Genomic DNA, 60,948 nt, shown 5'->3' on the forward strand with positions numbered 1-60,948 from the left:
GAAAGGTTTTATGAAGGCTTTTGTCCAGAGGGAGGTGCAGAATTGAAATATAGTTTTAAGAAAGGAAACTGTGGCTGAAGCTGAAGAAGTTTAAGAATGAAAAAAAGAAGTCTGTTAGTGTAGAGTTTGAAAAAGTTAGTTTAACAGACCTCATCTCTGCTTGAAAGCTATTTCATGTGTTAGGTATTCAAAACAAAAGTTGTCACATTTCCTGTAAAACACAAAAAGGCCAACATAAAGGCCAACATAAATAAAGTCTCTGATCCTTCTCTGGATGAAGAATCTTTTATAAAAACGGGATCCTTTGCGGTCGGTGAAAGGGCAACACTGGTAAACCAAAGGGCCGCAAGTGGATGTATGGGACTGATTAGGAGCCTGGAAATGAGATTAAAGAGAGATCTAGCAACAGATTGAATTGTATTTGCCATAATTGCTGAGAACAGCTTATTCAGTGCAGACCGCAGAAAAGAGAATCATAAAACCAAGGAAGGAGGAAGCAGGAAGGAGGAGGGAGGAGATGAGGGAGGGCTGCCACTTGAAACCAACAAGCTTTTCTGAAGAAATCAAACCCAGGACAAGTCTTGTATCAATTAGAGTGTGCGCATGTTGTGTTTGTGTGAACAGAGGATTGTAAAAGGGATACATTTCTCCTTTGGACTTTTATTACTGATTTCTTTCTGTAGTATTAGTAATCGTGATTGTTTTCAGGCCAATTTAACCACACAGTGCTTTCTTTGAATGGAAAATCCCCCTGTGCTGACTGTGTATGCAGAGAATGTATCTGAAATGAGATAACTGAAATAGGTCTGACCTCAGTTCTCATCATCCCATTGGAAAGAGCTTTAATGAAAAATAAATCTTGTGATGAGAAAAAAAGACTAACAGAGAAATCAATAGAGGCTCAAAGATAAAAGTGAGTGCCGTGTTCCAGAGAGCTACTCGCTCTCATTCCTGGGTTGATTGTACTTCGAGTGAAACCACATGAACCGAGTGCTTCTCACAAGGGGAGAAAAGGCGTGTGGAGCTAACCGCAAACATTTACTGTACCGCTTAAAGCCCCTGCACACTTGGTATTTCTCTGTCACATCAAATATTCATAACACGGAACATTCAATATTCAATGAGCATCAAGTGCAGAAAAACAAACCCCACACATTGCTCCATCAGGTTGAGTGGGTGATCAGATTTGATTGACAGTCCGGAAAACAAATGCTAGCGCTAAAATATTCTACTTGGCACTAAACGCAAAAATCAACTGAGGCTGATTAAGAGGTGAGATTTACATGTATATGTACATTTTACACTTATATTCAATTTCATATTCCATTCCTTACTCACTTAATGTATATATATATATAATATCCTGCTTTATATGTTGTAACTGTAAATTTGTATCTCAACATGTATATTTTCTACTTTTGTTAATGCTATTTTATTTCTATTTGAGATGTTTACATTTTGGATTGTTTATTTCTAGTCTTTTAATTTCTCTAATGTACAATGCCTTGTCTTTTTATGCTGCTGCAATGCAAACATTCCCCAAATTGGGATCAATAAAATACTTCTTATCTTATCTTACATCAGGCATTTTCGTCAGTGTAGAAAAAAGTGTAGGACCAATTGATGATTGTTGTTGTGTTCCCTATCTCTGTTTCTTATCCTATATCTAATAGAACTGCTCGGGTCTTGATAGATTGAGTGGGGAAGTTCATGAGATCTTTCTAGAGGGTTATCAAGAATAACTTTTATCCAATGACCTTTTCCCTCTCTGTCTGTGTCTGTGTATTCTCTTGTTCCGATTAACCCAGACAAATCTTTTTTCTTGTTTTGTATCTATATCTACGCCGGGATCCGGAGTCGAGGCTGATCCTCTTGCTGTAGTCCTGTGTCTTGGATCCTCCATCCTGAGTTCTGGATTAAGTCGTGGACTTCGGGTCGTGGCTGAACCTGTCTCTGCGGTCCTGCCTTGGGTCTCGTCATGCTGCTTCCCTGATGGCTTCCACAGGATTGTTGCTGACATCCTCGTGGATTCATCTTCTTATTACAGACACATGCATTTCCTAACATTCTGTCTATATGCTGTAAAATGTATTATCTCTTCGATTTACACACGGCATCTATTGCACGTCTGTCCGTCCTGGGAGAGGGATCCCTCCTCTGTTGCTCTCCCTGAGGTTTCTCCCATTTTTCCCCCTTAAACTGTGGGTTTTCTCTGGAAGTTTTTCCTTGTACGATGTGAGGGTCTAAGGACAGAGGGTGTCGTTTTTCTCATACTGATATTCTGAACAATCGGTGCTGTTGTATTTGCTGTAAAGTGTCTCTACTGTAGGCTATTTTTATTTTATGTACAGCACTTTGGCTCGACCAAAAATCGTTTATAAATGTGCTATATAAATAAAACTTGATTTGATTTGATGATTTGACCAGATGGAGGTGCTTAATGAAAAGCCACTGAAGGCATTAAAGTGCGCTGTGTGGGAACCATGAATGTCTGTACTAAATGTGCCACCCCATTGAATAGAAATTGATCTTATTGAAAGTAGTAAGTAAAACATTTGCTTGTTGGTGGCACTAGGGCTCAGGAAGTCACCAGAGTCAGAAGGATTCATCCTTTGAGGAGCATGAATATACGTACAAACAATTATGTCAATTCATCAAACATTTGTCGAGGTATTACCGTCTGGATGCTTGAAGTTCTTTAATGACAAAACACACTGAACAAAAAAGTAGTTTCTATGTTAGGCACTTTTATTGATTTTGTATTACTGATTCACAAACAAGAATTATTGTCAACCTATTAAAACAGATTGGAGTACAGTGTATTTATTCAGAGATTTACATTGATTGAATTTAAATAGACTATGTTAACAGTAGAGGGAATACAGTAAGTGTTAATCCTAACATCTGCATAACAAAATGCAAAAGGTATTTTCTAAACTATCTGTTGGTTTAAACAGAGATTTTGGCCAAAATATAAAAAAAGAGAGCGAGAATTATTAGTTGGTAGTGTTTTAACTGAGAGGTAAAGACAGGAGTGCTTACAAAAACTAACCGTTAAGGTGTTTGTCTATCCACATAAATAAAGGGAACTCGTCACATGGCGTCCGACAGTAACGCTTTTCGTGCCGTTCTACTTCCAGACCTGCTGAATATCAGAATTGTCACACTGTAGTACAGTAATTAGAGTAGTACAAAGCTATGAAAAATATATCAGTGTAAAGGCATAAGAGACTCGCTCAACAATCACAACACCACTACACGACACCATCAAGATTCACACAGAGCTGCTCAGGGGTACGCAGAGTTGCTCTAGACGAGTTCACCGCTTCAGAAATCACCATTTTTATCAAGCCGGGACATTTGCTGTCTTTGGAAAGTAGTTGTGTGTACAACCACTAATGCAAATCAACAGCTATTAGTCATTTTAACTCTGAAAATGTAGAGTACCAATTCACAGTTCAAATTCTATTCTGACATTTCCCAATGTAATGCAGATATCACAGCATCCAACAACAACAGCTGCCTACCCCTGGGCCACACTGACTATTACAATTTCTATCAACTTGGCCTGCCAAGTCTCTCCACTAGAGGACACTCTGGTTCCAACAAAAGGACGACGTGCCACTGCAAACTGGACACAGCAAGAGATCTCCTCTCTATGAGTCAAATCCAGCACAAAGCATGTCCAGACTGAATAAAGCAGACTGTATGCGTGACATGACTCCCAAATCTGTCACATAACATAAAATGGCGAGTAGTTTTAGATTAAGGTCTTTGGATTTTTTCTGAAAACTTGTCTGCTACTGTAGTTTGGACCTGGTGGAGATGATAACCACCAACAATATGAACAAAGAAATAAGCAAAGGTCGCAAGAACAAGCTGACATGAACAAGGTCAAAGGCACAATGAGTAGGTTTTAGAAGAAACTATGTATAGAAATAGAAATCCCTTTCGATATGTGTTCAATATTTGTGGCATGTCTGTTGCTGCAGACACTGCAGCCCTCTGCCTGTTTTAAACCTGTATATCAATCTCTATAAAAAACAAATTGATAAAAGTGCAAGATCGTAAGCACTGGCTAAAGAGAAAGCTACAAGAATGGTGGACACGGCACCAAAAAAAACAACACATATAGCAAGGTGAGATGTCAAGCAGACAAAGCTCGTTTCAAAATGAGATTGAATCTGCAGTTGACTTTCAACTGCTGATGTTCATTTAGTTGTGTTTACCATTGGCAACTAACATAACTACTCATTGTGCCTTTTAAAGAATAGGTTCACATTGTTTCAAGTCTGCCTTTAAACAATACTTGAGCACTAACAGTTATTTGTTTCTTCCTCTCTACAACAGGTATACAGGGGTCACCTGATACTGCTGTTTGAATGTAAGACAGAGGGGACAAGAGGGACACATTCCACTCTGTGAAGTCAAATCAAGTAGCTACCTTCTAAAAAAACAGAGATGTTTTTGCAAAATGTACTCGTTTTTTTGTGATGTCCCTACAGTTCAGCAAGGAAACACAAAAAGGAATTTGTTCACTACTTTTTAGTGTCCTTACGAACAGAAAGAACAATTATAGCAAGCAACATATATGTCAGTGTTCAGACTTGAAACCCTGTGAACCTACCCAGAAGATGTTAGCAAACAGAAAGAAGAAAACACAGATGTACCGTATGAGAGCTGACTGTCCGGAGGGAATGTGAAAAGTGGTCTTTGAGATCGTGTCCATTTTACATTTCAGAGTGAGTCATCTAAGAATGGGACCTACATTTGAACTAACGCTGCAGAGCACTGAATATGAAGCTTGATATAAATGTGTGTATTATAATTTATCATAGATCTGACAGAATTGTATGAAATCTCATTTTCACATACTGTAATGATCAATACGAGTCAGCTCTATACAGAAATTGATAAAATCCTTTTTTTTGCTTGGTTTTCTGAGTTTCTACTGGAGTTAAAAATCAACATCGGTATCTAAAATCTACAGTTATTCACTTTTACCCTAAACATGGAGAAGTGGATGTCACACACACACACACACACACACACACACACACACACACACACACACACACACACACACACACACACACACACACACACACACACACACACACACACACACACACACACACACACACACACACACACACACACACACACACACACACACACACACACACACACACACACACACGGCACCCACAGGGCACCCACAGGGCACCCACAGGGCACCCACAGGGCACCCACAGGGGCCACAGCAGGGGGCTCAGCAGAGGAAGATGATGGGAGAATGATGGTTTTGAGTCCGAAGGCAGCGTTGTGTTTCGTCGGAGGAAGCTTTAACACACAAACTCCTGTCTCATGCGGATGATCTGTAGTAAGGCGGCTTGGACGTCTTCATCCATGTGGCCCTGCGTGGGAAAAAGAGCCAGAAAAGAGCTTCAGCTGATCAATCTGCACGGATATTTCCCTCTGTAAGCTCTGTTGTCAATGACGCTGCAGCTCCTGAGAGACGGTGCACTCACACATGATGGAATAACTTGGGCCGAGTACATATTGTGTTGTGCAGCCTTTTTGAGGTTCCCCGTTTTGATGGACCATTAGAGTTGTTATTACATGTTCCCAAATCATCAGCAGGCTTTCACAACATTTCACTGAGTGTAAACAGATAAAGTAGGATAAGTAGTGGATTTTGACGCTTCTCTAAAAGATAATTTCATAAAACCGGTAGGGTTTCAAATACATTTCTTTCGGTTTGTCACACAAGCCTTTAATGATCTGTTTCTCCTCAATAATGATGACTGCATGCTAACTACAGTCGTGCAGATGCTGTTGTGGCAGCTCCCAATTACTTTCTGTTTCCATAAGGATGTTAGAAATGTATGACGACGAGTAACATCATAATAACATCTGTGAAGGGAGGTTTACTTCATTCAATCAGAAAAGTGTTGCAGGGAATGGCCATGGATCTACACCGTGCGGGTTGCAGCTAAATGTATCATTCTACCTTCTATGAAATCAAGTGCGTTTTAAAATCATTAATCTCCTCATTTTCTGTTCACAATTAAATGTGCCCTTCAATAAAGATGATAAGGTACCTGTGCTGCACTGAGAAGGTGCGTCCGATAAATGGAAACCACCTCCCTGTGTTGCCGCTCAGCATCCTAATGGAGCAGAGGAGAAAGAGAAGAAGACAACACAGTGGTTATTGTTAGCAACAAATGCAGTGGTGCTAATACTGACCTGGTGCAGTCACTGCATATCACATTATTATATATGTTACGCCCAACTGTTAGGATAAGAACTGCAATTTGTAATTAGTCATGATGTTAGCTGGGAAAAGAATCAATATACATGGTGCGATCACTATTATAAATGAGTCACTTGGTGTCTATGCTCCTGTAGTATTTTGGCCCTTTATGAGAACATTTTTATCATCCAGAATATTTTACATTGTTTATATTTGACATACTAAACTAAACTTTTCATTTAAATATTATTTGTAATTTTTAATTGTTAGAATAGAATCCTTTATTGTCATTATATAGGTGCAATGCAAAATAAAAGTATATATATCTATCTATCTACTTATGGTTGTTTTTAAAGCAAGGTCCCTACCTTTCTTAAACAGCACATTGACTAAATGTCTGCGCCCAATTCACTTATTACTCTTGGTTTGAAGTAGATAACACAAGGAGAGTTGCTGTGCAGTTTATCCAATGAAATAAAAAGGAGAATATCAATGTTAACATGATTTCCATATGTCCACTCACAGCCAGCTGTTGCTGCAGGTTCTTGATTTGGGCGTGGAGTGTGTCGATGTGCTGCGTCTGCCTCTTGTTGGGCGCGTTGCTTGTGATTGCCAGCTGGGACAGACCGTTCAGCGCCTGCTTCAACCGCTCAACATCTGTCAGCAACTCTGTGATCTGACACACAAATATTACAACATTACTTTATGAACCCTTAACCAAACTGAAAGAAGAGTCACAGTGGGGCAAACAAGTATTTAGTCAGCCACCAATTGTGCAAGTTCTCCCACTTAAAAAGATGAGGCCTGTAATGTTCATCCTAGGTACACTTCAACTATGAGAGACAGAATGGGGGGAAAGAATCCAGGAAATCACATTGTATGATTTTTAATGAATTAATTGGTAAATTCCTGGGTAAAATAAGTATTGGGTCACCTACAAACAAACAAGATTTCTGGCTCTCACAGACCTGTAACTTCTTCTTTAAGAGCCTCCTCTGTCCTCCACTCGTTAACTGTATTAATGGCACCTGTTTGAACTCGTTATCAGTATAAAAGACACCTGTCCACAACCTCAAACAGTCACTATGGCCAAGACTAAAGAGCTGTCAAAGGACACCAGAAACAAAATTGTAGACCTGCACCAGGCTGGAAGACTGAATCTGCAATAGGTAAGCAGCTTGGTGTGAAGAAATCAACTGTGGGAGCAATTATTAGAAAATGGAAGACATACAAGACCACTGATAATCTCCCTCGATCTGGGGCTCCACGCAAGATCTCACCCCGTGGGGTCAAAATGATCACAAGAACGGTGAGCAAAAATCCCAGAACCACACGGGGGGACCGAGTTAATGACCTGCAGAGAGCTGGGACCAAAGTAACAAAGGCTACCATCAGTAACACACTACGCCGCCAGGGACTCAAATCCTGCAGTGCCAGACGTGTCCCCCTGCTTAAGCCAGTACATGTCCAGGCCCGTCTGAAGTTTGCTAGAGAGAAACATCACTGCTCTAGAGGAGATCTGCATGGAGGAATGGGCCAGAATACCAGCAACAGTGTGTGAAAACCTTGTGAAGACTTACAGAAAACGTTTGACCTCTGTCATTGCCAACAAAGGGTATATAACAAAGTATTGAAATTAACTTTTGGTATTGACCAAATACTTATTTTCCACCATAATTTGCAAATAAATTCTTTAAAAATCAGACAATGTGATTTTCTGGATTTTTTTTTTCTTCTCATGTTGTCTCTCATAGTTGAGGTATACCTAGGAAGAAAATGACAGGCCTCTCATCTTTTTAAGTGGGAGAACAATTGGTGGCTGACTAAATACTTTTTTGCCCCACTGTATGTGCCTAGAAAAAGAAACAAACCAGATTTTCTTTCAAAGAAACCTGTTTTCTATCTACAGTATAGTACATTAAACTTGTTAAACACACATAAGGCCAGCAAAAATAAAACTATGACAGGTGTTTACTACCTTCCTGTCTTTGGCTTCAGTCTGCTGCGCTGACGTCTGAATCCTCTTCTTTAGATCACAGATGGTGCCGAGCGACTCCTCGTATCGTTCCTTCAGCTCCCTCACTTCCCTCTCGATGACGCGTCCCTTCTCCGTGACCTCCTCCATCTCTGTGCGGGCCCTGCCCTCCCCCTCCCTGGCGTGCTGGGCCTCTCTGCGCGCCTCGTCTCCCCCCTCTGTGGAGCTCAGTAGTTTGCTGCTCAGGGCGTTGGCCTGCTCCTCCAGCTGCTGCTTCTCCTTCTTCAGCTGGTTGATTTGGTCTTCTTTGTAGCGGTGATTCTCCAGAGCCTGTGTGGCCTGCAGGAGCTCAGATTGCAGGGCAGACACATCTTCGGCTCTCTGGGCGTTGTTCTCCTCCTCTTCGCAGAGAGCCAATCGAAGCTGGGTGACCTCGGCCTGCAGGGTGTCCTGGGCCTCGGCTTGATGATGCAGCAGAGACGCTTGATCCCCGCGGCGTTCCTGAACCTCTCTCTGCAAGGCGCCCACCCTCTGGGCCTCCTCCTGCTGAGCCTCTCTGGCTTTCTTGCAGTCGGCCTGTGCGTGCTGCATGGCGTCATGGAGGGCTTTAAGCTCCATGTCGTATGTTGCTATCCGAGTTAACTCTGCTTTCAGACGCTCCTGGAGGTTCTGGATCTGAGCCTTGCTCAGGGCCTTCTGCTCGTGAAGATCAGCCATCTGAAGCATTGCCTCCTTGTGCTGCCGCTCCAAGCTGGCCAACTTCTGAGTTAATTCCTCAATGTTACCCGTGAACTCTTTCTCCACATTCTTGTGCTTTTCACTGGCAGAGTCTAGTCTCTGTTGGACAGATTCACTCTCAACCTTTAGTTTGTCTTTCTCCTGTTGGTTGCCCTCATTGACAGACCTCTCCTTGTTATACTTCTCTTCTATTTCCGACAGCTTCACTGTCAACTCCTTCACCTTGGCACTGTGAGAGTGTTCCTTCTCCTCCGCCGCCGTCAGTGGGATGAACTTTGACAGAATAGCCTCCTGAATGGTATCGAGTTCTTTCTTCTGCGCCTCCAGTTCTTGGGTGAGCTTGATGGTTTCCTCCTGAGCGGACATATACCTCCCTGACACTTCGTTAGCTTTGTTCTCCGCCTCCACAATTGCAGCATTCAGCTTGTCTGCGATAGCTTTGTGCTCTTTTACACTTATATATTCTTTTTTCATCTCCAACAGGACTTTGTCCAACTTTTGTTTCGACTTATCGTTTCCTTCTTTCATATTCTTTAATTCTTCTGCACTTTCTTTTCCCTTGGTCTCCAACTTCAATATCTCAGCTTTGGCTCTCTCCAAGGTGGAGCTCAACTCCATCTTCACTTGCTCGTGCTGCTCCCTGGGAACGTACTCTCCCTCCAAGCTCCGTTTCAGAGTCTGGCTCTGCGTGCTCAGCTGCACACACTCTTTATCTCTGTCTTCACATCTGCTCTGCAAAGCGTCAAGTTTCTTCATCATGTTGGCGTTCTGAGACCTCAGAGCGTCCACCTCACCTTGGTGACTCTCGCTGGCGCTCTGCACACTGCTCACTGCTGTCTCCTGCAGCGCTATCCTCTCGCTCTGAAGCTGCTGGACTTGCGCCTCTGCTTTTCCGTAACGTTCGCTGGCTTCTACCAGTTTGTCCTCTAACTCCTCCAAAGCTGTCACCATGTTCCCCCGGGCTTCATCGTGCATCGTCATGGGTACGAAGTCGCTCTCCATCCTGCTGTTGAGCTCGTCCAGCTGCTCTCGTAGTATATCCCTCTCCTCCTCACTCTCCTCCACCTCCTGAATGAGAGACTGGCTCCTGGTAGTCACGTCCACCAGTTTCCTTTTCAGAGAAGCATTCTGCTCTTCGAGAGCCTTCAGGATCCTCTGCTGCTCCTCAGCAGCCCCCGCTCCTCCCTGGGATGAGGGACTGTCCAGCTTTCGGTGGAGCTCTGCCACTTCCTCCAGCACGCGATCGTAGTCCTCCCTCAGCTCTGCGATCTGCCGTTCCTTCTCGTCGACTGCGTTGCTCAGCAGGTTCTTCATGTTGTCAAACTTCTCAGCTGGTACCGTGTGGCCCTGTTTAGCCAGGGTCTCCTTCAAATTGGTTTCCATTTCTAAAAAGGCTTCTGCTAGTTCATCTCTTTCTGCAGTCAGCGCCTGCAGATCTTGGTTCAGACTTTCTGCCTCTGTTGCCAGCTGGTTCTCGCTGCTCTTGTACTCCTCCAAGGCCTTCTCGCTCTGTTTCAGGCGATTACGAATGCGACCCACTTCGGCGGAAGCTCCTTCATACTTGGCCTTGATGTCCTGGAGCTGGGCACGCAACTCTTCGGCCCCCTGGCCCCCCAGGTGTTCCTTAACAGCGACTACATGGGCCTGCAGCTGTTTGACCTTACACTCAGAGTCCAGCATCCTCTTCTGGACGTCGCCCAGGGCGTCCTCCAGCTCTTGGACCTGCTGGTCGGCCTGTTTCTGGATGGTGTCTCGGCTCTGGACCAGCTCCTGGTACTCTCGGTTTTTACGGTTCAGGGCGGATTGAAGCCGTGCCGCATCTTCATCTGAAGCATGCTGTCTCTTCTTGACCTCATCAAGTTCTTGTAGGAGTGCGTCCAGTTCCCCAGACACTGCCCAGCCCACAGTGGACGGACCCTTCTCTGAAGATCTGGAAAGCGAACGCGCCATGGGAGCATTCTTGAGCATCTGCAGAGAAAGATGACATGCATATTAAATCAGCATTAATAGTCATTTTTATTTAAGCCCCTTCATTCAAAAGTTAAAAAGGTTCCTCAGCTTTCTTTGCCTTCTTAGTTGTAATTCTCCAGGGCAATGAGGATCTGAACAATGTATAAGCAGTTTCATTTGTATGCAGGTCCTAACTCAACACTGCATTTTAAGCGTTTGAAAGCCATGTGGAACTGTTCCACAGATAAACACGTACCTGATCAGAATCCAGGCTGTGAGCTTGTTTCACCAAAATGTTTTCTTTACCTGAAAGACAACAGGGTACAACATTCAAACTTCCTCAAACTCTGCAGCTGAACGTTGAAATAATCTTAACAAATGTTTCTCAATGCTTACCTTTGATGACAGACTGTCCAGAGTAATCTCCCTGTGAAACAAACAGATACACATACTCAATACAAGTGTTTGGGGCTTTTTAGACTTACAAAATATTTTTTCTTTTCTTTTTAAAATCTACTGTCTAGTTCACTACAGTCATTAGCCTTTTTAGAACCTAAACCAAACATACAGTATGTTTTAAAGAATGATAATATCATATTTTGATATATTGAGGAAAAGAAGGCTCAAAGTAGAACACGTTTATAAATTCACTGACCAAAGTACTCCGGAGCTGGACTTTGACCGTCTCTGGGCCTCGAGCCCCTTCCTCTCTTTCTTTGGTACCACGTAGCACTTTCAACTGGTCCTTCTGATCCAAGAGGAAGGAAAAACAAAGCACATCAAGAAATGACTATATTGAATTATTGAGAGATGGCAAACACACAAAATGACGCTTTACGAAATAAGTAAAAAAGCTTAAAATTAACTTTTATTTACTTATCCTTGTATCATTCATCAGTTCAGGAAAAAATGATCTTATTCATGATATATAGAAGGGCATGCATCTGATTTATATGTATGCACAAAGATATGCGAGAGGTTCGTACGTTTTTGTGATTTTAAAGCCCTTTTGCCCTACTTCCAGACGAAAACATCATTTATTTATAGTGTGTTTTAGGAAGACTATTTTCTACTATCCTGAATGTGTGGACCCGGTAAGATGTTAATAAGTTAAGTAAGTAACAATCGAGTTGCATTCAAACTGTGACACCTCCCGTTTTCTTTCCTTCACTTCCAACAGCTCTGTGTTGATGCAGCACCACTCACTTATGTTTAGGTCTCAGAGGTCATACAGTAACTAAACACTGTCTCCACACCACACTAATGACTGCTACGGCTGAATAGTAATGACACGTTCAATACAATGTGCATCAAGGTTCTTTAAAACAAATGTAACCAAGGAAACAATAGGAAAACAAAACAATTGATAATGAGGCAAACCATGTCCAATAAATGCTTTACTTCATACCTCTTTCTGAGTGTCTCCTCCAGTGATCTTTTCCTGTAGATGAATACAAAAAGATTGTAAATACAGTCAATTGAGTTATTAATAACCGACAATACTCCAATACAATTGAATGTTGTTAGATATTATTCTGGCAGCTATTACTGAGCAATCTATTATGCTCACTGAAAAAGAAACACATGAGATTAAAAACGTATGATGAGGAAAATAAATAAAGAGAGCTCGACTATTTCTCGGCTTTTATATTGTACATTTGATTATACCTCACTAGACCTTTAGTTTAGGACCCTCAGATCTACCCACCCACAGATATAAACAGTATTCAAATGAGAAACATGCATATTTTTTCACCTGTGTGAGCTGTTGCTGCAGCATGTTGACCTTATCCAGCAGGGCTCTCTGATCCTGTTGGTATTTCCTGAGATTCTCCTGCAGGCCCTCGTTCTGCCTCTCCAAGTCCTGAACAAACGCCCACACACACACAACCATAAACCATACAAATTTGAACCAAGCTAAATCCAATTACTGTCATAAAAATAAGAAATCAATCACTTCTTTATGGACATTGATGTCCTAATGACTCATTCTTAAACAATAAATGAGTAATTGTGATTAATAGGCTGGGAGGCTGAAGTTATACAGCACTTACATGTATGACCTGATCCCTTCGGTTAACCTCAGCTGCCTCTGATTTCTCCACTGAATGCTGAGGAGGAGACAGGATCTTTTTAACGACCATGTTTTAAAGATATAACATTACCATAGGCTATACACACCTTAGTAACAACTCTCACTTTAAATCACTAGATGGCAGTCATGCATACCTGAGCGGCAGTGAGCACATAACATGTTCACAAATTTGCCACAAAAAATATTATATAAAATGTGGAAAAAGTGGAAGAACATGCAGAATCTCGAGGTGCCAGGAGTCTAAGCATTTGAATGCTGTAAAGAAAGAATTCTAAAGTGTTAATGTCAATAATGGCTTCTGGGTGCAAGCAACCCTGACCTTTGTCATCTTTTAACAAAAGAGACTGTGGATACAAGACGACAGTTTATTGCTATTCTCATCATGCTTCACAGACATACGTAAGTCCTATAGATTAGAATATGTAAAGCATAGAGAATAAAGCTGATCTTTGATAAAGGTGAGGTTTCATGGATATGGTGCGTCAGTAAGGCTGCAGGTTTACCTGTCGCTTCCACTGTTCCATCTTTGCAGCCTCCTTATCTGGAGAAAGCAAGAAAACAGCAAGTTCAGACTTCCTCCTACGTTTTATCAAGATTGGACAAAAACAGGAATGTTTACAGAGCAGTGTGACAATAAGGAATGCACACAAGAAGGCAAAAAATGCATCAGAAAAGATGGTCACAGGAAATGATTGTAAAGGTCAATCCTATGGCTCAAAATATTGTGAGATATTAAAACTGAAAATTGTTGAAAACACCTAAAGACATAGAGACATGAAAATAAAAACCCATATGCGACAATATTTAAAATCTGCAAAGACAATCATTCGAAATTCTACCTAAAAAGCAAAACATCCTCAAGGTATTAGCTGTTTTTGCATGCATGTATGATTGTTTCCACATCTTTCCACAAGTGTAATTTTAAGGTACAACACTGCAGATATTATGCTCTCCATCTAAAATCACCTTTCACTATAAACAGAAAATATATACAGATTATCTTTATTAAACAAATGGTGAGGTTAGTTTAAAAATTACGACTTCAGTGGATTTCAAAACAGCACTTCCTGGGCTACCTATCTACAGGCTACAATTTAAGAAGTTAACCTTCCTTTCTGCTCTACAGGTCTGATAGTCTTTTGCTATAATCATGCAAATGTTTTTTTTCAAACAAACTGCTCCAATACTCTTATTTTCTGTCTGACTCTGACCTCTGGTGGATTTGTCCAGGTAACCTTTGACCATCGCAACAAGCTCCATGTTCTTGCTGATGCGAGCGTAGTGGAAAGCGTCGTGACCTAAGCTGTCGACTGCCTTCACGTCAGAGCCGCTCTTCAGCAACACCTCCACTGCATCCTTACAGCTGTACTCGCAGCCCAGGATCAGCGCAGTCCTGAGGGGGTCAACAGACAGAGTTCATGAAGAAAAACATTCACAAACTAGCTATGGAACAAGTGTGTAGCAAAAACAACAATTCACCTTTTATTTTGTTTAAATTATTTAAAGCCGGGCCCTATTTGTATGTCCCCACATGGAGTTGTTTTTCTAATTCATTCTTTAAGAATTGTTTTTGTGTTAAAAAAGCTGATGAGAAACAATACCATACACATTGTTGATGATACATTTAGGACATTCTCAGGCACTCATATGTTTTAAAATGTATGAAATCACGACACTACTGCAATCTATAGTGTGACTCTTTGTAAATGTTTGTATTGTTTGAAATATTGTCACTGCAGGGAACTCTCCATGAATGATTATTAAAATTGACATTTGCCAAGCCTTCAGAGACAAACACCACCATGGGGGGGGGGGGGGGGGGGGCTTTCTTACTTGTTCTGTTTGTCGCGGGTGGTGAAGTCGGCCCCTCGCTCCAGCAGGAGCTGACAGATACGTGGATGACACATCTGGGTTGCCAGTACCAGAGGTGTCCTGCCATCCTGGAGAAAAACAAAATACACACGCAGAAATGAACACATGTTCACCCATCCACAAAATCACAGGTATGACAGTGCCATCCAAAAAATCCATTTGTAGAAAGGATCACAATAGAGAGTGCTCATTGGAGCTGACTGAATTCGTATTTAGTGAAAAGCTTTTTGTGCCTCTCTAATTGACCTTACATGAAAAGGTAAAAGCCTTTAAGGAGAATATCAAGATCAATATTCTTTTCTACAATGATAACTGAACATCTTAGAAGAGGCCATTACAAAAATGGTGTGAAATGGAGTGTAAGAATAAATAAAATCAATGCTCACAAAATCAGTGGCATTCACAGAAGCGCCGCTGTCACAGAGTAGTTTCACACTGGAGGAGCAGCCAGCCATGACTGTGGGGGGAAAAGAGTGAAAACGACTGCAATCACATTTATAGCTGAGATATACATCCATCCATCAGGTCGAGCCACAGCATAGACCAGGTTTACATGCTGAAAATGTGAAAAGCATCACAAGCAGATTTTCACATTATTATACCAGAACCTTTTGTGTAAGTTGGAAGATACTATCATCCATGTGAGCATGACATCCTCTCGGCTAAGGGGCTGCAAATATAGTCGAAGAGCTGTCGGGGTTTTCAATGATTTTAAATATTCATCATTACTAAGGTAAGTCAAATAGGGTAAAGTAGTTAATGAGGTAAACATAGGCAGCGACAGGGAGGAGGACGAGGCTGCTGTAGCTACCATTAGTAAGTCAATATATTATATTTTAATGTATAAATCAGAGCATTAACAATAGTCACTGAAAATCAGGGAGAGGCACATAGAAACAGCTGTTTGACGCAGGTTTGCCTCTCTCTCTCTCACTGACTGTCCCTCAGTCCTGTACATCACGTACTGTTTCAAGGCTGTTCTGCATATTGAGATGCACCCTCTAATTTAGTCGTAGTCATTTCAAAAGCACAAACAAATGATGTTGTAAGGGGCTCTTGCTGTAGTTGCCTTAAGGAAGCCTTTTTTTCAGAGCAACTCTGCAGCAACAGCTAAATAAAAAGTGTAGTGGACTCAAGTCAGTACTAAGGTAAAGTAGTATTTGTAGTAGAGTGAAGTTAAACTGAAGAGTGGAGTTAGGACTGGGGTAAATGATAGTTCAGTCAGTTTCAGAGTAGAGTCTTACCAGCATCATGTAGAGCTGTTCTTCCTTGTAGGTCCACATTTCCAACTGGACTGTTGTGCTGCAAAATAACAAAGAAAACTTAGAACAACTGAATCAAATGAAGCTAATTATTTTACTTGTGCTGATATATGTGAGTGAAAATATATATTGGTAAAATAATCAAGTACAATATTCATTTAAGATCCATAGTCCTACTTAAGCATTGGCAGCATTGGCTGATTAGTGAAATGATATCATGGAAAGAACATGAAAATTGATGTTCATACAGTAGAACGGTGCCATTCTTCAAAGCACACAAAGGACCCAATTATACATTTTGAGATCCAATTAAATAATGAGTGTACTTGATATGATAGTGTTGCTCCACTAGTGGTTGGCCCTCTTCATTATAGCTAATTAGCCAACTCCATAGATCAACAAAAGCAGAGTGGAAAATTATGTTGGCTTGATTTGGTTGTTTTTGAGTCATTGACCCTAGGCCTGATTTCCTTTATTCAAAGTTAGAAAAACTAGAAACTATTTAACTACTAAGTGAGGTTGGAGAGCCCAGCACTCTTACAAGGCTGTTTCAATAGAATAAATGACTTTGTGTATCTGCCTCGTGATTGTGTTCCCCTCCTAAATGTAATGGGATCTTTCCTGGCCACACATTTCCACCAAGCTAAAACATGTGTTCCTCTACCCTGCTGACAGCCAGACAAACAAACCACAGGGAAAACATCTTATTTTAATTTACAATAAAATCATTTCAGTGATATGGATCAGATGAATGAAAGACTCTACTCCAAAAAAAAGGAAGACCATGGTTGACTTCTTTTAAAAAAGCATTTAATAATTGTTCAATAATGTAGTTGTGAAAGTAAATAATAAATATTCACAGTGGAGACTGCGAGGCAACAGTGTGGCATCACTTTAGGCTAAGTGGCGCTGCGCTGATTTGCTTATGACATCTATTCTCTACCCAGGCATTCAGGAGAGTAGGACTGCAGTGATGAGGGTCCGCTATGAAAGCCTTGAGGACTCAATGCTAACGGGGGCCCCATGTTGCTGGGTAGGCTTGGCAGGGAGTTCAGGCCTCCCCTAAAAAAAAATACTCTCTCCAGCAACAAGGGCCAAAATTGAGCAGCGCTCTCAAATGACAAAGCGCAGAGGAGGGGGGTGTAGAGCAGCAACGGGAGCTGACGGTGGAGCACGAAGGGGGGGGGGGGGACATCCTACACCTTGAGGGTTCGGGCTGACTGAGGGAGATAGTGGAGGTGGAGGGTGTTGGCGTCCAGCTGCTATGTCTGGTGTGATGACGGCACCCAGAATGGACGGCAAGTTTGTAGCAGGGCAGGCTTGTCAACACCAGCGACAACCCGCCTGCCAACAGCAGAGACCTCCGTTAGATCACCACCCTGAGAGAGAGAGGTGTGGGTGGGGGAAAGGGCAGGGACGCTGTGAGAGCACAATATTGCAGAGATAGCCCCCTGATTGTAAACACATAAATCCCCCAGAGGGGCACGGTGACTCAACAGGGCCGACTCGTGACCGATACGGAGTGGGCTCAGCTGCCAGAGCTCTATGGCAATAATTATTTAAAGGAGCGGAGAGAGAAACTGCTCTGACTGGCCAGTGACTGGGACGCTGCTCTGCGCAGAATACATACAGCAGAGTCCAACACACCAACACGAGGAGCAAAGTGAACCAGCTAGAATAACCACCTTGCGATAAAATGCCTCAGCCAAACAGTAAAGATGCTAAATCTCTCCACCACAATACATTTCCATTATTGTAACCCCTTTTACAGTTTTTATAAATTGCCATAATAATTCTGCATAAGTGGCCAAAAATAGTTTTTTTGAGGTCAAAGCAGCCTTTGATCAACAAAAACAAAACAAAAAATCAAGGTGAATCAAATTTGAGGACACTTTTCTCCAGGCGGACTGACAGACGGACATACTCACAACCAAATAACATAAAGCCAAACACTTTATAAACCAACAAATCCCATACATATGAGATCATATCGTGCAGTTGGCAAGTTTTGGTTCACAGAAGTATATATTAGTCGGGTACAAATAGTGTTAGAGATGCACTTTACCTGCAAGAGTTTCTGCACACACAGAGAATGTCCATGTCTTGATGACAGATGGAGAGCATTTTTACCTGAAAGGGATAAATACAGCAATCAGAAAATGAAATAGATTCACAATCAGGAGATGGTTTTGTAAGCATTTGTACAAAACACAATCACTTAACAACCCTTCATAACAGGTGCTTTAAAGTCATAACCGTACTGTGGGAAATCGCACACACAAAAAGCTACACAGCACGTAAGACCATGCTTGTATCACTTTGACAACTCAATGTTCTTCTAAAATATATTTTTCTTGTAACAAGCAATGTGTGGATCTTTCTGCTGATGCCACACACCTAACCATCATGAGTTTATGGAGTGCATTACTGTCTCAGCTGGTAAAGCGGTTTGTTAAACCCCACACTGCGAGTATTGATCCTAGTGTGTCGTTTAACAGGCATTAGTGAGTCACAGATTGACAACAAATAATGTACAGGACATACACAATACATTATGTACCAGATTCAAATGTACATCAAGCCCATTACTTTTCATGCGCCTGGATATATTCGTATCATTTTGAATAACAAAGTCCACTTAAAGTCCATGTCACAATAATATTTCTCAGTAGTGCCCAACACCAGGATTGGATAGTTCATCAACAAAAAGGAGCCCTCTCACTTGATTACCATTTGCACATTTCCAGTCACATTTCCAGGGGTGCTCAACCATGCACGTTCATTTCCAATATCTTATCTGAAAGGCTCTTTTGGTCGATCTGTTTCATTTGCTGAAAGTTTACTTGCTGGTATAACAATCTACGTGTTTATTGTGTCTTCACTAGCTGACTGTTGATGTTGAAGAGCTTATTGACATATTTCATTTCATTTATAATATATCATTGGTTTGTATGTCATGCAATTATATTCTGTTCCCAACATGAAAGTTATGGAAAAGTGTAAAAATGAGACCAGAATGCTACCTTTTGAAAGTAGGGATGAGATCACTGCATGTCTCTTTTCATTATTCAGTTGCACATCCCCATTAATGAATACAATGCTAACCAGCAATCTGTTTCTTTCAATCAACTACTCGGACCACTAATAACACCAATGTTCTATGTATGACATCCTCCTCTCCCTCCTCTTAACAGGAAATAGGGTCTGGCACAAGTACCGTAACCTACCTTAATTTATTATTTGATGATGTGGAAATAACCTTAAGTCTATACTATTTTGTACAACGTGCACAATGTGGTTTATTTTCACCTATTAAGACTTTGTATGTGGTACAAGTCTAAATAAACTGTCCAATGTTTTTGCTGTTGCTGCAAACTGTTTTAATATTATCGTAAGTATAAATATTAAAAACACATAAAAGTATATAACTAAAGCTCCAGGTTACTGCTTTCATCAAACCTGAACTTACCCGTGGCATCAGTCGCAGTGACATCCACGCTGTGTCCCAGGATGAGGTTAAGACACTCCAGGTGTCCCCGCGTTGCAGCCAAATGAAACCTGCAAAACAAGAAGGTAGATGAAGGAATAATGAGAGGAAATCAGACAGGAGGAGTTGGAAATGAGTTAGCAAGTAGTAAAGAAGGGCAAGTGAAAAAGCAATAGGGTGTAAAGAGAAGGGGGGTGAGGGTGAAACTTAAGGACAAGAGAGGGACTGGGAAAGGACGCCTGGCTCCTTGCTATCAGCAAGATCAGCATTCTTGAATCAAATAACAAGAAACCTCAGAGTCTGTCGTGACCCCAAGGCGACTAGGAGCTACACACAAACAGCATTGCCAATGTATCAGCTTCCTTGCTTCATAGCCAAGTACTGTCACATGGTAATTAGTGACGACCTGCAAGAAAAGGTTGAACAAGTCTTAATCATCCTTTCTGTAACCCCTGTTTGTTTCTATTTGTAAACGTAGACACATTTTAAAATTACAAAATGAAAGTGTTCATATCAGTTAAGCCTTAAAACTTAAGCCAACATTGACAAGAAGTCCTTAACAAAAGAAGATGAGAACTGGACAAACTCTACGTGCTAATGAGGATCAAATAACTCGAGTGACTGCTTGAGACGAGCTACCAAATTAACCTGGATGTTTTGATTGCTAGTCATTTGCCACAAAGTAAGCATCGTCCTTACTTAATTAGGGAGTTTCATACTCTCCATGCGTTAGTCAAAATAACTTTAAACATGACTTTTGCCTGGAAACATTCCCGTATCCCCTCTTGGACTCACCCCACAGCAGCACTGCCACCCCGACCATCAAGGTCTGCAGAGCACTTGTGTGTAAACCAATCTCAGTCTGTCACCCATCGAGCTGCATGGACCTGTTTATACACTAACCCCGAGGTATCTGCCAAGGAGACAGCTAGGCTGTCACCTCAACACTGCCGCGGGTATTAAAAGCAGTGTTGATGGCCAGGAGATGCCGGTCCTCTGGGGAGCAGCGAGGGTCCCGACCTCTCGGAGCAAACGGCAGACAGGAAGCCGAGCAGAGCTATCCAAGTTAGGGGGATTTTACCGAGTAATGTCTCTGACCTGAACTAAAAACCCATAATGGCAGACTTGAACTATGGGTAAGGGATTTTCTCTCTGACGAATAACAATGATGATCCCTGTGACAGTTAGTGGCACAGCTACCAAGATGTTTAACACTGAAAAGGGATGGTTGTGAACTGTGAAGATATATTCTGCTTCCCTCATTACAATCCTGAGAAAGGAAATGTAAGAGACTAATGAGTCGGGCTTAAGCAGAGCACATTTATTTTCTTGGACTTATTGTTCGTCACTTTGGATCAAAGTGTCAGCTACATGTAATGTAATTTCATCTTCACACCTGCTCCCTGGGCGACTTTCAGGTTGACAGTCTACAGGAAACCGTTGCTATATTTAGAGAGCATACAGGGAAGAGTAAACTAGAGAGTATGTGTTGCTGGCTGAACCACATACAGTGAATGGTTAAGTGTGTCTCTCAAGGCAAAACAGTTGAATACTGCGACTGTTGGAGCTTCTCATACTTCTAAATCCTACTCTGTTATTTCTGTCACACTTGTTTGACCTTTGGTACACATTGTTTTAAAAAGTCTGCAAGTCTTCTGATGCATGCCAGTAGGAAGCCACAACATTTATAATATCTTAGTTGGAAAGCTAAATGCTTGGTTGCAAGATAAACTTTTAAGCAGCATTATTCATTTTTAACAATGTTTTCCAACACATTGTACATTAACAGCCACTCAAGTATATTTAACTTAAGCACTCTTTATTTTTTTTATCTACATTTATCAAGAAGAACGACCCCACCCAAAATCAATTAACTAGCCAACAAGTACTGACAGGACACCATTTCACCCCTGGCCTGCGACATAACTGAAGCGTTCATTCAGCTCTATGGAAGTGAGACCGAGCTGGCTTGCCCCAGCAATTGATTCACTCAACCCCTCCTTCTGCTCCGCAGTGAACTAAAGTCCATTAATGTAGCTTTGAAGAAAACATAATCCTTTCAATGAACCCATGTTTTCTGAGCTTTTTTTTTTACAACACAGCATGTTTTCCAGTTGCCTTGAAAATCTATTCTCAAAAGAGCACAATGAATTTAACATGCGATGGGCGTGCGGCAGTGCCTCTACTCAGGGCCAGTTTCCTGCTGCAGGGACTTGTGAGCGGTGGCTCGCTGTGATGTGAACTTCTGTTTGCTGCTAAGCCCTTGTCAGCTAGCTCTCACCACTGCACAGAATGAGCAGGTGTGATGTATGGGCTAACCTCACTGGGATCCAGTTAATGCCAGGGCAGATTTGTAAACTGTTTACTCAGCTGGAAGCAGCGATCGAGCAGTTAGAGCTGAATTCATTAGCTGAACACAGTGAGGCTAATCCAGGGCAAACCAAATTATATATATTAGGGCTAACGGTTTGTAATTAGTTTCCCCACAGAGGTCCATGATTACAAGGCATCACCACTCAACATTCCTATGTTGGCTTTTGCAGAGGACAGCTAGCTAACGACACGTGTTGGTCTGTGTGTGGCCCGCTGTACTAAAAGCAGACTTGCTGAGTTGCATTTGCGGTTGACTTTTGTTTTGGGTAGTCTTGGCAAAAGCGTGACCTCTTTTAATACATTTTCAATGTGTTGATTTTATAGTTGTGGTCCGCCCTGCAGGGGAACACTAAATGATGTGTGTGCATGCGTTTTGTTTACAAAAACCCTTACAGTCACTGGATTTAGTTCAGACAAATTCTAGCACCTTATTATGAGACCAGGCATTTATCAGGTTGTGTGTACACATGTATACAATCATTGGTCTGTCCAATGGTGCCACAAGAGAATTCACACACTGCTTAAAATACTCTGCACCTTTGCTTGTGCGCTCTGTGGCTCCATAGTTTTATGCTAACAAAGCCTTTATGAAAATAAATCTGAGGCACAGGCCAGAGTTCTACCAGTGACTTCTTCATATATCTAGGATTAAAGGAGGGCGCCGAGCCTCCCAAAACGCTGGTGTTGGAATCTGGTTACTTTTAGCAATATAACCAGGTAACTGCTTTTTTAAAACAGCTCAATGCAACATTTCACCGATATATAAGTAACAGAACCATAAAAAGAGATCTGTATAAGATAATTAAATGTTTTGGATCAGCTTTGTTCATGTTTCAGTTAAATTGACCTACTTTTCTACCCACAACTTACATTTCAACCTATTTCAATCTTTCTGTTCTTGTAATGACACTTGATAAGGGGGTGAATCCAGCTCTTAGCAAAGCAAACGCGATTCAAAACCTGAGGTTCCCACTGAAAGATTCTAGCATACAAAATAAGGTTCTTGAAGATATCAATAGATCCTGATAATAGCCTGCAGCTGGGCCAAAATGTATTACTTTCTGTTTCAAGCCTCACAGTGGCTCAGATTTGAACTAACAGGGAGTCATTTCCTGTTGGGACTACATAAACAGCCTCCAGCCAATGTGCTCCAGCCTTCAGCGGCCACAAACATTCTTTATGCCAGCTCCCACACTGACCTCTAGTCAGGTGGACACCAAAAGAGAAACTTCAGGACATAATAATGGACACATGATAATATGCATCTGCAATGCCTTCCAGATGCAGAGCAGCTGGGTGAAGGTTTGAGTCTGAAATGTGCATGGGGGTCAGTTCAGCCAAGGGAAATCTTGGGTCATGCTGGGTGACTTTTAGGCCAGAGGGAAAACTGTTTTTGCGCAAGAGATTCTAAAGAAATGTCCATCTAAGGATGCTTTATCTGAGTAACAGGGGTGGGAATGTGCTGCGGGAAGACCACAACAATGTTTGGAATTTGTGACATTCAGCATTTTTAGATTTCGAAATATTAAAACATTTATAGTTCGTAACAATCAAGACAAAACAATGTAGACACACTGAACATGTATGTGCTTATGTATGTTTTTATACTCTAGATGTGTGTGTGTCCGTGTTTACTCACGCTGAGCGCCCTTCAACGTCGAGCTTGGTTGGGATGATGCCCTTCTTGCTGAGAACAGCAGCCACCTTGTCCAACTCTCTGCGCTCCACGGCCTTCATCAGCCGGTCATCATACTTGTTCCAGTCTGTGTTCTGACAATGAGGAAAGTGAACTATCAGACACACAGTATTTTTGACAGTATTTACCAAATCGAACAGTTAAACAAATATTTGTCCAAATACCTGCTTAATTTAAAAAAAAGAAAGTCATAACTATAATTTGGTTCCCAGTCATTTTGGCTTACTAATAAATACAACAGGGACATATGCTTAGGAAGTCTATTTGTGACTTAAAGACAACATGTATACCAGTAATGTAATTTGTCCTTTTGTAGTACAATAATAGACCCAACTTAATGCAGAATAAGCCAAGAATGTGCTGTGCTGCAGTTCCACTATCCCCCCTCCCTGAGTGATGGCTGTTAAGCATGGGAACAGAGTACTTTTAGGGCTTCTGGGAGGCACACTTTAAGTATGGAGTCTTAAACAGGACGTCAAATGAACAGACACACAAGAACACATTTTAAACCTAACTGATAAGCATTTGTATGTACATAGCACCATCGCACACATAGGCAATAAGAACACATTTAAACCACAGACATATGACAGCACTCACAATATGCTGTATATACAAGTACTCTTTTGTTATCACAAAACATTCCTGTAAATCCATTTGTAGACAAAGCATGAAATCAGAAGAAAGAGTAACAATACAATAAATCACAGTGACAAACTTAAATACTGACAATGAATACCTACAAAGTGCATGGAGGTGCATTTCAGCCAGCGGCTCATCTTGGGTGAGTGGAGCTGGTCCTTGCACCGTGCTACTAAAAAGGTCGCCACTGTTGCGGTTAACGAAAGCAAAAATAGAGAGAAAAAGGTGTATAAAAAATCCCCTCAGTCTTTCAGTGCACTCAACCAGTGAGTGCACTGAAAAAGAAAGAGAAGACAGAAGGGTGACAGTCTACTGCTGTGGAGGTTCAACCTCTGGAGTTTCCCTCAGTTGAGGAACAAAAGTTCATTTGGCAGGATTTTCTAAGCATTCCTGTGTTTCTCACGGGCTCAGCCTGAGAGTTCATCACTGCACAGCAGTGTGGTTGATGGTTAAAGGGAGGAGAAAGAGGAGTGAGAGGAGGAAGGAATGGAGGTGGAGAAGCAGTAGGGCCAGCCCTGCCAGCCCTGGGACCTGCCCTGGCCGGCAACTGCAACTCCTCCTCGGGGGGGAAAGTCAGCTCAGCCTGGCTACCTCTTGCCTCCCCCAAGTGCCTCCCCCTCTATTCTCGCCTTTATCCTCAAACCTTGGGTTCAACTGTTCTTTTGTTTTTCTATGTCTTCCTCTTCTTCTCTGGGTTGTTTTCTATCTGTAAAAGCTGCAACCTACTAGCTTAAAAGTAGCAACTAAAAAACTCTCTTCCTCTTCTCTATGAGTGGTCTCCAGCGTCTTCAGCCACCAAATGGCAAGTCAGTCAGGCTCACTGGGGTAAATATGTAAGCTCTCGCAGGTTTTAAATATCACCCCCTCCCCGGTAAACAGCGGTGGTGCAGACAGCCCTGCAGACTGGTTACCTCTTTATTTTTTGACCCTCCAACCTTTATGTAGTGACTGATAGGAAGACAGGGGCTAAGAATACATTCTGGACATGCCTGCACTGTGAGTAATGGCTTTAGTGTCTCTCACCACAGCCAGCATGAAGCAAGGCCAGCCAAAAAGACCTTGCTTACATTGCCACCCCCCACTGTGCACCCAGCTTGCCTCCATCTGAAAATATTAATGTCAGAGGGGGATTATGGTTTGCACATTTGAAGTGGTCTCGGCAGTGACCCTCACAGGACACCAGCAGGGCCAAGTGCTGCTGTTAACCCATCCATCTAAAGAGGGTGGTGGGGCTACAAAGCCCCCTGATCCGAGCTGCACAGGAGCAAGGCTAGATGTCAGACTCTTTACAACCAGCTGTCTGCAGCCCCACCAAAAACTACAACTACCCTGTCTCTTCATTTACGCTAATACCCACACACGCTTTAATAGCACAACCTTTTACTTTTTTAGGTAAACAACCCAGGACCAAACAGGTACCGATACAGCCAGGAACGGGTTATTTTACCGCCTGCATCAGCTCCCTGTAGCCTCGTGTTACTGCCTGCTGCCAGACTGGCGTTAACAGAGCGGCACTGATCCACTAACATGCAAAAAGACCTTCTCCGCATGACATGTCATATGAAGAAGTCGGTCTCAACTTACGAAAGCTGCTCGCCCTAGCATAGAGACAAAGGCGCCAAAATGGCACCTAGCCACGCAGCATGCTGGACATTGGTCACTTAAATATCTCACATGGGTGTGTTGGTGTGTACGTGTGCCTATTTGTTTGGGAATCTAGTTAGCAGGCAAGAGTGAACACTGCAGTAGTAACTCACTGACTGACACAATCATACATACTTATAAGCTTGGATGCTTGATAATTGGTGCCTTCATAAAATATTTGGTCATAGCTATTTGTAAGTTTTGTTTTTACGCAGAGTAGTTAAATGATCTAAACTTAAATCACGTAACTGCAGCCTTTAAGAGCAGGAAAGATGATGACGAGAACACATGACGATATCTAGTTTCATATCATGACGTAAATGTATCTCCCTGCTTGACTTTCATATGCTGGAATAATGCCAAGAAATGTAAGCACATGAATATGTGTAAAGTTATTTTAGGTGACTGAGTTCAACAACATTTAATCTAAGTTGTGTAAGGCTAAAAAAGCCTGTCTTACAATACATATGTTGGTAAATATGTTCATTGTTTTGTGAGTTTAAAAGTCACCTAAATATTTAAAAGGAATGATGGTATAATATCAGTGGATTATGAAAATGAAATCGGTAGACCGCATTCCCATGGGCTAACATCTGAGATGTTCAGCAACAGGAACAAAAGAAGGTTTATAAAGGACCATAGTTCAGTCGGTTCATGCTATTATTTTCTAATTTGCACCAAACAGGAAGTACAAGTGAGGCTGATGAGAATGTAATGTCCCTCTGGGAACATGGACCATTTGGGAAATGTAGAGATATTGCGTTGTTTTCGAAGGAATTGAACCAGCCATCCAATTAACCTTGCCATCACTAATGCCACACTGGTAGAGAGGCTTTAAAAAAAAGAGGGGCTGTTATATGCAGAGAAGTCAAATAGAAAATGTAATATGCTGCATTTGTTCACAAATGCAGCATATTATAATAATAATAATAATAATAATTGGCGAATTCGAAAACAGGCTGTCCTGGAATTGTACCTTCCCCTGAGTCAATTGCATCATCAGTTGTTGACGTCGAAGCAGAGCAGTCATCCCTTGCTGCGTGCAACTGAAACAAACACACTACCTAAAGCATCTATTTAGACACAGTGCCCTTCAGGACAAAACATCACCTGACACTGGATGAGCCAGTTTAGACTTCTACCTGTCCACACAGATTATTTTGGGTGTCAGATGGAGACTGTTGTCATCCTCAGGTTTTCCATCACTGTCTGCGGACTGTAACTCTTTCAAACACCTCAGTTTCCTGCCTCGCTCGGAACCCCCGCCAGACTAATGGCCCTCTAATGTCCTCAGATGAAATCATCAGCAGGAAATATCAAACTGCTCATCTGATAACAGCCCAGAGCAAAGCCAAAACATAAAGCTGTATGCCAATATGTCAAGTAGTAGTGGTGTCCGATGCCAAACTACTAATGTGGTTTCAGAAGCTTATGGTAATGACGATGTTTATGATCTTAGGAGACATCTGTGAACAGACGTTATGTCATGAAATGAAATCCTTTGACATTTGCAGTGAGGGGGTGGGGGGGGAATAGGTATCTAGAAGTACAGACATGGGCGCGGGAAGGGGGGTGCTGAGGGCGCTGCAGCACCCCCTAGCGGCAGGCAGGAGGTGCGGAGCTCCCCTGTCTGAATTATTATTTGACGGTTATTGCTGCTCCCGCTGTGCATAATCTGTGTAATATGTAGCCAATAAATTCTACATTGTTGATAAAATAATATTTTGGCCTGCCCCGAATGTTTTTTCTGTAGCCCCGGATAATTCTAGCTCAATAATATAATACATTAACCGTGCTTTACATGAACCTCATCAAGACACTAGAGAGGACGGCAGGAATGTAATTTCCCGTGTTCAGTGAATGCAACAGAGGCAAGACACCAGACCAATCAGAGTTGCATGGAAATAAAAGTGTGCTTGTGTCATTCAAGGTCGGCTCTGTGTGTGTGTGTGTGTGTGTGTGTGTGTGTGTGTGTGTGTGTGTGTGTGTGTGTGTGTGTGTGTGTGTGTGTGTGTGTGTGTGCGTGTGTGCGTGTGTGTGCGGAAATAGCACATTTAGTGTGTGAGAGAGAGAGAGGGACCGGTGCCAGCAGCAGGGACCGTGTTGTTAGCATCTGGTTAGCTAGCGGCACTAACGGACATACGGAGCTGTTTGTTCCACAACAAGCTGGAGGAGAGCTCTCCTCTCAGACTGAGAGGCTCAGGTGAGCTAAAGGACTCTCTGAGTGTTTAGATAGTTAACTTTAGTCTAAGTTATCTCAGTGGGTCTCAAACGGTTTGGTCACAAATTATTCAAAAGATTATTTCCGCGGCACACCTTCATATGATCATTATAGTTATACAAACAATAAGAGAATAAAGGAAAAACAGTTATGAAATACTATATGGCAGTAAAACAAGAACACAGTTTGAAAGGGGAGTGATTTGTAAAATATCCATAAAGAAAAAGAACATCTGCTTAGAGTTGTGTTTCATCTGGGTGTTGAGAGATGTATCCATAGATCTCTTCATGTTGCTCTCAAAGTGCACCAGATTGATGCTTTTAACTTCAATATTTAAAAAAAATCTTCCCGGGGGAGCACCCCCCCCGGACCCCCCTAGAGGAGGTGAGGTCCGCTCCCCACTCGTAAAAAATAGCACTTTACCCCTGCCTATAGCCTATATGCCATGAGCTGATTATCGAGCCTTCATTGTAACAGTCGCGGGTGTACTGTGTGTTTGCGTGTGGGGATTGCTTTTGTGCGTGCTCTATAGTACCCGTAATAGTGTTCACTGGAGTCCAGCACCTCAGCACCCCCACTCAAAATACCTTCCCGCGCCTCTGAGTACAGACCATTTAAAGTACTTCTTTTTAAGATAAGTACTATACATTATGGATCAAACCTAATTTGCCTGAAGGACAAGTTCTTAACTCTTTGTGTTCATATTGGCCACTAAGGGGTATTACCTTCTTAGCGTGACTGCCATGAGGAAGATAACCAAGTCCTGGTTTTGTGAAAGATGCAATAAGAAAGTAATCTAAAACTGAGATTTGAGATTTCAGCAAATCAAGGTGTCTTTCAAATGTAAACGTTTTTAGCACCACTTTCTGTGATTTGACCACACAATTCCCTTAACAACAGATGAGCAAGTAACACTATCTGTGGAAAAGCAAGGATGGAAATTAATACGACAAATACTTGACAATACCTCCTAAACAATACCTCCTTAATAAACAATACCTCCTAAACAATACCTCCTTAATAAACAATACCTCCTAAACAATACCTCCTTAATTAAAAAAAAACCCAGGACTGTTACATCCTCTCCCACCCCCTTATCTATTACATTTTAGTCATGCTTGAAAGAGATAATTTCATGGTCAGAGTTGGTCAGAAATTATTACAGTGACCATTAAGTCTTACATTGTGCATAGAGGCGTAGGATTGTTGTCAGGTAGGCTTTGCAGCTCTGAATCCTTTAATGCCTATTTTGGTGTGATGATGATGCACACTAAACTGCTTAATTTGGATTCTCAAAACTCCAAATGACACAGCATGCCATTACTATCAAATTATAATTATATTGTGTCCATTGTTATTCAAATGTTACATAACTACAACATTAGATGTAGAACATGGCTCTGTTACCACCACAGTGTCATATTAAGTGTTCACAGTGATACAGATCACACACAAACATTATTACATTGTTACAGTTGAGCTCTAAGATTAGATACTGTGTCCAACCTCTACATGCTAACATGGCGAGGCTGATGGGGTGTTCATTCATTTTGCAGCTATTTGGTCAGAAGTGTGGCGCTACTTTATCCTGATTTGGGGTAACTGTTTATATGTGTTGTATCATTAATAACTAGACATACCGGTTTGTGACATTACAATAGCTGCATGCTATGTGTACCTCTCAGTTCAGGCTGATTTATTTGTGTAATAAACCCTGGAAGTGAAAAGCCTAAACTCTGGTAGCACCCGTGTTAATGACAAGAGAGCTCAAATACCAGTAACTGTATAACGTAAGCCTGTAGAAAGTACATGAGTCACAGTTGTCACCCAAGAATGGATTTAAATGACAATACAGGAACAAACAATGCTGGGCAAAGCAGTCATCCATTAAGAAACAAGTTTGTCTTGTCCTGTGAGTGAGAGCCTTTAAAAACACATACTTCCGCTAGTAGTTAAAGTTATTATTAATTCAGTGGGAAACAGGATTTTTAAGGACACTGTTTTCTCTTTCCGTGTCTACTGCAACCCTCTCACATAAACAGGGTTTTTCTGGGACTGCCGTTCGCAGTAGCAGTTTAACACCTACAGTCCCCCAGCCACCTCAATACACACCCCTGTCTAATCTGTGGCAATAGACCGGTGCACGAAGTGGTGAAATTGAGCAACTGTCTGGGCATGTGGAGTGAAAGTGACATCCCTTTAAGGGCAGACACAGGAATGATGGAGGAAGAGAAAGAATATCTAAAGAAACAACAAAATAAAAGAACATTTTATGAGGTGAGAAAGTGACAACATATAGCCCTCCTGAAAGCAGTCTGTTGTTATGGGACAGGTACATGGATACTTCGGAGTGAAAGCTCCTCTCTGATTGGGCCAAGTCCCCACTGATGAATCAGGCCAAGTGTCAAAAGTAATGAGGGGCTCTGATTTGTTATGCACATGAGGCACTGAGTGCATTTCTGGGTAGCTGCTAAACACTGAGCACTTTGCTGGGCAGTGTGGACTGGATGCTGGAGGACGGACAGACAGACACGCCCTCTGGTGGTGGACACACACATTACAGGTCTAAATCACCCTGGACTGTTTGGATCCAGGGAGACAAAGGAAAGGGTGCATCCTCTCCAGCTATATGTGCTATGTCAGTCACAATTACTGTGTCAAGACTTGCCTACGTCACACTGTGAACCTCGGGGGGGGGGTCACACTTCTTCCTTACATTCTAGTGGGAGCTGCAGAAACTCGACAGCAAACATATAAAGCCATGTTGGAAGCAGGAAAAGTGGCATGTTATTTTTACTTGATTACGAACTGATAGAGCAGCTGTTTTGTTGTCTAAAAATATAGTTAGAGTTGATAATGAAAGAAACAAAGTACTACCATTTTGTTGAAAATGTACCAACATGCTGTGTGACTACAGGTGCTTTGATACACAATGTTACACAAATATACAGTAAATGTGGATTTTTTTTGTAAACATTACTAATTTTCCCAAGTTTGCCAGCAAGCTTCAATCAGAATATACAATGCGAGATGATTTAGTAAGGTTATTTCTAGGAAAATAAAAAAAAGTGCAGGCTGCCCTCAGATACTGATCAAAACTGATAACATACCTCTATTTTACAATGCTTTCGTTTAGCCTTGAGCCTGTTCCAAACACAATAAACCTGTGTAGTAAAGTTGAATACAGATGGATTCCTGAAGCACTCTTTAGCTATCCTCACTAATGTTTCCCACAGATCAATATGGAGTTGGTCCAGCTGCTGGGTCACACCATTTTAGATGACCTATGACCCAGAGGGCAATGCTTTTCCTCTACTTCCGACACCCACTGCCAGGAAGGGAGCTCGGCTTTCCAGTTACCCAAACTCTGTGACCTTTGCCCCCTTCAAGTCCCTAGTGAAGGCAGTCTTCACATGATAATTAAATACAAAAGACCATAATATAGTTTCTGATAGATAGTTCTCGGAAGACAATGGTGCCATTCATGGGAGAGATGTGTCAAACTACTCCATTATCAGTTGATATCCAAAAAAGTAGATAATTGAATCTGGACAAAACCTCTCTTAAAGTATAACTTGTGTATTTCTTTATATGGCAATTATACTAAATACATGTGATGGCTTCTACCATACTGTGACTTTAAGATTAATAAAGCTTATTGAAGAATATTGTTACCGTTCTATATATTTGTCTTTGTCTCAGCAGGAAGAGCCTTCAAAGGGAACACTTTGCAGTTGTTCTGATAAGATGGTTACAAGGTGCACTGCTGGTTTCTGAAGTCAGAAACTAAGACATGCAGAGCTAACGTGTGTGGCAGTAAATACAATGATCCATTCACATGAAGCTAGTCTGGAATGAACTGCTCAATTTAAGGGAAAATGCAAGCCGCAACAATATGTAAATATATAAACACTAATATGCCACTTATATTAAGAAACTCACGCACTAAAAGCTGTAGCTTATTGCGTCAGTGTGTTGATCTTCGGATCAGGGGAGCACTGGTTCCATCCCCACTGCAGTCAGCATGTCGATGTGCCTCTGGGCAAGACCCTTCACCACAAATTGTAAGTAATTAATGTATGCAAGTCGCTTTAGATAAAAGCGTCTAACAATGGACATGTACAAAACTAAATATCCACCTAAATTGTAATTTCATCGTTTATTTTAATAGGGACAATGCACATTAATGAACACTTTAGACAAATAATGCTTCAAGTGTAAATATGCCGGATTTGAGCTTTGAGCTCATTCCCATCCGTAGTCCCTGACATACAACATATAATTAATTAATTCTGACATCTTCCTCTCCTGGGATGATTGTCGTTCCACCAGTTTGTCCAGACTGAAATATGACGTACTGAATGATAGATGGGCAAAGTGTTTTACAAGGATTCATGGGGAGAATGAATCAAGTACTTTAGTGTTCCAATGATATCAGGTCAAATGTATAGAAGGGGTTTGTTTAGAACAAATGCATGCAAAACTAATGGCAATCCTATCAGCTTTAGTTCCACTTTGTCTTCGCAAATGAGAACACGCTGAAATTAAAAAGTGAAGATGGTAAAGACCTGCTGAACCACCACATGTAAGTAAGCATTGTCACCCAGAATGAGAATACAGTATGTTAAGACGATGCTGACATTAACACTTAGCTCGAAGGATTTGAAAAGAAATGAATTCATTCCAATCAATTGAGAGCAAACATAATTATGAAGGCACAAGTTCTGTAGCTTTGGTGTAAGGTTAAAGTAGCAATTTCCTGTAAAATACCACAGGCTTAACTGACAAGTTTGAATAGCCATCATTAAAACAACACTGTCAGGAGAATTAAAAACAAGCATGGTTGAGGGCTTTGGCTATAGATGTCCTCTGATATTATTGCAGCTGGTCTGAGGATATGAAGGTGAAAAAACAAGGGCAGACAGAGAGCCGTGTCTGTGGAATTATTAACAATCAGGGATGTGACAACTGTGCTTTAATGTTAATGTGGTTGAAGCAAGTATTGTGAAGAATGAAAACTTTTATTTTTTCCATCTCACCTGAAGGCGAAAGATGACAGAAAACAACACGCGAGTCTTTTGTCTTACAGAGCCGTATTTGGTTAAATATGAGCTCTTTGGGCATGCTGGCACTTGGGCAGAAATACTGGTGTTGATGCTTATTTGGCCAGCTCTCACAAGTCATCACACACACAGGCGGCGCCAGGAATGTGACTGGAGGCTTGGTAAAAGGACTAACTCTTTGTAAAAACATGCGTAGACTCAAAGATATTTCTCTGACATCTTACGCAATTTATTAAACAATGGTTGCTCAATGCCATAATTAACTTTCATTAGCTAAGTGGTTAGAATTACATTTAGTCAAAGGTTATAACATTTCTATAACCACTTTACAGTATTCATTACACACATTCTATTCAATCACATCTGCCAAGTTTTAGGTAGAGACATCTGATAAGAAAATAATACACTTGGGAAAATAAAGCCTAGAAAAATACATTTGAGCTGCTGTTTCCAATTCCTGAAAACATCTCCCGACACCCATGGTGTAAGATAACGATCAGGTAGCTACGGAGCATGTGTTGACTGGCCCTCTGAGGAGTACAATGCTACACCTATTGTTCCTCATGACCAAGCTCTGGAGAAGCATGTCTTCCCGGAAAAGTCTCATCACACATGTCTTATTACACATGTCTCATCACACATGTCTTATTACACATGTCTCATCACACATGTCAAAATGCCTTCAAACCACGTGGACCTTTGGAAGCCACATCACCCTCCTTCTTATCTGCTACCAAAACGTCAGTCGTCTCAGACGCACTTTGTGTTTGTTATCAAAACTCAGTCAACATAGGAAGCCAACGCCGGTCTTCAATTAGATCCATCACATTTTTCTCACGCTGTCTTTTCTGCAGAGGGGGGACTGCGAAAAGTATCAAACCGGTTTAACCTACTTTAAGTTTCTGATAAAGCAGAGACACTTGTCTAATCTGCAATGAGTCAGAAAAATACAAACACAGAGCACAGCGTGATGGGGCTTAGTCTGTGCCATTTCACAGCAGTTTGTCCCTCGTCAGCAGAATCTTTGTGCTCCTGTTGCACACCACGCCTGCCTGTATACACACACACACACACACACACACACACACACACACACACACACACACACGCACGCACGCACGCACGCACGCAGGTCTCCTCTCAGCATGGGAACGCAGACGGGTGACACTGTTGAGATGACCTCATGGCTGTGCCTGCCCCCATGGAGCCAGACATTAATCCTAAAAACACAGACTGTCACGCTACCACCTACTCTACAGACAACACAACGTCCAGCCTAAATAAACTTCTGCTGAGCCCGCCTGAGAGCTCGCCTCCTACAGTCACTATAAGTACAATGTCTATGCAAACTAACACACTAGGATATGCTATTCTACATGAAATCTGCAGAACTAAGAAAGAAAACGGCTAATTCTTCTGAAAAATACAAACGGGAAGAATGGAGCCTCCAGTTGGTCCTTTGTTCCAAGCAAGATGTCAACTCCTACAACCCACTGCCATGACATGTGATATAGGGATTCATGGACCCCTAATAGGGCTGACCCAAATGCTTCAAAGCTTCGACCGTTGCCATTGTTGCCAACGTACGAATCAGCATGGGGGGCTTAGTAGTAGACTTGAAGGATAGCCGCTTAGAAAAAGCACTGCTAATACTGTGGTAAATATGTTCAATTTCCTGTTAATTCTTCACAATAAAAGCCCAGTGTGATCTCGTTATTTAAAGGCTTTTATTGTTAAAATCAGGAAATGCTGGGTTTCAACCTGATGTGATTTAACAGAGTCATAGGCGACTGGTACTAAACTCCAGAGTTTCATGCAGATACTATAAAAGTACTGAAAGCTGAACATAGACTTTTAAAAGCATCTTTCTCTCTGCTATCCTGCACAATAACTTAGGTTCATTATTATTATTCTTAGAAGGACAGCGTTGATTTAAAACAAAAAAAGGGCCAATTTATGTGACAGCAGTGTTAACTTTAACAATCCAATGTAGCACAAATGGACTTTATATTTTATTAAACAATATATTCTTTCAGAGAACTTTTGAGAGCTTGATATTTCCAACCCCACTTCTTCATTCATTTCCCCACAGCTTGACATAAACAGAAAGAGCTCTGCGCTGGAGCCTGTTGCAGAAATCACATTTTCCAATTCTCCACAGAGATGCTTCAAGAAGCATCTCTGTGTTCAGCCTTTACACAGACTCCTGGGTAGTTGGGTAAGTGCTTGCTATTCCTTATTTTAGCCATACTTGTTGTTTGAAGCCTGCAACCAATGGCAACTAGAGGCAGGGATGTTTACTGAACTCTTTCAAGACCAGCTGGTTACCTGACAGAGCTGTATTTCTTTCAAACATGGGAATGAATGGTAACCTGATTTGTTGGGAATTCAACCTAAGTCATACCAAAAGAACATCATTTATCTTCCAGTTCATTTGTAAGCCAAAGGTTTCCCTAAACTTATAGTTTTTACTTCATAAACTTTGATGAAGTCACTGCTGCCGTTTGATTAAATGCAACCCATAAATATATGAAACCACAGAACTGCTCTTTATTCAAGTTAAAATAAATGGATACTATAGGTAATAAAAGGAGCTAAATCTTAGTTATGTTTTCCAAAAAGGTACAAGGAATCTTTGCCATGAAGGTAGAGACAACAGAGCAATCTTATAACATTACCTTTCACTGTTGTGGATGAATAGAAAAACATGTTTCAGACACACAATGAGGTATGGGCGATCCCTAGGATGCATGAGTGTGACAGCATTCTTTTTCTCCATTGTATAGCTGAACATCTTCCTGACAGTGCAGCAAGAAGACCAGCCGTTTAGGCTGACAGCAATTGTCAGATGAAGGGTTGAAATGGTCTTGTAGTCCGTCCGAGGTTTAACTCAAATGAAACGTTTAGTCTAAACCAACTCAAGCCCAAAAAGCAGACAAAACACATACTTTGAAAATGAGGGAGGAAAAGAGGATTTTCTTAATCCCAAGCCTTCTTACCAGCAGAGGGAATGCCTGCTGGGGGCCTCCGAGCCGAGACCCTAACTTGCTGCTTGATAACGTTAAGTGTGTCCGCAGGGCTTTAAACGAAGCTCAGCAGCTTCTGAAAGATTCTTCAGGGGTCCAGGAGGCTGCAAGTTCCCACACTGTTTATTATGATTATAAATCAACAAACTTCTCATCTTTCTGTAACATGGCAGTATGATAAATACTGATTCTACTTTGGCAGACATTTTGTCTACATGCCATTTCTCTCTGGATTGGGAAAGCAGCGATTAAGTTCCCAGATAGAACTCACTGTCACAGACATGTTACAATGTCCATGTTTGAAAATAAGTGAAACTCTCAACTTAATAATATCTCACAAAGACACAAATGTATTTCTGTCGCTGCATCATAGACATCCATTTGCTGATCAAATCCACTGCATCTTTTACTACACTGCTGTCCTTTCCCCAACAGGCTTTAGAGCAGACTGGAGCAGTGTAAACTCCTGGGTTGAATTGCAGAAAAAACCATTACTGAACCCTCCAGGGAGCCGCTTGAAAAGCCTCAGCAGGTGATAGCACAGAGGAGCGAGATGGACACGAATCATTTATTTGATTTTATAAAAGTCTCAGCTCTAATGGCAAACAGTTGGGGTTTGATTTCCAGTTTGCTCACAATTCTAATGTTGCCCGTTAATAATAGAGCCCTGGAAAATATGTGAATATACAAAACAAAATGTATTAATAACTGATTATAAATAATAAAGATAAAAAATATGAATCTGCCAGTGAAAAACTCATTAAAGTTATCAAAGTTGCTATACTCCATATTGCATGCTTAAAATATGAATATTGTAAGCACTACATTTGTGCTTTTATTTGCAGTAATTCATGGGTTTTATTGCAAATCAGGGTTGATGAGATTCATTTAGACGAAGTGGAAGTATAGTGTGTACGCTCATAAAGTTACAAATTAATAAAATCTTGCAAAATCCTGATCACAGTTCAAAAGGCTTTGAAGGTTCATGCAGCGTCTCTTCAAAAAGCAACCACGGTACTTAAAAATTAAAGTTCAGATAACAGAAAATAAACTACCCCCAGTGTTTGATTTAAAACAATTGAGATACCTCTGTTGGTCAAATTAAAGATGCCTCTTATTGAATTCCTAGTTTATTATCAATTTAAAATGTATTCAGATTAGTTCTTGATTTGCAAAACTTGTGTTAATATCTTCAAAGATTTTTCAAAAGTTAATTTGAAGTGAAGCATTCAACACCTGAGATTACATATCTGAAAAAAAGGTCAGCAACGCCATAATCTTACAATTAGGCAACAACTAAAGCAGCAGATGGTGCTCCCTGCCAGAGGCTCGGAGCCATCATGCTCCTTTCTCCCAGCTTTGGTTACAACTTCCCAACAATACAGTCCACCGTCATCTGGCTCTTCTATCCCACTACGCTTTCATTGAATACACCCGGAACACCACTTCAATGGCAAAGGAGGCACTCACATGTCCTTCTTCTTCTTCAGAGGTGTGCTGGGGAGAAGACAGAAGGAAAAGGTGTGGAACACCAAGAAGCAGGAAAACGTACCGGGAAAAATAAATGTTGTAAGAGAGGTGTTACAAAGCTGTTACCTTTAGGTGATACTCTAATAATGGTTGAGGACAAAGCCATGAGGGGTCTTTGAATGGAGGCATACTCCTTGATTAGCCTTTCAGTACACTTTGCTGCTTCTCATTAGGAGAGCGTTCAACCAATCACTGATAAGGGCTTTCATCGGTTTTGATGAGCAGCCTCCGTCTGCTGTTGAAATTGTGAACAACAGAGAAAATGAGGTTATGTAAAAGAATAGACAAGCCTTACAAAATATTTAAATGATTAATTGATTATCAAGATAAATAAAATATAATAATAATCAATTGACAAATGAATTAATAATTTTAAATGTAACCGTCATAGGAAATATAACAGGAACAATTTAGTATTAATGAGACACAAACAAATACAGCTGAAAATAGGAATACTGTTCACGAGCTATTGCATTTTTCTGGTAGGTACAAAAACTCTTAGTGGGACAATACACACGGTGAGAAATCACACCAACACAGGAATATCGATGGAGCAGTCCATCAAGAATCTGGTGAAATAATCTTAATGAGAATAATCCCTTTCTCTTAGTTTGCCATAATCAGATTTTAATCGTAAAGCGCCATTAAAACGTGTTTTGCGCCACAGGGAGTGGTGCACCATTAAAGGACTTTCATTTTGCAGCATTTATCTCACTCACACTCAGGCTGCGGCCACACGAGGACGAAAACGGCTAAACGCACAGGATTAACGCAAACACAATCGCAAACAAGCTTCCGTCCACACGCAATAGTTATCCGGATAGTGTCTGTCCACACGAGACCGCTCCGTTTAGCTCCAACCGCTGGAGAAGCTGCAGTACATATGCAGGAGCCTGTACGTGGCGCTGTAACTTCCTCCACAAAAGCAGCGAAGAAGCATGGTTGTCATGGTTGCCCTTCTGTTTATTCTCCGCGGTGGGGGCCGAGGGAACCGGGCAGAGTTTTTCGCCAGTCAACGTGTATTAAAGTTTAAATCTTCCGGATAAAATTATAAAAGTGCCGGTCAAAGGTCTTCTTTGTTATTTATTGAGCTTTAAAACAAATGAATAACAAATCTATATATTATAATAATAAAATACACGGAGCCTCTCTTTTTCCTCCCTCTCTTCGGACAGCGTCAGTGTCTGTCTCATGCAGCAGCTCATCCAGTAATCAGTGACCCGGCCGACTGTAAAAATAAACATATTTATAACTAGTTTAGGGAGTTTGAGAGGTAATTAAAATAGCTAAGGGCGATGATCTGACTTGAAGTGTGTGTTTTGCTGCAGCGGGAGGAGCTGCAGGTGAGCAGAGCTGCGTGTCTCCGTCCTGTCAGATTAGACTTCACTCGCGCTTAGGTCCATATCGAGAGAAAGATAAATAATCTGAATTCAGGGTGCAGTTTACTTTGACGCGGGGGTGAGCAGCAGAGGTGGGGAGAGGCGGGGCTATTGCCTCATCATTATTGCTGTAGATGTTGCACAAACAACTGTAGCATGGTCAATAGCGTCCGGAGCATGATAGCAACTCTGCGATCCGCCATTGTTGTTGTTGTTGGTGGCGAAACACTTCAGCAATGGCGCGGGGTAAGCGGAGGTGAGCAGAAGAGGTGGGGAGAGGCGGGGCTATTGCGCAATCACTATCAGTGATCTGAAAATGTCCGTATAGGGCGCACACACGGAGCTGTTTGACCCCCCAGAGAGTGGCGTATGCATTTCTATCCACCTTGGGACCCGTTATCGTTTCCTCAGTCGTTTAGTGCCGTATTCGGTCGTCCTCGTGTGGCCGAACGGTCTATATGACACTAAACAGTAACGCAAACGACCGAATTCGACACGCACGCATATAAAATATATCTGTTTTAACTTTATTCAAACACATTCCTATGAATAGTAAAACCAGAGAAAGTGATAATGCTGCAGATATTTCCCAGAGCTGTAACTTCAAACCTTATTTCCCTTCTTATTCATATCAAAAGGAGTACACAAACACAGAAAATCAATAGTGTAGTGCACAGGGAATAAATGCTGAACACCTCATGACAGAACTGCTTGTTCATGTTCCAGCGAGCAGAATGCAACTAAAGCTCTTGGGAATTGAATCTTTGGAACAAGGAAATTGTCTGAAATGACATAACACAAGCCTTTGCAAAGCCATGCAGCGTTGTGTGGTCTTCTCATTGTGGTGTTGCAAGGCTGTTGGATGAAACTGCCCAAGGAAGACCTTTCATGTGGGGAACAGAGAAAGATGTCAGACAGTTTCACCTCTACTGTGTCCTGCGGCTCATGATTGTGTCCTGTTTTACTTTCTTTTGAGCCGACACACAACACATAGTGGAATGCCCCAAGTGACAGAACAGATGTTTGCTGGGACAGCAGGCTGTAATTGGTGTGTTCATACTAATCTCAAAACTAACCAGGGAATCCAGTTCCCCCCCTTTTTTCCTCCATAAGCCGTCATGTCTGCTCCTGTGTCTGTGGATTCAACTCTGAATAACTGCCAAGTTCTGCTAAAGCTGAAACATTTTCAACATATTTCTTTTAGAAAAAAACTAGGCTTTGTGGCTAGCTTTGGGGTTTGGAGAAGTCCAGCTATATTCAAACATTACATCGTGATCCAGCCAATGACATACTTATCTTGATATTTTATTTGGCTTTCCTTTCTATTGATAAGGATCTACTTTTCAATAGAATGATTATACGTGTTGTTTACTTTATTGCAAAATAATCGATGTCAAAACGTATTAAATAGTGGTTAAACATAAATGCCTTGTTTTTGTGAAGTGAAAGATAAATGAGTGATTTCCTATTGCATTGAGCTTGTTAATCCCTTATTTGATCAACAACAAATGTGCAATTATTGAAATTGTGTTTTCTTAAGATTTCTGTTTATTTAAATGCCTGGCTTAAACTTGGGTCTGCTGTTGATTGAACAAAACAAGAGATTGAGGATGTCACCTGGGAATGACATATGCAACTAATATAAAACAAGCAACTGATTATTTGCATTAATAAACAGATTTAATAACGGAAGAGTTGATAACAGATGTATTTCTGATTAAGATAATTATAAATTACAGCCTTAGTCATTTATGTGTCTCTTTTTTGCCAAAATGATATGAAATGATCATGAATGTTTTCTTTCCGTGATTGTATGGCTATTGTATGTCGCTGCTTGTTATGGGGAGCCTTGTAAAAGTTCACCCTTAACATAATAGTCTTCTACAAAAGAGAATAGAAGACACTGGAGCCCTGCCTGCAAACCAGAGACAAAAATACACACCTCCCCCTGCCTTTCATCTACAGCTGGTTTGGAAGGAATGTCTTGGAATTTGGAAAGAAAAGGCTAACTTCCTGGCTTCGAAGTTAGTTACAATCAAAGCAAATCCATGTAGTATTATCTGATGAGATAGTAAAGATAATAACAGGAGTGGACGGTGACAGAATTCAGTTATCGTTTGTTCAAATAAAGTTTCCTTTCAAATTCCCCTCGCCTCTCCCACACATATTATTTAGCTTAATTATTCACCACACCAGGGGCCTATACTGCGAACCTGGTTCAACCTAACCTGGATATGTTTGAGTTAGCCGGTTGGCCTAATCCAAAACATACGCGCTCTCGCTAAACTGTACTACGACGCTGTTTATCAAGTGGATCGCTCAAGCCAGCCGTGTCCTATCTAGTGAGGTGCGCGTTCACATGAAAGGGGTGGTATTTGGAGCATTCGACCAATCACAAACATGGAGAAGCGTATACTGACAGCACAGCGTCATACTTCCTGAATGAAAAGTGAACTTTAATACTAGTCAAAAATGAAGAAGTTAAACTTTAAACATCCATGACTTAAACACTTTATCCAGGATAAAAGCCACATAGCTGCACCTGCAAGGTGAATACAGCTGGTAAAAGAAAAAGTGTTTGAATGCGTACATTAACAGGTTTATGATATCACTGCCCGTCTAAAACACGATCTGACTTCAATTACATTTGTCTCGAGTGTTTCGTCAACTTATGTGTTGCTTAAAATAATACTTCTGCATACAGTATGTGACACTGTGAGTGTTGCACGGCCAGACACGGCTCAGCTGACTCAGATAAGGAGATATATGATACATTATGAAGTGATATGCCGCGGACTGTACTTAATGTACTCTGATCCGGTTACTTATGTTGTGGCCGATATTTAAGTAAGCTTTCTTAACGCTAATGTTATAATAGTCAGATTGCTCTGAAGATGGAGGTGATATTCTATTAATGTTCACGTTCACACAGTCGGTGATTTTTGTCGGCCGTCTTTCCTGCGACGGCAGTTTTTCTGTATTTCCTTTCTCCTGTAATATGACTTGATCGCTTTAAACTCCGCACACTGAGCTCTGATTGGTCAGCAGGCGGTGCTTTCACTGAGTTGAGCTCTTAGCCTGCAACCTAACCTGGTCCCGACCAGGTTAGCTGCTTAGCATATATTACCATGGAGAATTACCTTTTAGCCTGCTAAAAAGAGAACCAGCTTCGGATGACCGGAAAGCCGGAGTTTTCCCTGAATTTAGCCGGCTAAGCGAAAATCCTGCTTCGCAGTATACCCCCCTGGAAAGAGTGAGTTCAGATCCGAAGCGTTCTGTAACAAAGAGGAAAGCATGCATCTGAAACAGTTACAGAAAGATGTGGCGGTAAATGTAATGCTTCCTGGTATGATGTATCTGTTTTATGATCATCAAAGATTTCAGGATTGAGCTGTGAAAGATGAACCATCCATTGAAAGGAAAACGTTGCCTTTACTGTTGACAGCATGCAAATCAGAACTAAGGCACGATGCAACTTAAAATAAATGTAAAGATTAGACTACGTTTTATATGGCCATCTCATTATCTTTGGTATCTGCCTGCATGAAATCATCCCTCAGACAGACCTGTGTAAAATGTAATGTGTGTTTCGTCAACACAGCATACCTCCAGCTTTTCCTGAGGTGTTTTTTTAAACAAATGATACAGAAAATGCTGCGGGTCAAAAAACAGGCTTTTTTAGTTTTGACTTGAATTCTGATTGGCTATAGGGGTGAGACAACCACCAACCAACGCGGATACAAAACCATTTCATTGCTGAAAAGGCTTTTTTCCCCTCCCTTTTATAAAAGGGCCAGATAGTTTACCACACACAGCTCCCCTGGCTGAGAGCCTTTCTCATGGTAATTGTGGGAGCTGGAAACAGAGTGCCGTGCCAAAACACCCACTGCATGTTGAACGGTGCACAATTGTAGTGACAATAGTCCATAGGCAGAGTTCATAGGCTGTAGCTGGACTGGGAGGAATACACAGACTTTAAGATGGCCTACTGTAGGTGGAAAGCATTGACCTGATGGATATTAGACATTGTGCCAGTAATTATACTGTATTGTTCATTCAATACTGTATGTAACACATGCATCCAACATCTCTGACACATTCCTGAAGGGGCTTATAGTGTATCCACGGAGCCATGATGGTTACCCACAACCATTCTATAAAAATGTTCGTTATGTATACTATTTTAAGTATCCTCTATTTTGTGGTGGGGTGACTGCATTTCTTATAAGTAAGGACATACATACATTGCCATTGTATCAAGTGAAATTCGCTGAAAGCAATGAAGACTAACACTAGGAAAGCAACCAATTATATGTTCAGGATGGAAAAAAGTTGACACTGTCCAAGGTGGTCCCATTTTATCAGTATCAAATCCCAACATATTCAGTTTACTAAAAACAGAGAAAGAAAGTAATGTCCACATTTTAGATGCTGAAACAGCATTTCTGCCATTGAGAATAAATAAAATACTAAAATGAGGTTGAACTACAGTGTTATAGGTCAACTGTTTCTACAGTGTGGTATTGCTATTTTTACTGAATTTCTTCCTGTTGTACTACAGTGCATCAGTTAAGCTAGGTGTACACAGGGGACACAATTAGCACATTTACCAGCCATATGTTGGTAAAATATGCACGTGGCAAGTTGATTTGCATCACAATCGAGACAAAAAAAACAAGCATCATGTATGAGAGACTGTATGCAAAAATGTGAACATTCAGTAGCCATTTGGCCAGAGGAGAAAAAAGTTAATTTTGTCGCAACCTTTTTATCTAGCAACTGCATTTATTTTTTACTGAACCTTCATCCACATAACACGTCTCACATCTGATGGTACGCTTCTGCATTCAATAAAAGTGAAAACTAGAAACCGTAGCTCTCAGGGGTCGTGAGGTTACAGTCTTCAAATTAAAGCTCAGATTGAGTGTTCCCGGTAATAACAAGCAGGAGAAAAGGCTCTGCTGCACTGATTTGAGGAACGTTGCTCCCTGCCGCGATTTGTGAATAACAACAACACAGTCAACTGCTCTTGGTGTAGGTCAGATGGAAAACAAACTCTAAACCTGAAGGCACCACAGTAATAAGCCAGTGCCAGGGCCACATCTACCATTAGCGCGGAGATGCAGGTGCCTAAACTTGCTGTCGGTGTGTTTTCCACACACACAACCGTGGGAACATGACCGCGCATAGCGTGGTTGTTGAGGGCAGTAGTTCAGGGTTACAAATAATAAACCCCTTCCATCCTGGTGTTCAAACACAACGTCTAGCATTAGCATTGTGGACAAACTAATTAACTACAAGAGACGGGGATGTTAGCAAAACTTAGTAAAAAGAAACTACTTACTGTGATGGTAACTTCGTGCTTTTTCAATCGATACTTCAGGCTCTTCATCTTGCAAGTTGATGGTGGTGGATATTAAAAGTTTCCTTTGGTGGATAAATTCATAAATAGTATAAAAAACGTCCAAGAAAGTTCACGCGAAGTTAGTTTGATCTGTATGTTCTTCCTCCCAGAGCGAGTTTCACCTGACGCCTAACCTCAAACTCTGCTTGCACTTTGACTGACAAATCCAGGAGCCAATCAGACGGCAGCATGAACTGTTTTTGTGCTTTTGATCCAATTGCCGTTGCTGGAGGGCGGGACTTCCGTGTAAAGTGTCATTGGGAGAAGTTGGAGACATCCTGGGACAGGGCAGGAAAACTTGGAATGACGTCAGGCGTACCTGAAGAAAGCGAAACACCTGGAAATAAAGCACCTGTCAACATATCAACCACTCACCAATGGTTATTTACAGTAAACATCTCAACAAAAAAACCGTTTACACAACTGTCTACTAACCTGAATCTTACTCCTACAGCTAACAGTATTATTAACTGCACAGTATGTCTCTAAAAACTGTACAAAACTGTTTTATAAATACCTGCCTGTTGAATGATAATGTAGCTTACTGTATTAGTCATACACCTTGCAAGTGTTAACACAATAAAAGATTTAAGGAGAAAATATTATTTATATATACCAAAACCACATTGTCACAATAACCTTTTGCAAGTAAGTGTTCCAAATATTACTTAAATAGATCAAAAGCATAAGCATCAACCCAACATATAAGTTAATATTTATCAGGGAGCAGACTTATTTATCCACTATTACCAATTTGATTAGATAAACTCAATGGAATGTGTCTGTCCTATCTGCATTTTTGTACGTATAACCAGACAGTTGTATCTATTTGCATCTTAAACATCAGATACATCTATATAATTAACACACAAACAGTATTGTAAGTAATCTGATAATAAGCTTCATTCATCTATATTGACTGCTTTAAAGAAAACATCTGTATGTCAATATCTCAAAAGTATTTATTTCCTAAAAAACATTGGACTATATGTGTTTTCATGAAACATCAAGGAAGACAACTATATGTATTTTAGATAAAGTTAAGAGGAAGTGTTACGAATAGTGAGACTATGTTATACATCGATATAATATAACACAGGATGGATGAGATTCTGATATAACAGATAACGTGCTTGAGCTAGTATCAGTACAGATGATGTCACTTCAACCATTTATGTAAGAGTCTTTATTAGCATTTAAAGTATTTATGCCAAAAGCTTTTTTAGACTTCAGAAAGAATGAAAAAAATATTTGTTTGGTTTAAGCTTATTTATTACCTTCGGCAAACTTTTGTCATATCTCAAAAATATTTAACAGAGAGATTTAAGGGAGCAAATCACATCAACTTAAATGTCTGATTTTAGAATAGCTGATGGTTTCAGTAATATATTGAGTTAAGATATAAAAATGCTGGAACACCAACAGTAAAATATCCTTATACCTTGTTTTCATTCCCATATTAGTTTTATGCTTAATGCCCTGATAATAACTTAATATTATGTAAGTTCAACTGTGTCACCATCTGTATGGCTTACAATGGCCTACATGACACCCACTTGAACTGCGAAGTACTGACAGATGCAGCTATTTTTCAGATTTCAACTTTTCTTACCCTTCCTGTTTAGTGAAAACAATGAATCTTTGTTATTTACTGAAAGATTAAGTGTTCCCTTTATATGGAAACAATTCTCCTACTTGGGCTTGATAAACTATTTAGAAACCCTCTTGGATCAGCTGGAAAATGCTTTATCACAAAGCTGATAATAGGCTGCAATAGTGTATTTATAGACTTTTGTCACTAACTGTGATGCTAAAACCAAATAATGATTGTATTGGATCTATTTCTGTTGCTTAAACTACTATATAATAGTTAGATTAGCACAAACTCAAACATATACAGTAGTAAAATGTAACATAAACATTAATACATGAGTTATATTAATCTAAAAACATCATATATAACAGACAGCAATAGGGTCCAATTTACGGCACATTGAGTTTTGATACTTTAAGTTAATGTAGACAATAATACTTGCATACTTTGACTTAAGTAAGGATATGATTGCAGTACTTTAACTTGTAGCCGAGTATTTTCCAGTGTGCTTTTTTTACTTTTACTTAAGTAAAGGATCTGATCACATAATTAACACTCCAGAGGAAGCAAGGTTGACATCGTTTTTTGGAGAATCAATCAAAAGACGGGAAATATGCTGCCCCTTTGTGGCGAGCTAGATCTATAACTGACACACACAATGACTCAATAAACAGTTAATTAAAAAAAGTTTGTAAACTAGCAAAATGGAAACAATAAAATTCAACATGAGTCAGAATAAACAGACATTTTACATTATGCTTGAATAATCAAATGCTCAGGATTCATCAATACAATGCAGCAACACACATTCAATGTTATTATGCGGCAGTTCTGACTTTGAGGAAGTACATGGCATAAATGTGTCTCTTTAATTGTCTTTGTGTCCATGACAACAGTGTTACCATGGAGACATCACTGCCATTACTGTTCCCTCCGTTTATGGCTAGACTACTCTACAGACGGGGTCCTCACTCCTCACAATGAGTGGGAGGAAGAGTTCAGACCCTCTAGCACGTATCCACATTGGTGGGACGTAACTAAGTACAACTCAACTGCTGAACTTAGCTTTTATTTTGAGGTACTTGTACTTTAGTTAAATGTGACCATGCTACTTTATACTTCACACTTCATCTCAGAGGCAAATACTGTACTTTTTGCTCCATTACATTTCTTTTGTGTGATTTGGTAACTTTGCACAACCAGATAACACAAAATATAATTCACAAATATTTGTTGTAGTATTATAGATTTAGATCAATCTTTATTGATCCCCAGGGGGAAACTCAAAAGCTTCCTAGCAATAAAGTTGTTTAATTTAACTCAACAATTGAAACGTATCACTAATTAGTACTTCATGTATATTATTGCGCTATTTTGTACTCAAGTTAACTCTTGAATGAAATACTTTTAATAGTTAGTTTATTTCTACACTTCTTATAAAGCAATACAACTAGCGATTATTTTCATTATGGGGTATGTAGCTTCCTCTGTGTGGAATCTTTTACAGCTGTCTTTCTCAGAGAATTCAACACATGTACAGTATGTGTTAATTGTGTGTGTATGTGTGAATTTCCATCTAGGTACTATTTTGTGATCCGACAGGTGTTATCTGTAACTCACTGCCAGTAATGCCTGTCTTAGGGCCCCTTCAGGAAAGTCCTAAAATAAACTAAAAACTATTTTTTAGAATTGCAACAGAATTCTCCCCATTTCCAGTCTACTCTTAAATTAAAATAAAACAAATTGTTCAAACTACTGAGATTTGTTCTAATTAATGGCACAATGGCATTTTTTTCATAAACTAATTTCATAATTTAGCAATATGAAACTAGTAAGTACCGTATAATGCCATTTTGAGCCCTGCATTATCTGTGATGACACCAAAAGATTTACAAGATATCAAGAAAAAAACACAGTAAACAAAGTTTATATTGGGAAGTAACTTTTTTTTTAACAAATTGATACAAATCCACAAAATACAAAAACATCAACTGCTGAGTGCTGGCCGTGTTGTCCAGCATTCATTTGCACCTTATGTGACAGAAGGAACACTAATAAATACATGCAACAGTAACTATCTATCCGGTGAAATGCACAAAACACCAAAGAGCTGCTTGTGGAAAGGGTAACTTATCGACAGAAAATGTAAATGTTCTTGTGTCTTTTTAAAGAGGCGAGAGAAAAAGGACAAGGTGAGAGAAAAGAGGAGACATTTTATTAACAAAAAGAGGTTTCCTACGTTTTTTTCCGACTTCCTCAGTGTGACAAGCTCCTGAGACCTTTGTGCAGGAGGCAATTCAGTTCATGAAAAAAAACGTCATCCAAGCGTGACCTCAAAAGGTAGTAATGGTTATTTTACATGTGGTGTGATAGAGGAGTCTCTTCAGGAGCGCAGTCTGCCGAGAGCTTTCACACAGCCTTGCGGTGGTACTCTGGGGGAGCGACCTCGTAATCTGTGGCACTCAGGAGGGTGGACAAATTCTTTACCAGATACCTGTAGAAAAATGTCAATGATTAGAGTGCTATAGAAATGTTTTAAAAAAGCTAAAACAGCAGTCAACGGTCACCATTTCTTTGGCTATGCCTCCATAGGGGATTTTTACAACAGGCTTTCAAAGAATAAAATAAATATCCTTCCATCCTCTATTTTGGCAAGTTAGGAGTCCCTATAAGAGTCGTGTCCTGTTATGCATTATGTAAGGATAAACAGGAGATCTGGAAATATAAGAGAACGCTCTTCACAGATCAAACTGAATCAGTTTGCAGGACTTATCCACTTGGGAGTGTTAGACAGCGACAGATAAGAAAGACACTCAGCGTACTTCAATAAAATACAAGTAAGTGTTTTGTTTTCAAATGCATTAAAAAACCTGTAAAAATAACTTTCAATAACTTGGTGTGGGAGGTTTGGCATTTATACTTCATGACTAAACCTTGAGTGTTTGCATCAGTAAATGTACACGTTCTATAGGAGATTGCTTATGAAGTCTGGCAGCTCTATAGCTCAGTGTATAGGTCGCAACAATGAAAACAGCTAAATGGATGCGAGATGAAAAGTCACATGTTTTCTGCACTGAAGTAACACAAATCTCTAATGGTGTTTGTTCTCCCTTCTTTTATACGGCTAATGTGTTGCCTCTTTTTCAAATATGAGTGCTGCAGATACACGCTTTACAACATCAGGAAGATACGTCTCCAGCTGACCCAGAAAGCGACGCAGCTTCTGGTCCAGGCTTTCGTCACCTCACGCCTAGACTACTGCAACTCCCTCCTGGCTGGTCTGCCTGCATGTGCCATCCGACCTCTGCAGCTCATCCAGAATGCAGCGGCTCGTCTGGTCTTCAACCTTCCTAAATTCTCCCATTCGCTGCTCCTCCGCTCCCTTCACTGGCTTCCGGTAACTGCTAGAATTCACTTCAAGACACTGGTACTTGCGTACCATGCTGCGAATGGATCTGGCCCTTCCTACATCCAGGACATGGTTAAACCGTACACCCCAGCGCGTGCACTTCGCTCTGCATCAGCCAAACGACTCGCTGCACCCTCGCTGCGAGGGGGACCCAAGTTCCCATCAGCAAAAACACGTGGGTTTGCTATCCTGGCTCCAAAATGGTGGAATGAGCTCCCCATTGACATCAGGACAGCAGATAGCTTACACACCTTCCGGCGCAGACTGAACACTCATCTCTTTCGACTCCACTTCGAGCGATAGAACTATTAACAAAGCACTTATATACTAATAAAGGACTGGCTTATCTATAGCCAGTTGAGTAGCACTTGAAATGCTTGGCTCTATGAAACCTGATGTACTTATATGATTCTGTTTTCTTCAAGGTTGTGTCTTCCTGGTCGAATGTACTTATTGTAAGTCGCGTTGGATAAAAGCGTCAGCTAAATGCAATGGAATGTCATGCTCTCATACACAGAAGTTTCATTGTTGAAGAAATAAAAGGCTCTATGTGTTCATCATTTAACCAGGGGTAGACATTAAGGGTACAATTCCACCGGCCCTCCGGAATTATCATTTTCTTATCACTGGCCCCACCATTGTAACCACTGGCCCGGAGCATTCGTCCAAAGAATCGACTAATAATGAAGAAAATGAACACATTTGTTGCAATAGTAATTTATGCACTAACTACATTACTACTTGTACTACAACATTTGAATCATCAGTTCTTCCTCAATTGTTCATATTTGGTTTATTAAAATAATGATATTGTGGTCATTGTAAAAAAATGTCTGCTATTATTATGAGCATTATTAATGCACTTTCTGCCTTCCTGTCATTCGGAGTTAGAAATGTAATGGCTATAGATTAGATCCTTCATTCTCCTAAACTGCTGGGACATTTCCCTAAAGCCAATACCTTTATATTTTCTACTCTTCACTCACTTGTCAGCATAGGTCGGCATTGATGTACAGAGCCGACAGAAGACCTTGTTCACCTTGCCAGTGACGCGTCCTAAAACCAGGAAGTAAGCTGCTGGTTCCCTCGACAAAAAGCAATGGGATTTCTCCACAGGGTTTTGGAAAATAGCTGGAAATAAGGTCTGTGGAAAACAAACCTGTTTGATAAATGCACCTTTTGTTCAGCCGGATAATCTCCACATGTCTACCCTACTTTTATAATTTTCGAATCATAAATCTAATCGATAGATTATAAAAGGGTTTTAGGACGCGTCACTGCACTAGAAGCCAACTCCATTGATCAAGCTGGCTGAAACTTTCTCTCCCTCTTCTTCTCATGCTCCCTGTCACTCTCCGTTAACTCCTCCGGTGACTTTCTTTTATTTGAAGATTGTTTTTTGGCCGGCGCTTGGCCGGTTACCGCTGCTATTAAAAACATTTTGGCGAAAGGTTAGGTGGCGCGATGATCTGTAGGGAAGGAGCGCGCTCACGGGAGCCTGGTCGCGCTGCGCTCCGCAGCAAACAGCGGTTTGCTTTTCACCCAACAACGACAAGCTACTCACGAAACGCTATGTTGTAGCGTTGATAAACAAAACAATTTAACAAAATTGCTAGTCAAAATACCAATACCACAGGAAACATTTTTTTTTTAAACAATATTTTTAGTGGCCCGAGCGGGCAAGTGGAAAGTACGGTATGCTGGCCCGGGGGTCTAAATAGTGCTTCTGGGCCAGCGGGCCATTTATGTCGAGCCCTGATTTAACCCTTTTCTGGCGCTCCCAAATACTTCAGCTCCATATTTGTAAAAAAGACACTCAGGTAATATCGGCTCCTTGACAACTTTTGCTCACAATTCATTTAAAAAAGAACATAACCCAAGCTTCAGATCTGCACGTCATAAAAACTGTCAGGTTTCCATCAGTCGCAGCAGGAATATCTTTCAGAGCAGAAAATCGATGTTTTTGAGGGTTTGCAACGAGCCTGGCTGCACTAAATATGAACGTGGTTGTTACAGGACATTTGAGAATTAGCCAGACATGACAGAGCGTGGTGCGACTGGGAGTTCAACCTTACTTGAGGAAATCTTGGAGGTAACTGAGGAGCAGAGCCAGACTCTTCTCGTCCAGCGGAGTGTAGGCCAGCATGGATCCGATCCGCACTGTGGGGGGGGGGGTAACATACAGTAAGTGAGGAACAACGCAGAAGGCAACTGCAGGCTGAAGATGAAATAGGACTGATGTTGTGAATGTAAAATTGCTTCATAAAAATGGGGATCAATCCAGATTTTTCTTTATTACTATTTCAAACAACTGAGGCAACCAATTATTATTATTTCTGCAGGAATGAGTCCTAGAAACGGTGTGTCTTTAAGAGATTTGAGTTTTGTCTTACAACAAATAACAAACCCAAATAAAAGAGACGACACAGGTTGCCATGGACACGCCATCACGCAGAAACGAAAATCATCAACTCAGAGGTTAAAAATCATGATTGCTTGCCAGAATTTATTCTCAGCAATACTCAAAATCCAAATAAAAAACATTGCTTTTCCTCAAAGGGACAATGGCAATGCTCACTTCCAGGTCTGCCGACAAAAAGATGTCAATCCTGCAGCTCTTTATGCTGCCATAACAATGTAGACCAGCTGTTTTAAGATAACAGGTGTTTCTTTTGCTTTATCAGAAAACAAGCACGAGTTAGAGATAGCAAGAATCCACATTTCTCTCAACTAGTAGATGCAATTTGACGCTGTATACGCTTTGTGTAAGTTTAAAATGCTAACACTTAATACTTATGATAATAATATTCTCTACCGCAGACCTTTGGAGTGTTTGCCATACTGAATGATTCCTTTGTTGAATTATTTTTAGAAATCTCGAGAATACACAGATTGCTTCACTTGTGAATTTGCGTCAGTGAAGCAGTTGATTTACGCCAGTGATCATTTTAGTCATTTTAAGAGTTATGTTTACTCTCCCATTGATACAAAATGACTGCAATTATCATTAAGAACACCCACAGATGTCCCACTGAACAGCTGACCTGATTATTATTATTATGGGGTATCTAATTTCTACACAGTAAAGAGCAGCATTCTTTATAGTGCTATACAACTGTGTTCTTTTTTTAAACTGTGGGTAGCTTGGTTGAGGATTAATTTGCCGTTTCCACAGTGGAGAAAAACACGTTGGACCTAATCATGAAGAGACCATTCACATGTCTTTCTTTCAACAAAGAAAGCTGGGCGATTAGTCGTACACCTCCATAGAGAACCTGTCACAGACAAGAACGGCATTCATTTAATTCACTCTCAGATCCACTATTCCTGTAAGAGGAGAATTTTCTGAAAGCACCGGCAGTTTCAGTACAACGGTTAAAAAGGATCTATTTAGTCCGATGGTTCACTGTTCTGTGTGTGGGCTCCATATGGAGGTGTGTATATGTGTGTGTGTTTTCAGCGTGTGTGTGTCCCTACCGAACAGACGCAGTAGGTGGGGGGCTCCGTACACCTGGGACATGGGCGTGTCCGGGTGTTCAGCCAGCATCTCTGCGTACTGCGGCCTCTCAAACTTGTACAGCAGCTGAGTTCCCAGCATGACGTTAAAGTACTCCCGTATCCCTGCCACCACTTCGTTTACTGCATACTCCCTGAGTGGGGGGGGGGAGAAAGAGGTCACATATTTCTCCAAAGAGTTTCCATGGAGATGTAAGAGATTGCAGCTTTAAGGAGCCATAATTAGTACAAATTTGAAAAATGTTCCTATAGGAACTCAATAAAAGGCGCCTGTAATGAGCTGTAAATGGAGACGTGGAACTTCCGTTGAGTTCAGTTATAGACATACTTTGAAATTCAGCAGGAGGTCTTCTTTGTACAATAGCTGCTCTTGATGCGCCTAAGTGGCAGTATGCTGGTTAAATTGCACAGAATTGTATTCAAGCTTACCATTATTCTTCCCACATTGCAGGATGAAAATAGGGACACTGCAAGAACTGTAACTGAACAGGTGGAAACAAAGCGCTGTACACATGAAGCGACGCCTAACCCATTATCTTCAACATTTCTACAAAAGTTATGGTGGTTATTCTTACTTATTGTCAGAGTTTCCTTTAGATTTCTTGTAGTTTGCATAGTCCTCCAAGACAGTCTCTATATTCTTCTTAGCAGGCAGATGAAATAACTGTAAGCAACAGAAAAGCTTCATTTAGACAGCAAAACGTACAAATATCCCTGTTCCTCCCTTTATTTCAGCAGTGGCGAACCGTCAGGGCCTTCAAGGTATTCAGAGAATACCCTGGAACACTCAGATAAAACAAACTAAACATCGATTTAATTATATCAATAAAATGTATGTAAAATGAATAAATGACAATCGTATCTGTGTTGTTGATCTGTAATATTACAGTGTTACGTTGATTTATTTGTCCTTCTCGGACCATGCACTACGCATTTCAGTGGTTTTGTTAGAAAAGAAAGCAACCAATCAGATCTTGTTCTGGGTCTCTGGGTAGAATATCCTTCAACCGAGGTATTCTACATCCTTGAGCGAAGGCCCTGGCCGTTGCACTGAATGAGAGCGTACGTTTGGACTGACAGTTTGATCAACCAATCATATATTGATTTGTAGCCAATGGGCGTATTCTTTCAGAGTTTCCCTCGGTTCCAGGGTATTCTAGAAGGCCCGCTAGTTAACTGGCTCGAGACAGAGGATCTAGATGAATGGGACGAAGCAATTCATGCCGTTTTATTGTTTTTAACGTTGAAATGACAAGTGCAACAGGTGAAGATGAAGTTATTGCGGAATTGTTGTCAGTACCCTTTTCAAGACGACAATTCAGTGAAAAGACAGACATTATAACGGCGGGGGGTGTGTGCGTCTACAGAAGGGTTGTTGTCACTGCATTTCAGACATAAGTGTTCCCACATATTCTCTAAAAAATAGTGACATTTTCATGGCAGTGCTACTTTATACAGATCTGACTTAGGTTGCAAATCGACCACCTTTTGCAGAAGCGTTATCATGGCATGTTCTGGACAGTATTGGCAATAATCTGGCGCGACCTATCACGATACAGGGGTCACTATAATATATTGCAGTACTGTAAGAGGGGGAATATATTGCCAGTTCCTGAACCATCTTTAGGAAAACCGTTTTCTATGCAATCAGAACAGCGTGATCTGCGCTCGCATGCATCACAGTCCCTCTAACATCCAAAAGCATGGCACTATTTGTGAAATCTAAAGCACTATTTTCTGTACCTGTTTCTGTCGTGTGATGAGGTCCCAGTCGTCCACTAACCAGGGCTTCAGCTCTTCAGGGATCTTCACCTTCACCTCCACACGGTTGGTGAACATTTCCTCCTGGACACACAATGTGGATTTTCTTTAATGGGTGTTTAGGAGCAGGAGAACATTTCACACAATCGGCAAAGTGGAAGTCCCACAAGTAATGTTCCAGTTTTCTAATGTTGAGTTTAAAAGGTCTGAAAGTAATTCAGCAGATCGCCACTTCATTTTACAAGTGAAATAGTCATTTACGGTTTTAATCTATAGTCTCACTTATCTTTTGGGCTATTTGCTTGCATACATTTTTTTTCTTTTAGGCTAGGGGAAACAAAAAAACTAAAGATACACATTTAAGTATTTTATTTGTGTAAAATGTATTAAAACATCAACAAGTTAGCATCGCATAATGCCAAATGTGCATATTTAAACATACACATTTTCAAAACTTGTAATATAAAAAATATTCTCTTAATGTCATTATTTAACTGTAGAAAGGTATAGGTTTATCTCTAATAGTTAATAAAGTTAACCTATTCATCTGTAGTGACTCACATGACAACAAAGAAGGTTCAATCTTTCCACCTTTTTACATAAAAAAGGCTTATTATGAAGAGTTTGAGCTATATAATCAACTGGGTATATTTTTGTATGCGTGTCAGCAGGGGTCACAATATGTTGAGATACATACACTCTCCACAGTGGGATCGACCCGAGCCCTCTTCTTCCGGGGTCCCTGCAGCGTCTCTCCGCTGCTGGTGCCTTCACCCGGCCCTGGGGCTGAACAACACAACAACGCTTATTCATTATGGAGAAATAAATGTTTTCATATCAAAACTGTCAAGTTGTCAAAGTCTACACCTATTATTGAACTTAACAGATCTGTCACAGGTTCCCAAAATAGGACAATGCGTTTAGGAATAAAGGATGAGCAGGAAGCAAAGAGTCATTATGCAGTCTGAAGGACACGTGCATTCATCAGCACTGCTACTGAAAACACTTTGAGTTTGTTTTCCTTGTGATTTTCTCACATTCAGCGTGCCTTCAAATGACTTCACACTATGAAGATAAAAGACTAAATATGAACAACTGTTACACTTGAATTCATAGATGTAAATCCTGACATCACCAAATGCAAACAATGTTTACATGTCTTTCTTTTATAAACAATACCATTATCAGAGATATGCTCCTTGACTCACTGTAAAGTGCAAACAGGGACATATTTGCCAATTCTTAGAACTTGCTAAAATGGCATTTCCTTGTTATATTTAAATGTCAGTGTCCCATGCTGACTGACTAAAACATACTGGCATGTGCGTCACAATGTATGATTATGGATTGTATAACAAGGTTAAACTAACATGTCATGCAGAAAAGTTTTACTTACTCTTTTGCTTTGCCTTTTTCACTTTCCTAGGATGCAAAAAAAGAAGCATTATGAGGGACAAGAGGATATAACACATGTTCACTTTATGCTTCCTCCATTTAATATACATCGTCGCTCCAACATTCATTCTACTTACATAATGTGTATTACAATACATTGTTTCATTTAGCAGACGCTTTTATCCAAAGCTGAATACAATAAAGTATATATACATTTATAATATTTGGAATTATGAGAGGTAGGGACAAGGTGGACACTTACAGATCAACATTTTTCTGCTGCACAGCAGCAATCTTCTTGCTTGGTGCTAAACCCCTCATCTTTCCCTCAACATAATGGTCCCTGGGGAAGGAAAACAACCAAGTTAAAAAACAAACAAACCTTAGAGTACCTATTTATTTAAAAATGTAGTACATCAAGCATGCATTATTTTACGCTTTGTTAATGTTGAAGCTATTAGGGGACAAATTACACAAATATTTAACATTGTGGACTTTTGTTCGACATCGTTAGTTTCACACAGTAACAGAGGCCTTACAAAACATGATTCTTATCCTCTCTAAACTTACTGATTAGCCTTTTGAAGCTCTTTTTGTTTCGCAAGGTTGCTGTCCACATACTTGAGAACTCTGCTTTCAGGAACCCATTCATCCCAGCTGCCAATGAAAAATACCATTTACACTTTAAAATTCACAGTGAAAAAGTACTCATGGATTTCATTCACAGAAAGTTGTCTGTAGTAAACAAGAAAATCAAATTGTATCCAAACCAAGGGGCTCACTTTTTGTTCCATCCGCTGTAATGAATAAAGTATTTGATCAGTTTATCCTTTATGTTGATTTTTACACACTGTAAAAGAAGAGAACACACACAGGTCTGCATAAGTCGTTGGCTCACATTTATTTTGCAGTTAATTATCAACTAATAACATATACACAACGTTAGTACAGACACAAACCTTAGCTTCATAAAGCAATGGCCCATGAAAGCACAGGACTCTTTCACCTGCGACGAGAGAATAACAAAGAGAAGATTGAGAGGGAAAATAATACCAACATACCAAAATATGTCAAAATGTAACAAGTCTTGCAAGAACTATGACGGTCCATTGATAGATTTTGAATTGATATAATGTGTACTGACATGGTTTCAGCGGCTCTTTGTGTCAGTGGCTGTTTAATAAACAACGGTTTACCTAATACATGGGAGGAATAACAAGCTAGCTAGCCGTTAGCCTAGCGTACACTTCTGTTTTATGCATTATGCTCAATTTTAAGGTGACGACGTTTAATTCATTTGAAACATGGGTATGTTTTGAAATAACGAACTACATATACAATCAATAACAAAGGCTCTGTGGCTCTGTCCCCCTCCCTGAAGACCACTATTGTCTAGCTAGCAGCATCAACAACAACAACAACAACAAACCCGCCCCCTTCAGGCGCTAACTGCCGCGTTGTTTCTCGGTACAAACCTTCTTGAAATTTAGGTTTAGGGTCCTGTTTTGGCGCCATTCACAGACTCAACGGGTCGGATCTCTGAATGATCAAACTCGAGCATTGCCAGAGTCCATTTCTTCCAGGCTCAAACACCTCCGACATTGGTGCCAAAAGCGAAGAAGAAGCTGAGGAGAGCCCGCCTGCTGCTGCTGGTCACCTGACCACCATGGACACTGTGCTGCGTTCAAGGGGCTCCCGCTGAAACTCGGAGAAACGATTATTTATATGGTAGAAGTACTCCGATTATTTACTTAAGTTAACTTAATATACTGCAGTGTAAAAATACTCTGTTAAAGTTAAAGTCCTTAATTCCAAATGTTACTTAAGCAAAGTATGTAAGTATTAGAATCAAAATATACCAAAGTACCTTTTTGCAGAATGGCCCATTTGTAATAATTGTATTTTAATTATTGATGAATTTATGTATTTATCACTTTAATGTTGCACTTGGTAAATGTGGTGTTTATTTGGATTACATTGTATACTTTAAATGTGTAGATTAACCTAAAATATATATTTCAAGACTCACTAACATTTATGTAAAGACTGTGAGGGAGCTAGACCCATAGGGAACATTTGGAATTGGGAACAGCCTTACTAATCTATCTCAATTTTTAAAACTAGCTTCACCTCTAACTACATAAATTACATGCTGTTCACACATTCATGTATTGGCATTTTCTCTGTCTATTTCATTAGCACTTTGTATGCTGATAATGAATAAGGCCAGTAGTTTCAATGTTCAGGTCAGTGACACATGTCCTCACTGTTATTCAGTCATTCATAACTTCTTATATCACTTGCAGATCAGATGTGTTGCATTTGACTCGTGCAGAATCACATTTTGTTTGTGAGAATACATTTTTTATTATGTCACATCGTGGATATGTTTATTTACAACACTCATATCACATTTTCATGTATTCTATGCCTAAAATATGTATTTTGCCCCACTAAAGTCAATAACTTAATGCTATATTTTTTTCTCCTTTTCTTTAGCATATGTTGCAACCATGATTGTCTTAAAAACACACTTATCGAACACTAGTTACATTACTTGCAAATATATTCACAGATGGAGCCACATGTTGTTTGATCAGTTATGACGCAAGCACACTATACTCATATACTAATAATAATTATGAACAATTACGCACTTAGTCACTTAGACTTTACACTAGAGAAACAACACTGCTAATAGTTATCTAACAAACAATGCTGAAGTGGACATCAGCGTATTTTCTTACACAGCCATTCCTATGCGTAAAGCAGATACAGCGGTTTCTCCACATACACGAGCCACATTACGCAAGGCTATAAGGACAAGAAGCGCTGATGAAAAGGACATTTTACATTAAGCAGGATGGAATAGATATTGACATGATGCTGCTTGTCTCTAATTGTGCTTTCTGACAGGTCTCCTCTCTCACTCCAAGCCTTTTTAGCTGTGCGCACTCGGTGCGTCTTGGGTACTGTTTCCAACACTTTAAATGAATCATACTCAATGCTCCACAACATCAGCCTCTGTGTATCAAACTTCTCAGTTTGTTCCTAAACTCCTTCCTCATGAGGCAGTAAATAACGGGGTTGAGGCAGCTGTTGGTGTGAGCCAGACACACGGTCAGAGGGAACACATATGTGTGCACTATGTAGTACGCCTTGTCCCAGTTTGCCGCGTTCAGTTTGACCAGAACACTCCACAGGGTGATGGCATGATTGGGCATCCAGCACAGGAAGAAAGACAAGACGACGATGGTGATGGATTTAGTAACTTGGGATCTCCGTTTGGGGTTGCTTGTTTTCATACTCCGGTTGCGGATGAAACGCAGGAGCATGATGTAGCTGATGGACACGATGGACATGGGCAAAACAAACCCCACAAGTATTTTCTGTATGTGGTACACTGCTAGCCAGTACTGTCCACCAGGAAACTTCAACAAACAGAGTTGTTCTCCTGTGACGTTGCTGACAGTTGAGAAAATAGACGTTGGAGCAGTAGCCACAGTCGCCAGTGTCCAAATAAATACACAGGTCCATTTGGCTGAACAGGACTTGCGCGGGGTGCTGTTCTTCAGAGCCGAGGCGACAGACCAGTAGCGGGTCACACTCATGGCAGTGAGGAAGAACACGCTGGCGTACATGTTCATCACGGTGACCGAGAGGATGATTTTGCACATGGCGTCTCCAAACGGCCAGCTGAAGTCCAGCACGGTGTCCACGGCCCAGAAGGGCAGAGTGAGCACGAACTGCAGGTCCGTCACTGCTAAGTTGAACACGAAGAAGTTCACGGTGGACTTCTTCCTCTCTTGTTTGACCCTGATGAAGAAGAGGACCAGCAGGTTGCCCGTCAGACCTGCAGCGCAGACCACAGAGTAAACCAGGCAGACGAGGAACCTCAGGATCAGGCTCCCGTCGGCTGTCACGTCGATATCATCCATGTTGCTGAAGCAGTCCACCTCCACCAGTGACCTGTTCAGACACATGCTCTCATTTTCTTCAGTCATAATGTCTTCAGTTTAAGAAGAAATTCAGTTAGAGGTCTATCATTAAGATAGGTACAATAATTTCTGTCCACAGAGAGCTGGTGTATGTAGTGGCACTATAAAACATGGTGCCATCCCTCTGTCTATCCACCCCACCCTCCTGTCCTGCACTGTCCCCTCCTCTCATCTCCAAGACTCACCCTCTGCTCATATAGCATGACAGTAATGGCTGGGTTGAGGTGTTAATTGGAGAGCATTATGGTTGATGCGTCCATCAGTCTTGTGCGTAATGCAGGCTTCTCCATCACTTTCAATCCCAAATAAAACATCACGTTAATCACTTCAGATGTTATATATAGCGCGTGTCACAGTAGGGAAGGCACCGTGGTGTTGACAGAGCATGAATAATTGGTTTTGTCCCATCACAGAAAGGGAACAGTTGATCAAGAACAATGACTCTGTGCTGACACCTAGTGCTCACTTCTAAGTGTAACAGGCAGTTAAAATGTTATGACAGCATAATGTGCAAAAAAGGCCTTCGTTATGAAAAAAATCCAAAATTGCAATATTTTTAACTAAATACCGTAACATCGATATTGTAAAGACCTTGCACAATTGACCATTGATGCTCTCCTAAAATATTTACAAAATGAAATATTTGATAAATAACAATCAGT

The 60,948-nt window shown here is 40.8% G+C and overlaps 3 protein-coding genes across 3 annotated transcripts; all 3 read right to left on the reverse strand.

The window, feature by feature from the left end:
• Nucleotides 1-5,249: 5,249 nt before the first annotated feature.
• On the reverse strand, nt 5,250-37,974 carry uacab (uveal autoantigen with coiled-coil domains and ankyrin repeats b). The gene is made up of 20 exons (XM_034107226.2): nt 37,897-37,974; nt 37,771-37,797; nt 23,648-23,778; nt 19,618-19,706; nt 18,214-18,278; nt 16,131-16,188; nt 15,273-15,343; nt 14,848-14,954; nt 14,226-14,407; nt 13,518-13,555; nt 12,974-13,030; nt 12,676-12,783; nt 12,328-12,360; nt 11,575-11,667; nt 11,316-11,346; nt 11,176-11,225; nt 8,235-10,937; nt 6,780-6,932; nt 6,105-6,170; nt 5,250-5,417 (listed from the first exon to the last, which is right to left on the reverse strand). The coding sequence occupies exons 1-20, from the start codon at nt 37,957-37,959 to the stop codon at nt 5,346-5,348; spliced, it is 4,197 nt and encodes a 1,398-aa protein (XP_033963117.1). The 5' UTR covers nt 37,960-37,974; the 3' UTR covers nt 5,250-5,345.
• Nucleotides 37,975-48,118: 10,144 nt separating this feature from the next.
• LOC117464828 (mortality factor 4-like protein 1) lies at nt 48,119-57,962 on the reverse strand. Its single transcript, XM_034107539.2, has 12 exons — nt 57,764-57,962; nt 57,248-57,294; nt 57,071-57,138; nt 56,859-56,945; nt 56,551-56,631; nt 56,290-56,315; nt 55,591-55,679; nt 54,876-54,977; nt 53,708-53,796; nt 53,094-53,266; nt 51,692-51,776; nt 48,119-48,701 (listed from the first exon to the last, which is right to left on the reverse strand). Exons 1-12 carry the CDS (start codon nt 57,801-57,803, stop codon nt 48,617-48,619), a joined length of 972 nt encoding a protein of 323 aa, XP_033963430.1. The 5' UTR covers nt 57,804-57,962; the 3' UTR covers nt 48,119-48,616.
• A 763-nt stretch (nt 57,963-58,725) lies between these two features.
• On the reverse strand, nt 58,726-60,548 carry rxfp3.3a1 (relaxin family peptide receptor 3.3a1). Its single transcript, XM_034107528.2, has one exon. It carries the CDS (start codon nt 60,290-60,292, stop codon nt 59,306-59,308), a length of 987 nt encoding a protein of 328 aa, XP_033963419.1. The 5' UTR covers nt 60,293-60,548; the 3' UTR covers nt 58,726-59,305.
• Between the last annotated feature and the right edge of the window lie 400 nt (nt 60,549-60,948).

This window comes from Pseudochaenichthys georgianus, chromosome 3, assembly GCF_902827115.2.
Source record: "Pseudochaenichthys georgianus chromosome 3, fPseGeo1.2, whole genome shotgun sequence".
In the NCBI taxonomy this organism is placed as follows: domain Eukaryota; kingdom Metazoa; phylum Chordata; class Actinopteri; order Perciformes; family Channichthyidae; genus Pseudochaenichthys; species Pseudochaenichthys georgianus.

Coding starts and splice junctions, on each gene's coding strand:
- uacab (XM_034107226.2), bottom strand. CDS start 37,959: ATGCCTCCATTCAAAGACCCCTCATGGCTTTGTCCTCAACCATTATTA. Junction 15,344..16,130: donor AACAGCTCTACATGATGCTG/GTAAGACTCTAC, acceptor TTCCCCCCACAG/TCATGGCTGGCTGCTCCTCC. Junction 14,408..14,847: donor ACCCGCGACAAACAGAACAA/GTAAGAAAGCCC, acceptor TGACCCCCTCAG/GACTGCGCTGATCCTGGGCT.
- LOC117464828 (XM_034107539.2), bottom strand. CDS start 57,803: ATGGCGCCAAAACAGGACCCTAAACCTAAATTTCAAGAAG. Junction 53,797..54,875: donor TCATCACACGACAGAAACAG/GTACAGAAAATA, acceptor TGTTGCTTACAG/TTATTTCATCTGCCTGCTAA. Junction 51,777..53,093: donor CCACCTACTGCGTCTGTTCG/GTAGGGACACAC, acceptor CCCCCCCCACAG/TGCGGATCGGATCCATGCTG.
- rxfp3.3a1 (XM_034107528.2), bottom strand. CDS start 60,292: ATGACTGAAGAAAATGAGAGCATGTGTCTGAACAGGTCACTGGTGGAG.